We start from the raw sequence: 72,089 nt of genomic DNA, 5'->3' as shown, positions 1-72,089 counted from the left end.
GCATTGGGTGGGAGAATGACTCAGAATCAGTCCTGTAACTGTCCTCCAGGATCTGAATGATTTAGACAGTCAAATACAGCACAAAAATGTAGCATTGTTAAATGGACATATAACTGCTGGGGTTGAATTACTTACACTATGAGGTAATGCTAAATGTTGCCACTGACAACACAGAAGAAAGTGTTTCCACAATACGTTATTTTGGCTTTCAGTTTTAGTTTTATTCTGAGACCATAGAGGATGTTTCTTACAGGAGATTTTGTGCTTACCCGACTGCAGCACATCTAGACTTAAAGTCTGATTTTGTGCAGTATAGGAAGCCTTTTCTACCCACACTCAGCTTTTTGGGAATGAAGACTGAGCCTTGAATCTGACACCACCTAAGTATGAGGTTTGTCTTAACTTTCAGCTTTCCCTGAACTGCTGTCAGTCTGTGCAAAAGCTCAGCCATTTCCTGGAAGGTGATATTCCCTTGCCCTCCTATGCTGCTTGTTAAGGTAGCTGTCTGGACAGCCTAATCAGCTTTTTTTCAGCCACTTAAAAGATACTTATTTTTTTCCCACCCACTTTGACCACAAGTCTAGGCCACAGTCTTTGTCCAGGCATATTATAATTCTATAGCTAAAACTGAGCAAAGCATCTTTTTACTCTTATAGTCCTTAGCACAAATGCTGCTTTCAGATACCAGGTGCAAATTAGAACCAGGTCACTCTGCTCCCATATGGAATTTCCAGATGAATGTCTGTGATAATGACTGTGATTCACATAGACAAATGTTCCAGTGATGTAGATGATGCAAACCAACTCACACATACAAACAACAGAAATTCAGCTTTTTTTTTTTTTTTAATTTTTCCTACCTGAAAATGAATTGAATGCTGTAATAAATAATAGTACAAAATGCTAAATTTAAACCTCAGTCCCAAAGAAGAGAGGCCCTGAGAGTAAGTTGTAGGTATCCTAACTCAATATTGTTTTCTAAAATCCAGTTGTAAATGTGTGTGTCTAGCCTATGTGTGTTATTTTATTTTTATGCACAGCATGTTCCTAAATGTCAAATATGTCTTCTAGTTAGTGTAGCATATCTATGTCTTCAGGAAGTAGGAATTCTACTGCATAAATTTGTAGAACAAGAAATCTGATCCTGGAGCAAAGTAAGTTGTCCATACTGAATAGATTGATAAAGACTCTGGGATATTTTTGGCAGCTTGAAAAAAGTGTGCTGGGAATAAAATTTAATTATTTCTTCTTTCAGAACACTGCCTTCCTCCCCACCCAAGCACCTGGAAAACTAAAAATAGAAGCCTGTAGGTGTAAGTAGTACTTCATGTATGCTACAAATTGGGTGCTCAGAGCCCATTAAAACAGGTTAATATTCATGTTACTTTTAGTGAGTTTGTGTTTCAATTTCAAGGTGTGCAACAGGCTCCTCTCTTTGCTGTGAGAGTGAGCATGTACAAAAGGGAGCTGTGCTTGTGAAACAGATTTTCTCTGCCAATGACTTGTTTCAATTGTCACAATTTGTTTGCAGTTTTGGGCATTCCTGAGATCTGCACTGTTGTGTTCTTTGAGAATGATTAAAAACAAGCACACACATTGTTTTTCCTTTTTTGTCACTTGAAATGGTGTTTTAATGGGTGGCAGAAATGCTGCCTCAAATGCCTGAGGTCTCATGTTTTGACGACAACACTGACATTTTGTGGGATTACCTGCAGAAGAAACGCATACAGATTGTGCAAAATTTAATCTGAAAATTGCCTTGTCAAAAGAGAATGATGCAGCATTTATTTCTTTATTTTTAGACGCACTCATTTTGATTGTGTATGTGAGGCTTCTACGATGTGTACAGCTCAAATGAATGACACTTGAGCTGGAATATGGATAGGTGTTTCTTTAGTGCATTTTAAAAAGCACTCAAAAGCGTATTTTAAGCCCTTTTGCTGCCATGAGCCACCAGGGTGCAGTCTCTGAACACCATTACAAGCAAAAAGAAATAGCTGTCTTTGAGAGTACTGAACAGAAATCCATATGAATGACATCTCTATCTCAAGTTTTTATAGTATATGTTTCAAAACTTGCACAGAATTAATTGTAATGATGTCTTGTCTAAAAATAACAATACTGTGATGAGCCTGCACACTATGCTGATGCTTTGGATATTAACATATGTTATTGCTCCTCTTCTCTCAGTATATAAACCTTTTCTGAAAGTCAAAAAGCCTCTGTGTTTGAACTTTCAGGAAACTGATTTAAGCACAGAGATGTTTCAGTCCATAAATCTAAAATGAGAGAAAGGTCTGTTTCAAAATGCCAGTTAGTCAGAGAGCACTGATTAGTCACACTAAGAAAAGGAGGGGGAACACTAAAAATCAGTTAGTTCCAAACAGATAATGCATTGGCTAATAATATTGCACCTTCCCTATATTTTATAATTGACGGATGTTGTTGCTGAGCCAAATTATTCTCTTCTCCCTTCCTACCCACGCCTGCTGTCGTATCTGTGTTCGTCAATACAGATGTTCAGCAGAAACAATGCAACTGTCCAAACAATAACTCCAGCCATCCGTTTAGCAGTCAACATGTTTGGCTGAGGAGGCACTCTACAATGAGTGTTTGCTGTAAGCCCTTCTGGTTCTCTATTGCTCTATTTATATGCAGCCAAATGTTTGTGTCTCCTCCCCCCACCCCACATCTGTGTAATTCACAGTGAAAAGTTAGTTTCTAGTATTTGTTGTAGCATGGAGATGTGTTTCAGGATCCTGCTGGCACTAACACAAACCATGACTGCTGATGATTATATAAATGTGGTGTCCCGGCTGCTGCCATCTTCCTGCCAAATTTCCAGGGACTCCTATGAACCTTCTGGGTCATGCCAGTTCCAGCCTGTTTGGGATGTGTTTGGAGCATGGTTTTCAGCTGGCTCCAGCTGTCCTTTGCAAGACCCCACAGATATCTAATCACAGAATCATAGAATGGCCTGAGTTGAAAAGGACCACAATGCTCATCCCGTTTCAACCCCCTGCTATGTGCAGGGTCACCAACCAGCAGACCAGGCTGCTCAGAGCCACAACCAGCCTGGCCTTGAATATCTCCAGGGGTGGGGCATCCACAACATCCTTGGGCAACCTGTTCCAGCGCATCACCACCCTCTGTCTGAAAAACTTCCTCCTAACATCTAACCTAAACCTCCCCTGTGTTAGTTTAAAACCATTCCCCCTTGTCATATCACTGTCCACCCTCGCAAAAGTACAATTGGTGCAGCTTAGTGTGTCTTACCAGACTGATAGCACATTGTTCTTGATATCACCACGTGTTCAACAGTTTTCCACAGCTTTCAGCAATGATCAGTTGGGTACAGAATGAGAAACTTCTCAAATGCAGGTCACTTCTGGCCTTTTGGTGCTGCTTGTGACTGTCACAGCTTCTTGGCAGTGGTAAATGGTTTCTAGGTGCAGAGCAGCATTGTACTTGTGTGTCAAGGACAACCACTGGGAGACGTGTCTGCAGGACCCACTTCACTGCTTCCCAAGGTAAGGAACAGAAAACAAGGAGATCCCAAGCAGAAAAGCAGAGATGCACTGGAAAAGGGCACCTCTCTATCTGTTACTTCTATAACATGAGATTGAATATATAATGAGGTGACAGAGAAATGAAATATGGTGCTTAGTGCCATTCTGCTTAGTGCACAGTATATGTCCATTCCCTTATCATCTGAGAGCAGTCAGTAGAAATGCCTGTGGTCATCTCTTCTAGAAGTGATAGTCTCCAGGTATGTGACAGGCCCCTAGAGATGACTTTGGTGTTCTTGGTGTCTTACTTTAAGCAGCAGTTATCGGTCTCAGTTGGGAGTTTGTGTTACGTGGAGTGTTACAATAAAAAAAACACTAATGATGCTTCAACAGAAGGATTTTACAGAGCTTTATTGTGTTGAGAGTTCATCAACCACATGCATGATACATGGGAACTATAAAAGCTTCTGGATACAAGGGGTGTTCAGCTTTTTGGTAGGGGAAAGAAAGCCTTTTCTATTTAAAAGAAAATCTCATAGTCTCTTAAAAGTCCATTAAAATGGTCAGAACATGAAATTCCAAAAAATTTCCACGGCTCTCTGGAGTGTCTTTTATGTCCTTCATTGAAAATAGACATTTGCACCCTGAGGAACTCAACCTCTCCTATCATCTCTGAGGAGCCAACATGCAGGCCGTGTGAGGTTTGTATGCTGTTTGTGTGGGCTGCATGCTGCACTCTGGCTGAGTGCTGCTCCTGGTGGCAGGGAGTGGGTGGGTGCAAAGGAGTAGTAAGTAAAGGTAGCTTGCATGAATTAGAGAAGGTGCTAATCACTTGATTTGCCAGGAGGAGAATCAGGTACACTAACAAAACATTTCTGAATCATTATGATTACTCTCTTAAATAAGCAAGATTTCAAAAGATATCTGTCCTACAACCTTCCACTTCACAAAGAGGAAAATCCCTTCTGCTGTTACTGCTTACTTTTATTTCACTAATATGGGATTTTCTTACAATGTTTAACATAAGAAAAAACAAATCTCCAACCAGCTCTTGAGTTCTTTTCAATGCCTGGCTTGTTCTTTTTCATGCCTGGTATCATGGCAACAGAAAGAATTCAAAATTAAGTATAATCCAGGCAAGATGGCCTCTGTGTTTATAGGATGTTGATTTTAGCCTGGCCTTGTGATTTATTTTTTCCCAAATAAGATCAATGACACTCATTGCTATGGAAGGCTTCTCTTTCTCTGGTGAATAAATTCTGTGGCCACTAATTTGAATTGAACATGTAGCAAGCTGCCAATGGTCATTATGATTGAATTAATATTAAGATGTGATACGAAACAAGATTCAGAGAAACAAACAAACAAAAAAACACAAAACAGTAAATGATCAAGATCTTATCAGTCTTTAGTAGTTTTAGTAAAACAAAACCTGATCTTTTTAAATAAGAACAGTTCAATGAGTGTTGCTGTTAACAATTTATCTAAAATTATTTGATTTACAGACTTAGATATGGGAATGTATTTCATTTGAGAAATGTTCAGTGCCTGCCTTGACATGGTGATGCTTTAGCCTGAAAGGTATTCTGGTGGTACACAGAAGGATCTCAATGAAAAACTGATGAGGCCTAGCAGGCTTCTCACTTGCTCATTCATATACAAAGTTCCAACTTCTTCATTTTTGTCTTCTGCTCTGCATTGCTAAAGTCATATACTGCATTCATTTTGTGATATGGAGGACTAGGTTTAAGTTCCAAAACTTCAGATTGTTTTGATTTAGTTCCTTGCTCTGCAGTTCCTCTCAGACTGTGTCTCTTAAGCTGTCGACTTTAAAATACACAAAAGGCTCACCAAAGAATCGCAAAGCAGATACAGGCAGGGTTGCTCTCACCTCTAACTAAAACGGAGTAACAAAGTTTGGGAGCAAAGTGGCAACCAACTTCTCTTGCAGACAAGCAAGAAGATTTTGTTAAATATATGATGAGGTTTACCAGTAGCTTCCTCTGAAAAGTGTCAGTATTATTTTGTAGCCAGACTATCTGTTGTTTGATTTGTAAAGTAGAAAATGAAACTTATTTCAATATGCACACTGCAATTTATGAATTGCATGCTGCTCCCTGTTGGAAGTCTTTTTATTTTATTTTATTTTATTTTATTTTATTTTATTTTATTTTATATTTATTTGTTTTGTTTTATTTTCTTTTGTTTTATTTTGTTTCATTTCATTTAATTTCATTTCATTTGCAGAGGAATGAATGTTCTAAATGATTTCCAAACATGTTTAACCCTCTGTGGAAAGTAAATGGTCTTACTATTGAAAGTTTACACAAGTTTGCTTTTGAAAGGGCAAAACAGTATCTGTATGACTTTCTGTGTTGATTTTGTTTGTCTGTTTTTCAATTAAATTAGCACACATTCCAAATTCTACACATACTTTGAATTTTTTGAATTTAGATTTATGTTATATCTCAAATATCACTTTTAGCTTTGGTTTTGAACTGGGCCTGGAATGCCATGAGTGTGTTCTCATTCTGATAAAGTAAAGACATACAGACAAATGTCATACAGACAGATTTGGATGGGATTCACATTGTTCACATTGTCTAAATTCAGATATCTGTATCTGCTCTGATCTCCTAGTCCTACTTTATTATTTGCTATTTAGGACCTGACTTGTATGATGGGTTCAGGCCTTCTATAGATTTGGCTACACTAAGATACCAGTATATCAGCATGGTAAAGATGCAGTATTCTAATAATTTGTGAGCTAAGGGTTATTAAATAACTAAAATTAGCAGCCTACCATTATTTAATGGCAGGATGAATATTCATCTGAGAAAAAAAACAACGCTATATTCTGGTACTACTTCACATTTAAATTTTGATTAAATGAAGGCTGTGAGAGAAGTCTTTGATCTAAGGTGATAATCCCTCAGAAGACAGGCACTAGGCAGTTCTGAAGACTTGTGAATATCACCATCATTCAAGCCTCAGCAAGCAGTCAGTGTTACTTGGAGGGCACTTTAACTGGAAGTCTTCCATCCTTATTTGCCTATGATGTCTCAACAGAAGTTCTAGGAGATATTGCGTAAGATGTGTTGATGACAGTGGAAGTTTCAGGAGATGCAAGATGTGATATACAAAGTTGGCGTCAAGAATTAGTGGTATTGCACAACTATTTTCTGGATATTGTTACTAATTCTTAACTCAGAACAATAGCTACAGATTGCAACAATTGACTAAGAACATATGAGAAAAGTAGCAATAAGCACTGAACAACGCATTGGCACATACCCTTCAGGCAGAGTGCTGGAGAATCTATCCATTTACCAAATGGATGAGAGAGGTCCAAACACATTTCCTGATTCCTCCACACGTGGAGCACCAAAAGACAAAGAGATTCTGTTAAATGAAGTTTTGGAGAAGGAAATATAATTGCTCAGTTCTTCAACAGAAATATTCAGTGGGTACGAGCATTTCCCCCAGATGGAGAATGGGGAATAGCTGGAGTATTTTCTGTGGACATTCTAAGGATGCTGGATGGGAAGAATGAAGTTTAAATAAATAAATAAATAAATAAATAATTTTTTGTTTGCCATTACTTTCACGGACTGGATACATGTATTGTCAGGATCTGCTTTCTGAAGAAACCTGGAAGGCAAAAGGAGAGCAAGCAAGAGACAAGCGAGAAATTGTGTTCTGTATCTTTGTCATTTATTTTTGACCACAGATTATATTGGAAGGTTCATAGCACCTGAATTGCTCTAGAATGCTTTCAGATGGTTGCTATTGTAATTTAGTTTAGATATTGTTTCCAATAACATTATTTTCAATGAATGAAGTTAATGAGACCCAAGTAGTAATGCCGTAGTCAGTGCAGTAATCAAGAGCATTGACTTGCACCAATAAGCCTTCTGTCCCATGACCACACTCCTAAATTGCCACTTCTGCACACTCAGTTAGTGAAACAGCAAGACTACACAGGTAGCCAAAGAGAATATGTTTTAACCAGTAGTCAACTAAAAGTGAAAGAGAACTAAGAACCTAGAAATATTTTGGATATGAGCAGTGTCAGTTGAAAATCTGGCAGGGTGAATTTATAGCATGACAAGGGACAAAAAAATGAGACAAATACATAGGGGAGAGGCATTGAATAAAGTAGCTGAGGACACTGCATTTATTTAAAAAAAAAAAAAGGAAGCAAACATCTGTGAATTAAAATATAAACACACACACACAAAAAAAAAAGCAAATACAAGGGAAAGGAGAAAAAGCACGAAGTGCAAATTAAGCAAGTGTAAAATGGTGGTGTGAAAAGCCATGCATACAGTGTTTAGTAGAACACCTATATAAAATACTATTTTTACTGTTTTTGATAAGCCATTTGTGTAGAAAAGTGCATATCAAGGTTATTTTGCACCCACAATGCAGATCTGTTCAAGCCTAGGCAGCCAGCAGGACACTTTCCTTAGTGACAGCCGAGTTCCCATTGGCTGAACCCAAATGGATTTGTTTTCCCTCAGTGCCAGTGTCACGGAAAGGAGGGCATGTTTCTTCTGAATACAGGACAAGTTCACAAACCAAAACCTGTGAGCTTGTAGCCACAGTATCTCATCACTTAACATTTATTAAGAGTCATGTGGTTGTAAAGGTTGATGAAGCAGATGAAGTGCCCATGGGAAACTCCTCTTGACTACTGGAAGTAAAAAAAATGAAACTGAAACTAGAAAAGAATTTAACCTTGGCAGAAGATGGGCTGAAATCAGGGACTGGCACCCTTTCAGAGGTGTTGTGCCAGTCAGTATTTTTGTTTCCCAAAATCAGAGGTTAAGCATGCTGATAGGAAGCTAATGGGAGCCAGAGGCACTTCTCAGCCAGACCACACACAGCTGGTGAAAGGTTTCAAGCCCTGAAGAGACAGACAGGTCTGGGTACTGCAGACTCTGTAGGAGGATGCATTGCTCCAGCTGATGCTGGCCCTGCTGGTAGGGACTTGATGTCTTCCTAATAAAATATGTCTGCATACTGCTTTTCTGAAATCTCTGACTGATTTTCTAATACTTTCTTTCTATGGGCATTTTATTATATCAAGCGTTAGGAGCAAATACTAAGACCAACATCTTGGTTACCTTAGTTACCTTGCAGTAACACAGCAAGTTCCCAACCCACATCAGTCTGGGATACACACTGCGACATTAAAAAGGTGTCTAAAACTAACAGAGATTTGCAAGGGAGCCTTATTTCTTAAAAATATATTTTTATCTCCCTCTTATACTCATTCAATGATAGATTTGCAGTATTTATGTTTGGTGTGTTTCATTTCACAGAATCACAGAATCACAGAATCACAGAATTGTAGGGGTTGGAAGGGACCTCCAGAGATCATTGAGTCCAACTCCCCTGCCAAAGCAGGTTCCCTACACCAGGTCGCACAGGTAGGCATCCAGGCAGGTCTTGAACATCTCCAGAGAAGGAGACTCCACCACCTCCCTGGGCAGCCTGTTCCAGTGCTCCGTCACCTCACTGTAAGACTGTAACACTGTAATGTTCTTGCGCACATTTGTGTGGAACTTCCTATGCTGCAGTTTCCAGCCGTTTCCCCTTGTCCTGTCTCCACTCACCACTGAAAACAGTCTGGCCTTGCCACTCTGCCCCCCACACCTTAGATATTTATAGACCTGGATCAGGTCCCCTCTCAGTCTTCTTTTCTCAAGGCTGAACAGACCCAGTTCACTCAGCCTTTCTTCATAGGAGAGATGCTCCAGGCCCTTCACCATCTTTGTAGCTCTCCGCTGGACTCTTTCCAAGAGATCCCTGTCTTTTTTGTACTGGGGAGCCCAGAACTGGACGCAGTACTCCAGATGAGGCCTCACCAGAGCAGAGTAGAGGGGGAGGATCACCTCCCTCGACCTGCTGGCCACGCTCTTTTTAATGCACCCCAGGATGCCATTGGCCCTCTTGGCCACAAGGGCACACTGCTGGCTCATGGCCAACCTGTCATCCACCAGGACACCCAGGTCCCTCTCTGCAGAGCTCCTCTCCAGCAGCTCATCCCCCAACCTGTACTGGTGCATGCAATTATTCCTCCCCAGATGCAAGACTCTACACTTGCTTCTGTTAAACCTCATCCGGATTTTTTCTGCCCTCTACTCTATAGAGTCATTCATTTATTCATTTCACAGTACTGGGCGGCAGAGTTCAAAGCTGAGCTTCTCTCCCTGATTTGCTCACTTTTTTTTTGTCTCACCTAAGCTGGATGGCTACAGATCAGATGAATAGACAACTAAGTTACATTATAGTCAGTGGAAAGAAATAGTACCTCTGCAGTGGATTGTCATGGTTTTTCCATAGGTATTCCATATTATATTATTTCAGAGTGCAGTGAGGTTTAGACTTGTCTCTAAGTTAGGTGTCTGAAAAAGATGAGATGGGTTGAACTGCTCTTTGCTCACTCAGTCCACTGTTGCTGAAGAAACGTGGGGCTGGTTTTCCAGTAGACTAAACCAGACTGACTGCAAACATGAATTGATAGAGCTATTTACTATGTAGAGTGGCTCCCATTCTGGCTTCTGAACTGGCAGGATGTACTTGCTGTTTTCAAGTATTACTTCTTTGGGATAATGATTATAATTATAAAAAGTCTAGAATGCTTCTAGGGAAATGAAAAGAACTTGCATACACTATTTCAGCAATTGAATTCCTGAGAAAAGCACCCAATACTGGAGAAAATAGAAACAAAGTTGATACAGACATGCATGAAATTACAAAGTGAATTTGATTAAGAGTAAAAATGGCAAGTGTTTTGTGTCTTATATTCTGAACACTGATTAGAAACAGTTGGCTGAGCTTTCTTGTGTTAACTCACCTAAAACACAAGGAGGCATTTTTCCAACTATTCTATTTATTGTTGCCTATAACATCAGATATACAGGCATGCTTCTTTCCAGTCCACCATTTCCTTTGTTCAGAGGGAGGTCACACATAAATGTTGATTTCAGGATATTTACAGCTTAAATCCTGATCACTTTAGGTAATAGTCCTTTCCATTCTCTTCTAGTTCCTGCGTCTCTTCCAGCTTAACCACAGAACATACATGCCAGAAGCCGTATTCCTTCACTTTGACTATTCACAAGTAGTGTATCTGCAGTACTGTATTCAGGCCTGGAACTCCCAGTACAAGAAAGAGCTCTTGGAATGAGTCCAGAGGAGGACCACTAAGATGATCAGAGGACTGGAGCACCTCTCCTATGGAGAAAGGTTGAGGGAATTGGGATTGTTTAGGTTGGAGAAGAGAAGGCTCTGGGGAAACCTCAGGCCTTCCAATACTTGAAGGGAACGTATAAATAGGAGGGGGAACGGCTATTCACGAGGGTGGATAGTGATAGGACAAGAGGGAATGGTCTTAAACTTAGATAGGGAAGGTTTAGGTTGGATATTAGGAGGAAGTTTTTCTCTCAGAGGGTGGTGATACATTGGAACCGGTTGCCCAAGGATGCTGTGGATGCCCCATCCCTGGAGGCATTCAAAGCCAGGCTGGATGTGTCTCTGGGCAGCCTGGTCTGGTGGCTAGCAACCCTGCACATAGCAGAGGAGTTGAAACTAGATGATCACTGGGGTCCTTTTCAACCCAGGCCATTCTATGACTCTATTCTTTCATCGCTTCTAACTCATCTACATTTTATGGATAAAATAAAGATTCTCTCAAAATTTGTTCAGCAGGACTCTGCAGTCATTTACTATTGGAGATGTATCTATTCACATCATGAAGTTGCTATTTGTGAACAGAAATAGCCTTGCTTAACAAATGGAATAGGCTTTTTTGCACCTCTAAAGTCCCAGTGGAAAAGCAGTGAGAATTAAAGGATACAAAGCCCTTCTGCACCCCTCTCCTCTGCATCTACCAGGGCTATATGGATGCCCTAAGGAAAAGCAGAGTAAGGTGGATGGCAGAGACTCTCTCAGAAAGGCTGTCAGTGCCTGTTTTATAACCTTTGCCAGGGGCTCTGCTTTATGGAGGCTCTGAGAAAAGATAGTGAGAGAACAAGGCATCTGGCTTCACAGAATCACAGAATCACAGAATCACAGAATCACAGAATCACCCGGGTTGGAAGGGACCCCAAGGATCATGTAGTTCCAACCCCCCTGCCTAGCAGGGCCACCAAACATACACATTTAGATCAGGTTGCCCAGGACCCTGTCCAACCTGGCCTTAAACACGTCCAAGGACGGGGCATCCACAGCCTCCCTGGGCAGCCCATTCCAGGGCCTAACCACTCTCCTAGTAAAGAACTTCCCCCTAACATCCAACCTAAATCTTCCCTCCTTCAACTTAAAACCATTTCCCCTAGTCCTGCTGTTATCGGCCCTTTTGAAGAGTTTACTCCCCTCCTGGGTGTAGGTTCCCTTCAGGTATTGATAGGCTGCAATGAGGTCACCCCGCAGCCTTCTCTTCTCCAGGCTGAACAAGCCCAACTCCCTCAGCCTGTCCTGATAGGGGAGGTGCTCCAGCCCCCTGATCATCTTAGTTGCCCTCCTCTGGACCCTTTCCAAAATCTCTATGTCTTTCTTGTACTGAGGGCTCCACACCTGGACACAGTACTCCAGGTGGGGCCTCACAAGAGCCGAGTAGAGAGGGACAATCACCTCCCTGTCCCTGCTGGCCACCCCTCTCCTGATGGAGCCCAGGATCCCATTTGCCTTTCGAGCTGCCAGAGCGCACTGCTGGCTCATATTCAGTCTCTCGTCCATCAGGACCCCCAGGTCCTTCTCTGCCGAGCTGCTCTCAAGGACCGCTCCTCCCAGCCTGTACAGGTGCCTGGGGTTCTTCCGGCCCAAATGCAAAACCTTGCACTTTGCCGTGTTGAACCTCATCAGGTTCACCCGAGCCCAGCCCTCCAGCCTGTCGAGGTCCCTCTGAATGGCATCCCTTCCTTCCACCGTATCAACCGCACCACTCAGCTTGGTGTCGTCAGCAAACTTGCTGAGGGTGCACTCAATTCCCTCATCGATGTCATTAATAAAGATGTTAAAGAGCACCGGTCCCAAGACAGACCCTTGGGGGACACCACTTGTTACTGGCCTCCACCTGGACATAGAGCCATTGACCACCACCCTCTGTCTGCGGCCTTTCAACCAATTGCTTATCCATTGGGTCGTCCACCCATCAAATCCACTTCCCTCCAATTTGGAGATGAGGATGTGGTGGGGGACCATGTCAAAGGCCTTGCTCAGGTCCAGGTAAATGACATCGGTCGCCTTCCCTTCGTCCACCAATGCCGTCACTCCATCATAGAAGGCCACAAGATTAGTTAGGCATGACCTTCCTTTGGTGAAGCCATGCTGGCTGTCTCGGATCACATGCTCATTCTTTATGTGACCAAGCATGTTGTCCAGGAGGATCTGTTCCATGATCTTCCCAGGCACGGAGGTGAGACTCACCGGCCTGTAGTTCCCCGGGTCCTCCCTGCTCCCCTTCTTGTATATGGGAGTGACATGACCCTTCCTCCAGTCGTTCGGGACCTCACCGCTTCAAGTAGTCTCAGCAAAATGTTGGGAGGGAAGAGTGCTCAGGAAACAAAAAATATACTGAGAAAAGGGTGTTGAGGTAAGAAGGTGACAAGGGAAGACTTTATTTCAAAAGCTCATGTCAAATCTGCAGTAAAGGAAAGTTTATTTGTTCAAAAAGTAAGATCTGATTCTGACACATTCAATAACATTTTTGCCTTTCTGATAACCAAAGCATTCCAGCTGTACCATGTTGACTAGACTTGAGGCAGAATGAAATATGTTTCTGGCTGGAGACAAGACTTGCTGTCTTTGCACTTACTGGTTGCTGAAGGAACGATTTTTATGAAGGGAAAGAAAAGCAGGCAATGCTATTTGCCAAGACTGACTTATTTGGGAAGTCAATAGCCTACGTCTCTATTCTCTTTGTTTTCTTATCATTTTAGTGGAACGAAATAGTCTCTTAAAAGCCTACCATACCATGATATTTCCAGATTCACTGGACCCTCCCTAAGCCTACGTATTCACACTGCCCCAAAATAAATTCTTCCTGCTCTCACTTTATGTAGACCAAAGTGCAGATAACATTCTTCAAGACATATTGGCAAGTGTACTGTATTATTCCTTAGTCCCTTTGGGCTAGCCAAGAGCTGGGCAATTATAGTGCAGAATCACAGAATCACAGAATCACAGAATTGTAGGGGTTGGAAGGGACCTCCAGAGATCATCGAGTCCAACCCACCTGCCAAAGCAGGTTCCCTACAGCAGGTGTACAATATTTGCACTGAGGACCAGTAGTCAGGCTCAATAGTACTCATGAAAACTTTACACAGACTGACCTCACAATCTATTGCACTTGTGTGGTGGGCCCCAGCTGGACCTGAACTCTTCCCTAATTCCAAAGAAGTGGAACATTAATGTATTTTCCTATGAGGTGAAAAGCAAGGAGGCAGCTGCACTTTCATTTTTTCCTGCCTGTTTCTAATGTAAGATAGCAGCAGAATTTACTCGTGGAGGAATGGCAGAGAAAGAGGTGACTCATAATTTAATCTCTCCTGGGAGAGGAGGTAAGGTGTTATTCTTCAGGTTGCCACAAATGCAGTAATCCAGTTTCCAACCTTCTTACATACATTTTATTGAGCAGAATGAAAAAAAAAAAAAAAAAAGAAAAGAAATCTCAATTGTTGCAAATGAGTAAAACAGGATAGAAATGAGTAAAACAGGATAGAAAGTCTGACTGGGCACATTCCAAAATAATGTTTCACATCTGATTGTATACGTTATTGCTTAATCTTGTGAAAGAAAAGAAAAGGAAAAAAAAAAAAAAAAAAAAAAAAAGGAGAGAGAGAAAGAGAATAGGAAACAGAAAAACAGAAAGGAGCCATGGGAAACAGATGAAAGATGACATTCAGAAAATGGCATGAAAAACTGAAGAAATGCTACACAAAGCCAGGAAATTGCTATTTTGCAGCAATGGTAACTATCTGTGACCATCTCCAGCACTGTTTCACCACATCCATCAGTGAAGAACGCACAGATGTCACCATGCTAAATTGCTAAATTCACAATCTGAATAAAGTTCCACAGTGAGGAATAGAAAGTCTTCGATTTACTCCACTGGGCTTTCGATTGGGCTCTTTCCATATCCTGGCTCCTTTTGGCTCAGGCCCTTGAAACTGTTCTTTTCAATAACAACACTTTCCACTTCTAGAGTGACTTCCATCCAAAGAACATCCTGAAATTCAGAATACTTTCTGTGATGAGTTCTATTAACACCAAGCAAGTTAAAGAACACTTCTCCTTGACATACAGATCTTCTTACCTTCTTCTCTCACAGTTCAGAGTTAGCTGAAATTAGTCATTAATTTTGAATAAGAAATTTTAATATGTTTAAATATGTACCCTTCCTGCCTCAGAGCAACATACTTCTTATGAAATGAATATTATAAAATCAAACAACCTAAGAAGTTATTCAGGTTTTGAAATATGAAGTTAGAGAGATCATTCTTCAATTTTATATTTTGCTTATGAATTTTCTTTTTGCTATATTTATCACAGTCATCTTCTATCAGTAATTTTGGTCTGAAATGCTATTTCTATTACTGCCTAAGACACATAATATCACAAAATAATGCTTGAAAAATACGGTTATCTAATTCTAATTCCTGAAATCTCTTTTTTTTTCTCTCTCTCTTTTTTTTTTTTTTATTAGTATGCCTTGTTTATGTAACAATGAAAGTGTTTGATCCTTTAAGACAGGACTGCACACTATGAAAAACAGAAGTAAAAATTTTTTTAAAATCTCCCTTGAGCACAAGAAGTAGTTTGGAAGTTGTTCTGCTGCATATTTTAAGAATGGAAAAGCTGTGCAGAGCAGTCTGATAGTGGATTCTTCTGGGAGATCTGTCTTGGGTTATAAATGAATAGAAATTTTATTTTGAATAGGAAACCACTGACTTGTAGACGATGAAGATAAAATATTTCTGCAGAAATATAGATGGCAATGAGAACACAAGACAGGTGTGGGGTGTGTGTGTGTGCAGGTTGCGTTCCCCTCCCTTGGAAGAGATTTTCAAATCCCAAGAGACCAGTAAAAGCAAACAATAGTACTGCTATTTCAACAAAAAAGAAATGAGAAAAAGGCAGCTCCAGCAGGAGCAGCTTGATGCAAGAAAAGGGATTTTATCTCTCCTTCCATCCCGATATCATAGCCAAGCATCACGATGAGGCTTTAGTTCCAGTGCAACAGTACACTCCATTTTTAAAGGCCAAAACGGATTCTGATGAGGCTGTCTTCATTCATTAAAAATAGCCTTGTGCTGAAGTGGAAAAAGGCTTGTTCCAAAACTCACTGAAGTCAATAGGAGTCGACTTCAATTGCTTTTGGATCTAAGCCATGGTAGTGACAGAGGCACCATGAGGTCATAGTTTAACAACTTTGTTCCTAAAGGACAAAGCCCAAAATGTTCCAATCCTTATGAACTCCTCGCTTAGTTGCAGGAGGCTTCAATGGACAGTTAGCATTATGGACTGAATCCACTATCCTTTCACTGAGAGGATGCTACCGAGTGCTCAAGTTAGAAAAGCTTGTGGTTGCAGTGGTTAAGGGTGCCTTTAGAACAGTGCAGTCTCTCAGGGAGCTCTGAAGCTTTCTCCATAAATTACAACAGAGTATCTCAACTCCCTTCTTCAGCTGCCACCACAGATGGCCTGGATGGATTCAGTAACTGCATGTCACCATAGCTGTGATTGCAAAAATTGTCCTAAGGGCTTACATCAGTAGTTTAGCATTCAACCCTCTGCAATGGCTTTGTAGATTTTAAAATTTCTTTCAATTTACAATAAATAAGTAAACATCATAACTCTATTGAATGCTATTTTTTTTTTTTTCATATCTTGCATTTATGGAAGCCTTCTTTTATTTCGCTCTCCTGCCTTCCAGCCCTTTGTTCCAGCTGGACAGGAACAGTAGTACATCAAGTATTGCTGGCATCCTGCTGTCACATGCTGGCTGTGCAAGGGAAACTCATTGATAGGGTAACCCTGTGCTGGTAAGCTGTTACCTTCAATTTGCTCCCACAACCATGTTGTAGGCTGTATGTTCTTCAAGACTGCTCTTAAGGGAATGCTTTTCTGGAGGACAGGATTTGTCATTATATTGGGCAGAAGTACCACTGAGCTCACATGACACAGTGCGGAGTGCAAGGTGCTCTCTGGTGACTCTCCTAGTAGGGCAGCCCTGATGTGTGAAAGGCTGTGATCAGGTTTTGGGTCAGGCGAAGTGCATGAATGAGGCTTCAGTTGAAAAGAAAAAGAAGTAGAAATTTAGAATGCTTTGGATATGAAGGAATTTTAACGAATCTTAAAGATCATCTGCCTTCAAACCCTTGCCATCAGAAGTGACAACATTGCCCAGACCCCATCTAATCAGGCCTTGAAGACCTCCAGGACTGGGGCATCCACAGCTTCTCTGGGCAACCTGTGCTTGTGCCTCACTAATCTCATTGTGAATAATTTCTTCCTTATACCTACTTTAAATCTAACCTTTTTTACTTTAAAACCACTGCCCCTTGTTCTATCACTATACTTCATAAAAACAGAGCCATGGGGTGGCTTGGACTGGAAGGGACATTAATAATCATCCAGTCCCAACTCTCTGATATGGGCAGGATTGCCACCCACCAGGTTAGGCTACCCAGTATTCTATCCAACCTGGCTTTGAAAACCTCCAGGAATGGGTATCCACAGCTTCTCTTGGCAGCCTGTCCAGAGCCTTACCACTGTCTGAGAAAAAAATTTTCTTCTAATATCTAATTTAAATCTTCCTTCTTTTTGTTAATCATTCTCCCTTGTTCTGTCACTGTCAGACTCTTATATTTTTATCCACCCAGTAAAGAGTCTTCCAACTTTTCTGTAGACAGTCTTCAGGTACTGGAAGGCTTCTATAAGGTCTTCCACAGCCTTCTCTTCTCCAAGCTGTACAAGCCCAGCTCCTTCAAGCTTTCCTCATAGGAGCAGTGTTCCAGACCTCTGATCATCTTTGTGGCCTCCTCTGGACTCCGTCCAACAACTCTATGTCTTTATTGTGCTGGAGACTTCAGGTCTCCATACAACACTCCAGATGGGGCCTCACAAGGGCAGAGTAGAAGGGGACAATCACCTCCTTTGATTTGCTAGCTAATCAGCTGATTTTGACCCACTCTGTACCAACATGCACTCTCATGCATGAACTATTTAAAGCCTGTACTTTTTCTCTACATCTTTGAAGTTTTGGTTACTTCAAGAAACCTAAAATGTGTGTTTGAATATAAGGAAATGTATGATGAATTATTAGGAATTAAACCACTACTAACAAATGGCTTCCATCTGAATCTCTGAGAGGAAATACTGCAGAGGGTCTTTTCCTTCGGAAGCAGTTGAAAAATTGAAAGAAATAAAATAAAAAAAGAGCACGATGTTGTGGCACTGGGCTGGATTTGCCTGAGCAAAACAGTCCCATAAAATTAGCAGTATAGTTCCATAGGGTTGTGGCTTAGACAATTTAGCTGAAATACCATCATCATCATAAATATCTTAAATAAAAGTTTCTAAAGTGTCAGGTTTTGACAAATGTTAGCATCTTATAGAAAGAGATGCAACATCAGTCTAGGTATATTCCTAGGAAAAGGAAGCATGAGCCTTCATATGATCAGAAATTATGAGTTCAGAATTTTGACAGCAACAACAAAGGACCCCAAAACTTAATTTTATCCTTTCTCCAGCATAATTACTTTATATATACATAGAATCTATTGATACAACACTCCATCTTTTTATTTACTTTTTTTTTTTTTTTTTAAACTCTGGTATTTCTGATGAGTTCTGCAATTAAGATTCTTGTCCTTGACCGAGTCTTATATCTGTAAGTATATTACACAATATGATTAAAAAGGTAGTCTGACAATTAATATTAGCTAAATAAATCACACAGATTTTATTTTCCATTTATGAAGTGATTCTTTCATGGACAGTAAAGTTCTTGTCCATACTCACTGAATAAGCAGTATTTTTAGTCTATTATCTCCCATCATTATTGTAATGTTACTCAATAAAACTAAATGCTTTATTTGTTCAGTGGGGTGACAGTGTATTTCCTTAACAACACAACATCATTGTGCGCTTTAGGAAACAGCTGCACAAGCCAGTAAAGTGATGACACATACTTGGAATTTTCTCCATCTCTCAACCACATTTTGATGAATATCCCATGAAATGAATAAAAGCTATCTGCTGTAAATGTCAGGCAGGTGCTATGCAGCTGCACACCAAACACGGAAAGACTATTTCATGAGACTATTTCTGCTGTATCTATCACTTCATCTCTCCATCTCTGCCCTCTGTCTACCCATCTACATCTTTTCTGTCCAATATCTCTAAATCTCATCTCTAAATCTATTTCGGTCTAATTGTCCCTTTGATTCTACATTAACCTGGGTTTTATATTCTGCTATGACCATGTCATTCAATCTCTTTTCTTAGGATATTAAATATGCCTTGTTTTTTTTTTAATATAAATTTGGTATTCATAGAAATGCCTTATTAGGGTACGTTCAAGAAAGTCAGATCACCTTTAGGCAACGTTTAATTAAGCTACTCATCAAAGTGGGAATTAGTTCTGAATTTTGAATATCTTACTTTAATAATTTGCACAATATTTGTAGTGCAAAGAATTTTAAAAGAGAGATTTACCTTCACGTTCCACTGAATAGAGGGAAAGAAGAATCTTAATATCATCTTTCCTATAGCTTACTGCCAAGATCAGTGTATTGGGCTCGGCAGGCTGCCAACCAGTATGTGCTTGCTTCACTGAACCTTGACACAAGGTACGGCAATCTCTGTGTTTCCTGAAGAGCTGATAAAATGAAGGCAGTGTTGGTATGTGCTGTCCCTGTGGCTGTGCTTGGCAGGGGCTGATGATCATTTTTGGGTGGTGAGACTTGATGTCTGTAAGCATATTCATCTCCGTTGTTTGTGGAATATAAAATGTGCTTGAAATGAACTTTATCTACCTAGTATCTTCCCTCAACCCATGAACTTGTCTGCTACATCTACATGAATATCAGTGTATGTGTATGTATTTATATGTATCTGTGCATGCTTATATAATTATTTATGTATTTACATATGTACATGCATTTGTTCTATATAATCTAGTAAATAATAAGCATGGTTCTGTGTACTTTCAGGAGAACCTCTGATACTGCACATAAATCTGCACTGTCAGCTTCTACCCATGTGGCTGCAGAACTGGGAGGAGTAGCTAGTCTGCCAGATGCTTGAGCTGCAGTTCAGAGGGACCTTGGTTAGCTGGAGAAATGCTCCAATTTATGAAGTTCAGCAAATGGAAATACCAAGACCTGCACCTGGGGAGGAGTGACCCAGCAGTGCATACTGGAGACCAGCTGGCTGGAAAGCAGCTTTGGAGAGAAAACCCTGCGAGTTCTGTCAGGCATCAAGTTGACTATAAGCCAGCAAAGGGCCTTCACAGCAAAGTTCAAAAATGTCTTGGCTTGCAACAGGGCTGCAATGCCAGCAGGTCAAGGGAGGTGATCCTTCCTCTCTATTCGGCCCTGATGAGGCACATTTGGATTGCTGGATCCGTTTCTGGGCTCCCCAGTACAAGAGAGACATGAACATATTGGAGCAGATCCAGCAAAGGAGCACAAAGATGATGAAGAGAGTGGTGCATCTGACTTCTGAGGAAAGGCTGATTCATCCTGGAGAAAAAAAAAAAAAAGACTCAAGGGAAATCATGTCAATGTGTGTAAATACATAACAAGGATCTGGAGACAGTCTTTTCTCAGTTGTATTCTGTGGCAGGACTAGGGGCAATGAGCACAAACTGAAATAATTCTGCTTCAATGTCAGAACATTTTTTCTTTTAATTTTTTTTTTTTTTTATGGTGAGGGCAGTTGAACACCAAACCAGGTTGCAGTATTACAATGTCTCGATCCTTGGAAATATTTAAAACCTGACACAATCCACAGGACACAATCCTGTGGTTCTGTGAACAAATGTTCCCAGCATTTCTTATTTGTTCAGCATTTTGGCTTAATTTTGGATCTATCAATCACACTAGAAACTTGGAAACAGACATCTGCCTTAAATGCACTCAACAGACTAACAGAACTGATTTTGACCATTCAGTGTCTGAGAGACTCATGGATCAGCCTCCCTGCTGCTCCACGCTATCTGAACTCCACTAGTACTCATCCTTCCCAATTTCTGGTTTAGAGATTTTTATCCACCAGTTGTATTATGGAGATTGTATCATCCTCACACTGTTTTGCAACGACACTGAGATAGTGGAAAAAAAATAATACAAAAATAGACTATTTATTTCAGGCCTTCTTCCTTTGCAAAGTGACATGATTTTATTCAGTCACTCAAATTAATCCACAGTATATTGTGATGACACTTGGAGTAAAAAAATTCTTCCTGCTAGAATCTTAATTGTCAGTCTGAGCTTGGCCTTACTGCCATTGATTATTTGCACTGAAAAACGTTGCCAGGAAGAATAGCAGTTCAGGTTTGCCCCATAAAGTCTGACAGAATTTTCCAATTTTTCACAGTAAATTTCTAAGTTCAACTACCAATAGTTTTGCTGAAGACTTATTTAAATTTTCACTTTCCATCCTCAGCTAGTATATAAATGTAAGGAGACTAGGGCAGTTAGCTGTCAGAAATAATTCCAATAGTAGATTCTATAGATACAAAAATTAATCCTTGGTGTTTCTCCTGATAACTTTTTTTTTTTTTTTTTTTTTTTTTAATAATTTCCTCTTCTTGGCATAAATAAATAAAAACATTGAAACTTTTTCTGAAATACTTATTCTTCCCAATATGCATTAAAAATGCTAAAATTGCTAAAATTGCTAAAAATGCTAAAATTGTGTATTTTAAAAATACAGGTAAGACAGTTGAGCAGTAATTAGAACTGAAACCTAATTTGTGTTTATTTCTTATCATAGAGTAAGGATACCAATTGCAGTTATTTGCTTTTCATCTGAAACAAGAAATCAACTTTGTTTAAATAATGGAAGCAACATGATTTTTATCTATAGCACGTAAATGGCTGGTAAACACTTCATTTTTAGGAGCTTCTCATATACGTTTTTCATTATAATTTATGAGATAAAATCAACTAAACAGAGGTGAAAATAAATGTTTTCCTATTGCTTCTATTCCTAATTCTATCGCTTTGTTGTTATTATCATTGTGGGTTTTTTTTTTGTTTTTTTTTTTTTTTTTTTTTTTTTTTTTAATATACATAAAACTGAATATAGGTCTCTCCTTTTCTTCACCCAGAAGAAAAAGAATTTTTACTAATGTGCAAAGATTTCCAGCAGAAGTGCTCATGGACAAACTTTTACTCATCTCCTGCAGATGAAAGACTGTTCGACCTAACAGATAGGAATTTATGTCTTATTCAATCCTGAAATATATTGAGTTCATACAGTATTCCTGAATATGTGTCCGTCAGCAGCACAACTTGTCTTCCAAACTCTACACTGGTTTCAAAGCCTTTGAGATATTCTATAGACTGAACCAAGGAGAACTAAATTAACTCTTTAATTCTAGGCTCAGAGATAGCTCAGTTTCTCTGGAATAAACACACACTTTACAGTGAAGTGTCACTTCTACATGTGATGAAAGTTTCTCCAAGGAGAGGCACTTATATCCAATGTGGATTTTACTCACTTCCACACGAGACTGTAATCCCAGTGTCATTACTGTTCTCATACTCAGATTTCTCTGCATTTATCTTTCCCAAAATGGGCACCATTTCCAGCATCTGGCAATGTGATTGAAGTAACAAAAGTGGTTAAAATTGCTATTTATCATTTTTATTCCTATGAAGAAAAAAAAACAAACAACAGGACTCAGTAAAGGCTGTGAGATCAAAGTAAATGCACAGGAAAGAGCCTAAAGAAATTAATACAAATTATTTAAGGTAAAATCTCTACCTATATATCTACTTATCTATTCATTATATAACAGTCTTTTGCCTTAATTGGTCTACAAAGTTTTAGGATTCTATAATCATCACTGGAAAGATAATTTGATACTTTCCTCTCCTTACAGTATGAAAATTTCAAGCAAATTTACACTGTTGTAACTTCAACTCATGAGGTTTTTCCTATCTCCAGTGTGTGTGAAGTAAAAACTGCACCAAATATTTCTTTTTATTTTTCAGAAAATTTTTCTATAATTGAAAGATGTTTTTAAGTTTCTCCTCCACTTCTTTTATTTGCACTTAAAAGCAAATCAAAACATCCAATTTGCATTTCCTTCTAGGTCATTATAATCAGCTTTCTGATTACACTTGCTGCTGACCACTAGACCCTCTCCAGAAGTGCAGTGCCTTTCAGGAGCACATGCAGAACTCACGTCTGCCTGAATTCACATTCTCTTCTAAGTGGAAGAAATTCCTGAACATCTTCTATACAGTCTATCGGTTCGCTATTGCCAATCTGATGTTAGCTGTTTTGTAATATATGTCGCCATCAATTTACATTTACTGTGTGATCCACCATAGCTTCAAAAGCTTTTACAGTATTATTTTTCCAAACATTTGTTTTCCTGTTATGTTTATACTGTTTATGTTTTCCTGTTTATGTTTATTGTCCCGTTAATTGCATGTCATTTATACAATTTCTCAGTGTCACTTTTGATGTCAAGAATGTATTCAATTTATCAAGGTTATTTGGGTTAATCCTGTCCCATAATACACTTGCAATTCAAGGTTGATATAAGTTCAGATTTCAAAAACATGTTTTTTTTCTACTGCATAAGTTATTTGACGTGCCCTAAGGAGAGTAGCAGACCCACCACAGAGCCCTGCAGATTTCATGCTTATGTATCTATATTTCCAGATCAAAGTTGTTTAATACTGGGGTTAACTTCCAATTAATTTTACGCAAATAATTATTTTAACTTACTCTGAACCTTTTTATAAAATTAGACTAGAAAACTAAGTCAAAAGCTTAAAAACCACAGATGTATCATATTTTTTTTTAGTTTTTCTTTTGCAAACAGGTTGTTATTCTATAGTGAAAGGTCATTTGATGGGCTTGACAACTTTTTTTTCATTACAATTCTGAAGGGTTGAATACTTACAATCTTTTCATTTATTCTAGTGTCATTCTACAGCTGAAATAAGTTTTCACTGGACAATAAATTACTGAAGATTCTTTTCTGAGCATTACACTTCATTTTCTCTTTTTGTTCCTTTGGAGCCTAGCTAACATAATCACTAGATTTTCTGCTGTTACTCTAGAAAATGCTGTAAGGAGCCTGAGGAGGATTTCAACAAGGTATCAAATTATTTGAAAACATTTAACTTATTTAGATAGCCTCAGACCTACTCTTTCCTATGCCAATTGACTTCATCTTCATTGACATTGATTTTGTATTAGCTCTCTAATCGTGATTGGTGAAGTCTGATGCCAGAAAAACATCAAACTCTTTAGATTTGTTGGCAACATCTGTCCTTACCCTTCCACCTTCATTAAGCAGACTAGATCCTATGACTTAAAAAGTTACAGATTGCTTTCTTGATACTCTTGTCTTGCTACCATTTCATAACAACAGTACCAATATTATTCTGTACTTTGGTCTTTTTGAATCTTCCACTTCATGTTTATGACACACTGATGTTTTTCATGTTTGTCATTAACAATTTAAACAGTTTGTATTCTATGTTCATTTATTTCTTCAGAATGAAGTATTGAAAGAACTAACCTGAACTTAGCCTCTCACTATTAATATTGCAAGTTAGATATTAAGGAAAATTTGAAATGAAAGTTATAACTCAGAATAACTGTCTTACATCTAACAGGAAACAAAAAGAGATGAGGGAGGAAGAAGCTTGTGAAGGACTAAAAGAAGTCTCTTGTGGTTTGTAAGGCTGTTGAAGACAGTAGAGAACCCTTTAAACTAGAATGTCGCATCAATCTATGAGATGGCTGCTCTTACTTAGAACCTGTTCATCTTTCTTGCCCCTTTATTTAAGAAACTGTTAACTCCCTTGGAACTTCTTTCCTATACTTGTGTTTCCTATTTAGGTCTTATCAGTCCTTTTGAGTTAAGAAAGTCCCCTTTCCTGAAATCCACTGTCCTTTTTTCCACTGCTGCACCCATATCCATTATTCTCACTTAAGTTGCCTCCCCCTTTCCCACTTTCAGTCATTTTCTCCTTCCTAGTCAGAATCAAATCCAGAAGAGATTTGATTATCACTCAGAACAATTTAAAACTATATGAGACTTTAAGAACTTTCTTATCTAGCCTTCGTCCATGGGCAGTGTAGGGAGACATTTTCAGAGGCAATTCTTCCCACCCTGTAATAGCAAAGACAGGTGGGAGAGACTGATAACAATGTGATTACCTGGCTGGTTTAAATTAGGTGTCCAACTATGCAATAGCTAAATTTAAATAAAATATACACTGCTATACATTCTCTGTGTCCTGTTGTATTTCTTTCCCAAAGATGCCCTTTCCTCCTTCTATTATTACCCTGGAGAATTCCAACAGGTCTGTCTCCCACCAGATTCCAGATCTCACAGTGAACATGTGCATCCTGCATCATATAAGGCAAAATACTTTGCACATATCTACAACTGATTCAGTCATTTCCTTCTTGTCCCTCTTATGACCCTATTATGAATACCTCCTCTCCCCTTCAGGAAACCCAAGTCCTCTAAAACTGCACCATCTGTATAGACATATTTATCTTCAGGATGTGTCTGTCCTTGCTCAGACTTTTACCCTTCTCTGATGGGATTGATAAGAATACCAGCTGAGACTCCTATTATCACCAGTCCAGGAGCTTTGCTGTTTCTTATGGCAATCTTCAGCTAGTTCCTAGAATGGTAGTACTATTTCCCAAGTGAATGAGTCACTTGGAAGAGGTTTCAGATGGCTGAATGAGCCTTGGTAAGCTCTTGCAATAGCTCTGATCTGTGCAGAACCTCTCCATAAGTGTTGGTTCATACCACCAAATGGATGTTTCTGTTACTGAGAGAAGTGAGTCACCAGCCACTGTCATCCTTCATTTTCTCTTGTGAGCAGAGGTCATGAACCACTCAGCCGTCAGAGCATGTGGTTTGTCTTCCCTCGGCACTGCAGTTGGTTTCCCACTCATTGCCAAGAGTTTACTACTTTTTTTTTTCTTTTTAAAGCCTAATAGATTGCCAGCTGAGGCTGAAGTTCTGTCTGCCAGCAACAGTAGATCACAGCCAGCTTTCTCTCTGTAGAGAAATATGTTCCTTTTCATTCATGGGGCTTCTGCAGACCTCAGCTTCTTTGCTCTCGGAGACTCCATGTCCGTTACATTTATGAAGTCTTTATGTTCCCTTATGCTTCTCAGAACACCCTCCCTTCCTGTAATTTTTCCATTTGGATTCTAGGAAATTACACTTCCTGGCTCTCTGGATTCTGCTACAGACCATGTTCATTGAAAATCCAGACTGACCCAGATAAAAGCATCTACAGTTGTGATCTTGGTCTGGACACAGCTCCCCTGAGGGCAGGTAAAGGAAAAGCTGAATGCTGAGTCAGCTCTAGCAAGGAGAAATTTCTCAATCTTATACCTTATTTTCCATAGCTCCATAAACTTTCTGAAGCCTGGTTTATTCCAATTTCCTTATGAATTTCTCTTTGTTGCCATCTGTTGCTGGTTAACTGATCCCAAATCTTCTACAGGAAAGGGGTTTTCAAAGTTCCTGAGTTAATACTTCAAAGCTGAAACCGAATTTTAAATCAAAACATGTTACATCCTCAGCTAATAACCTGAGAAGATTTTAATTTACACTTTTCTCAGGTGGTGGCTAACCCCCTTGAGGGGCTGTCTCTGAGCCACCAGAGTCAGGATCTGATGAACAGTCTGGGCTAAACCACTGTGCTTAAGACCTCAGTCATTTCTAGGACACACTTGTCCACTGAGTTCAGCAGCAGCTTTTCTACATGTCTCCAGGACTGAGCTTATCTTCATATCTATTCTTTGGTAGCTCCTCAGCAGGTACCTTTCATGAGGCAAATGAAGAAAAACAAGATGAACAGTTTCTGGCAGGCAATGGAGAGGAGATTGAAGGAAAGCTGCATCTGGGTCAAAAAGAAACCATTGAGGTCAATGGTATGGGGATTCAATTGAAAGTTAACTGTGAAATAGCATGATGTAAGACTAGAATGGCTATTGTTTCTGTCAGAAAGCTCAGCAAAGTAGCTTGAGAGGTTCCAAAAATCTCAAATTCTAAAAAATCCACATGGGTCTTTCATCCATCATCTAAATGCTGGGGATGTGATGACAGCGGAAGAGAAGAGAAATTTGAGACATTACAAAAAATAGTAGCAGAGTGGCAAAGCTTATTTTTCCAGCTTGCTGTGCAGTTATTTTTCTATTATAAAAAAACAGAGCGTGGGGTTTTTTTTTGTTTTTGTTTTTGTTTTTTGGTTTGTTTTTTTTTTTGTAGTACAATATGTTTTCCAGAACAAGGTGCAGTACACATTCTCCTGGTTTCTTTTCTGCTGTCGTATTCTGCATTCTAACATACATCAGTATATTTTCATCTACTTAGGCCTGACTGAGGATTTTAAATGCTTTCATTGTTGCAGAGCTATCAGTGATCCTAGTATACATGTAAGCAAACAGCTATATACAGAATAGCTGCTGCTAAATGTTATTCATAGACAGAAGACAGAGAGAAAATATTTTACTTTAATTCCAGAAAATATAGTTACTATTTTGTTCTGCTTTAAATTTTACCTTTAGCATTGCTGCATCTTCAGTCCTCCCATTCCTCCTCCAAATGTGCTTTTTTGTACTCTAAATAATATATGCAAGAAAGCAACTTTTCTTGTTCCTGTTATATCAGATTCTTGGTTTTCCAACTGATAGGAAAGTAGAACAAAAGCTTTCTTAGATTTTCTTAGATCTGGTAACATTCAGCATTATTTCAGCTTTTAAAAGTGGCTGCTCCTGTATCTGCTGTCTATCCTGTTTCAGTGACTTTTTTTTCAAGAAAAGATTTCAAGAAGCTCTCTCTCTGAATCTCTCTCATCAGTCCTAAAATAAGGCTGTTTTTAGTATGAATGTACTGTCCATGTTTTGAATTTCACCATTTTTTTCTCCCCTTCAGGCACTTTGACCCTTAATTTGCAATTTCCTTTAGCAAATCTTTTTCTTCTTAATTTTTTCCTGTCATTTGTTTATAAAGAGTTCTCACTTTTATTTTATCTTGTTTTACTTTATCTCGCCAGGAGGTCAGAACTGTTCCTCCACATCTATAGAGCCAACGACCCTAAACTAACCTTCCTGCTCATTCATCCTAGATTTAGTTCTTACATAAATGGAAACTTCTCCTCCTTAGCACTGTATTCAGCACGTGTCCTCTTTGCCTTCCTTCTCCACCAAAATCTTCTATTCCATTTCCCCAGCGATAGATCTAATACATTTCCTACCTCACAGAATGATGTGGAGGTGTGAGTTACCTGATCATGAGTGAGAACAGACAAGCCAGCCTGGGGCATCTCCAGGATGGTATGTTTTACAGGGCATCTCTTCTCCCTTTGGGCTGTACTGCCTGACTGGGTGCTGAAATGTTCAGGTTTTTCCCAAACTCTACTGTTTCATCTTGTGTAACGCTTCGTTTTGGTTTTGACAGTACTGACTTTTATCATATTTTCCTTCATCAACTACAGTGTCCCTTTCCCAGAATCCATTTAACTTTCCTTCCTTCCCACCTCCTTATCCCCCCATTCCATAAGGCAGAGTGCCCCCACTGAGGAGGAATACGTGCTCCTGCTGCTTGGCACACTAACAGGTGGCATTTTTAACAAACCCTGTCTGCACATCCAAGTGAAAAAAGGCCAATCTTTCCCCATGCCACTCAGATGAGGGGGGGTTGGTCACTTGTGGTTTTGGATCAGCCACTGCTGGCAGATCTATCCATGTTCTGCAGTTTGCAAAGGTCTCTGCTGTGGGAAGAGTGGTGTAAACAGATTTCATCATGCCATTTGGGTAAGGGCAGGAAATTCATGGACTAATAATTCCAAGGCAAAGAGAAAAGGAGAAATAAGTTACACATCTAGGCATATGACATTTTTAATTTTAATATTATCTCTCACTATATGTTCAACTGATATTCTTTCTAGTACCATTTGTTAAGTAGCCCAAAACAGTTATTTACCAACCTGTTTTATATTTTAAGTTCCTTACAAAGGTATAGTATGACATCCTCTCTGTTCCTCAGTGAGGTAAATAGTGGACTCTAAAAAAATTAAAAATAATAATAAATATCTGTATTTTTACCTATAAATTCGTAAATAAATTTATTTAGGGAAAATCTTTAATTTTTATTTAGTGTTATCCCAATTGTCTAGATGTGAAAAAAAGAACTAATGGCCCTAGGTCTCTTGCATATTTCTGATCAGGAAGAGATTTCACTGTGTATATTAAGTCTATCTTATGGCTATTAGTAGCAGAGAGTAAGAAACACAGCAGGCAAATTTACTTAAAAGAAAAATACTGAAATTGTCAGATTTAACAGAGTTGTATATCAAAGCTATCACCATACCACTAAGTACTTTCTCTACATTGAAAATTTATTAGAAATGCTGTGGCTAAGTGCCATACATCCATAAATCTGAGGGATTCTCTAAGTACTTTCTGAATCTTACACTTCAGTGTTACTCATATTTAAAAATAATTGCTGATCATCACAAAGAGTATTGGAGAGATTTATGCAATGCTATTTTGGTTGTCATTATGTAATGCCAATAGTCGAACCAACATCTGTTCAGGTGGACCTAGTATGTAAAATCATCAGTGTTTCAGAATTATTTATACTGGAATTTCCCAGAAATTGTTAAAAATGCAATCTGATGTGGGCATGATTCTTTAGCTTAGAAATCCTTTGAGCCAGATATGATGAGTAGAAACCATGCCACGTATATTTTGCCAATATTATGAAGGTAGTCTGGTTTTCAGCCCTTTTGATTTCTAGCTTCTCATCAGACTACAACATTCATCACAAAATCAACATTTCTTACACTTGCAACTGGGACGATCTCTGTTGCTAAAACAAGAGTGGTTTGACTTTAAAAATCTTCCATGAGCAACTGAGGATGATGGATTTCAGGCTGGTGGGCATGCTTTTATTTATTTCAGAATTTTAATTATATATATAGTGCTTCTGATGAAGAATACTAGAAAAGCAAATAGGCAAGCAGACATATACATACTAAAAAAAAACATTGCAACAGGAAAGACTGAATAACAAAACTTTTCTGATTTATTTGTTAGGGCTTGGCTGGACCACTACAGCTTGTTTTGAGTACTACATTTCAGAGTAACATACAACAAGAAATACATGGGCCAGATGGAGCATCTGAACGCTGAGTATAAAAGCATGAGAAGGAAGGGGAGCCTAAAGAAGGACAACAAAGCAACAAGTTCCAAATATGTAGAGCAATAGTGCAGTGAGAGGAAAGGAATAAACTCCTTCACATCCCATAGGGGTATACTAAAAAGCAACAGAATTGAAGAAAAACAGAGAACATTAAGTTCAGATATTGTGAATTCTTTCTAACATAGGATTTAGGAAGTAGACATATATCATATACCTTTAGTTAGGAGGTATAATGAGGAAATATAACTGATCACTTCCCACAGAAGTATGAGTTCAGAGATTCTTTTTAACCTTCCTTTTCTATGGTTCTATTAGTTTTTTAAATGAAACCTCATTTAAACATCAACATTTGGCTCCTAATCACTCAATATTGAAACCTTTTTGGAAAAGCCCGGTGCTAAATGCAGTTTTCAATTTTTTAATGCATTTTGCATGTTTAATCTAAACAGAAATTTACTTTCCCAGAATCCCAGAATCCCAGAATCCCAGAATCCCAGAATTGTTTGAGTTGGAAGAGACCATTAAAGGCCATCTAGTCCAACTCCCCTGCAATGTATAGTGACACCTACAGCTTGATCATGCTCTCAGATTCTCTTCCAGCCTGACATTGAATGTCTCCAGGGACAAGGCACCACTACCACTCTGGACAACTTGTTCCAGTGCTTCACTACCCTTATTCTAAAATGCTTTTTTTTTTTTTATATCCAATCAAAATCTCCCCTCTCTCTCACAGTCCCTCTTTAGATATTGAAAAGCCTCTATCAGGTCTCTTCTCCAGGTTGCATGGCCCAAGATCTCTCAGCTTGCCCTTGAAGGAGAGATGTTCCATCACTTGGATCATTTTCGTAGCCCTCTTCTGGATGTGCTCCAACAGATCTATGTCTCTCCTGTACTGAGAACTCCACATCTGGACGCAGCACTCCAGGTGAGGCCCCACAAGCACAGAGTACAGGGGCAGGATCACCTCCCTCTATCTGCTGGTCACAAATCTTTTGATGCAGCCCAGGATATGGTTGGCTTTCTGAGCTGTGAGTGCACACTGCTGGCTCATGTCCAGCTTCCCATTCACCAGTACCCCATGCTGAATGTACTATTATATTAAGCTTCTGTGTGCCCAGTTTAAGTTCCTTTCTTAGTGGAAAAAGCTGGGATCAGAAATACTCAGAGGAGTAAAATTCGAAACTTCCATCTCCCCTGCAGGATCTCTCTTATGCAATTCAGGATACTGTCCACTGGTCATAAGAGGATGCAGCTGGAAAATATCCCAAGCTGGCAAAATGAAGTGAGCTGTAACAGAAAGACAAGTGCAAAGGAAGCGTAGAGAACTTATAGAGAGGGTGCCAATGGCATTAAAGAATACACAGCATTATTCACAGATTTTGCAGACGTGGTGGGTTTTTGCAGCAGCGTGTCTGCCTCTCTCTGCAGCCTGCCAGGGGGAGCCTGCAAGCAGCAGCGCTGCCACGGGATGGAGCGATCTGCCCGCAACTGTGAAACTTGGATGGTGCTTGCAGACTGTAAATTTAAAACAGAGATCTTAATACAGCAAAGACATAAGCTGTTTCTGGATGTGTCTCAACAGGAAATGGCTTATTGTAGAGAGGGTGGAAAAAAGGGAAGATTCAGTTGAAAAATAACAAATATGCCACATCAGTGGAGCACAAGGACAAGTTGTTGTAAAGCCTATCAAGATCTGTTGAGACTCTTTTGCTCTCTCATGTTGCTGAATGAAGTTGTAGAAACAGAAACCTCTCTGCAGGACACTTTGAATTATTTCACGTAGAGCATTACCCACATTCTACTTCCTGAACCAAATATTTTCCTTTTTTTTTCAGAGATGAAAAGAGATGGTTTTGTCCCTGCACAAAGTATTTGAACCAGAAACAGAGCTAAGATACTATATCTGCTTGTGAATTGCATCTCTTGGGATTCTTTAGACCATGGCTTATGTTGCGCACCATCCTTTCTATGGTGCACCGTGCAGTGACACATTCTACTGATAGAGGCTGGGGAAAGCCATGAGCAGTTCATACTGGAACAGTATAAACCAGAATGGGAGATGAACATGGCATGTTTAGTCACTGAGTTATGTTGTCAGCAGGGGTGGGAAATTACTCTCTTAATTCAAAAATAACCTTTGTTTTCAGAAAAAAAAACAAAAAAACAAACAAAAAAAATTGCACAGACATACTATGAAAGAATTTCAGTAGGTGTTTGAGAGGAAATCACTAAGAAATCTCATGGAAAAAAAAAATATATCAGTTGTAGTTCATTTGTAAAAGATGTGTTTACAGGTTAGCTATTTTATTTTATTTTAAAAGCTGGTCTACACTTTCAGGTTAGAATGAAGATTCCAGGACAAGGAAATTAATAATTTAAACATCCCCAAAAGCTGCTTTTAATGCTTTCTTTGTAGAGTTAGTCAGACTTTTAAACTGCTATTTATCTCACTATAGACAATGAAAAGCTAACCAAATTACTTTTGTTAACAAATTGGCACTTTCTGACCAAATTTACCATCTAATTTTATGCCTTGCCATTTTCCTGTGAATTAACATCAAAGCCTTCATGTTAAGAAGTAAGTACTGCCCAACAGTGATAATCTGTTATTTAAGAACAATATGTATTTGGAAACATGATGTCATGGAAATGGTTTTACTGGATCTGTACTTTTTAAGTTCATTTTTGTTAAAGCATTTTTGTAACAAAAGATATGTTGAATTCACTGCATGTTTTGATGATTACATTTCATCTGCTTGTGTGACTGAGAATTGCATTGGCTTTGGAAATTCAGAAGTGTCCAACTTCCAGGAGATGGTGCTGTAGCACTTCAGCTGCTTGCTGCCTTCCAGCTAGGATAGCAGTCCAAGTTTCCAACTCAGACAAAACTTTTTCATTTTTATTCTTCAGAAGTGCAGGAGTAACTTCTTCCCTCACACATTTCTCTCCCCTTTCATGAAACTTCTGAAAAATTCAGAATTAAAAAGTAGCACAGCTTCTGCCTTTCAGTTAATGTAAGGTTTAACAAAGAGAAGTATCAAGTAATGGGATGTAGGAACATACTGCTTATTTTGAACCTTGCCCATAACACTTTTGCCTTCTGAAGGTACAGGTCTGCAAATGATGATTTTATCTGAGCTGGTCACAGTTCAGCAATTTTTAAATGCAGAAATATGAAATAAATTCTAACTTACCTATGCTCCTAGGGCATCTTCAATTATTAATTAAGAGTCAGCTCTGAAGGCAAGTTGCTCTCCCACAAGCACCTGTTCCTGCAGTTCCCATGAAATCAACCTACTGCTTACTCAACTTCACCTAACACACACAGCAAGCAAGAGGGGAAAAAAGGCCAACAGCAGAAAAATTAAAAAGTGGATTGGAATAACACTTTTTAAAGTTCTAGACTTGGTCTCTTTCTCCTTATAGCCACCAATGACTTGAACAAGCTGATGGGTAGTAAGTGTGTAAAATGCAAGTGCAGAGAAAGCCCTCCAGGTAAAGTCACCACAGAGGAAGAGGCTAGGGTGAAAGTAAGTGTGGGGCTAAAGCCAGAAGTGCACAGCTTTCCCCTTCCTATCTCCAGGGGATAACCTTGATTTATGGCCTTGCAAACCCAGGCAGCACAGCCTGCAGTCGAGATAATTTGGGTCTGACAGCTAATTCTATTCTTGTGGCACTGCAGACATGGAAAGTCTATCAATGCTGGAAAGGCTTGGTATCTGTTCGCAGCATGCTGCCCTAACTTTTGTCTTCTAAGTGTTGCAGGAAACCAGGAGTCCTGGAAAGCCTCCAGTATCTACATTTCTGTTTGCTTTATGTAGATAATTTCGAGCTGTTTTGGAAGTTTTTTTTTTCTTTCTCTCTCTCTCGCTTTCTTTCTTTCTTTCTTTTTCTCTCTCCCCTCTCTCTCTCTTTCTTTCTTTCTTCAGCACACTGTTTCTGGAACATTATAGCATAAAATGAAATACTTAAGTGTAAGGGTCTGGGAATCAGTACTTCCAGATTCAATTACTGGCCCTGACTGAAGCTAAGAGGGATGCAGTATTGTCCCCACAAAACACTGGAAAGGCATGAATAGTGCAGAGCCTTAAAAAGAGTTACAATTAAGATCAACATTTCTTAATGCTTTTTATTGAAAAACTGAATAAAATAAACAAAACCTCTCTCTGAAAATATAAAACATTTTCAAAAGAGAAAAAGAACCTTTTTATTCTTGTAGGAGGCTTTCTATATGATTTTTTTTCATCAGGTTTAGCAGTGACTCTGACAGACTATGCTTGACCTTTAGAAAACTTCTTGTCTTCTGGTTACTTAAGTGACTCCCACCTGTGTTAGAAATGTGTCTACAGAAAGATAATGAAGCTTATCTCAAGTGTTTTGCTGCAGACATGTTTAGTAGGCAAAGCTCTGTCCCCTACAGCTAGATTTGCAACGTTTATTCCTCTGCTTCTTTTTGTGTTTCTTTTAATAAAGTGCCTTAAATTTCATGTTTTTCCTTATTTGTAAAGGCAATATTTGGTAGCATGTACATCAAGATGGAAAAGAGTGCTCCTCTACAATGTTTTGCAAGTTAGGTTTCCTTTTCCTGTACAACACCCAGAACCTTTATCAGACTGGTTGGTACTCAGCTGGACATTCCTATCAGCCTCATGAACACTCATGGAAACACATGTTGCTTGAGAAGAAGCACTGCCAAGCACTCTCATGCTTTCCAGAGTGTTTGCAAAAGCTGTAAAAACGGCATTGCAAAAAACTGTGTGTATGCATATAAATGTATGTATGCAGCTATTTATGCATTATAGAGTGTGACTGATCATGCTGTAAATCGCTTACCTACCTTGTCAATCGGAAGGGCAGGTCCATTTCATAGATAAGCACTGCAGTCACAGACAGATACGGTAATGCAAAATCTCTGCAGAAATCCGGGGCAGGGAAGGCATATGGGCCATTCCCTGGTGGAGACTTACTGCTCTCACCTCCAAAACAGCCTAGAAAAGGTTAAGCACGAAAAGGTAAGAAAAGCTACACAGTTTAAGGTGAATTGTGTGTACTAACTTGTTCACTTTTTTTTTTTTTTAGACAGTATCTGATTTTTGAGACAAAGAAAATCAGTGAGATGTAATCCTTCTAGCCTTCTGAATCAATGGAAGCATCTGATTCCAGAACAGACATTATTTTTTTCTTTAGACTGAAAAGATTAAGATGAAAATTATAAAGAAATGATAAATGTAATAGCAAAAATCAGTTGTCTTATCTTCCCAGAAAAATCTTAAATCTATAGCTCTAGAAGCACTGGTGTTTTTTAGCAGGTTAAGAGTGAAAAAAGAGAAAGTTTTCAGTTATATGAAAATATTTTTTAAAACCATTTTTTTCTTCTTTATGTCTGTGTATCATTTCTTCTTTATCTTTGCCAATACTTCAAGGTAAATCTATGATAGAAAGTAACATCCATCATCTCGGGGCTTTCCTTACCTGACCTTTTGCATTTTGTAAGCTCAGTGCAATGTGGATAACTACAGACACCAACATATGGTATAAACAAAATAAGGGTACAAGTTGTATTCCTTACTTTAACTGTAAAGAACAGAGATGTTTTGCGATAGCTGTCACTAAGAAATTAATGTGCTTTTCGCTGGCTATGCAGTATCCAGTCCTAATCTAAGCCTTCATAAATGCTTCCTTCTTCACAAAGAAAAACTTATTCCTTGCCACACCCTGTCAAAAATCTGGCCTGCTTAGCTATGCTTTGGCTTGGGCTTTGATGTGCTAGATAATGGGAAAACAATGAAGCTGTATGTGTTGTAGCTATTAGTTTAACTGAGAGATTAATCTTGTGGATTACAAAAATAGAAGAACAAAGGGGAAACTGACATTGAAAATGATTTTGTGATATTTGTCATTTTTAGTTCAGCAGAGCCAGCATGCATTAGCTGAGCTACTCTCCGTATTGCAATGCACAGGAGAGTAATTGTCATAGTGATAATAAACTCTCATCCCAGCATGGATACTGCATGGTAGAGAAAAGGGACAATTTAGCTCCTTTCTCATATAGCTGTATCAACACAAGTAAGTCCATCTCTTCCACCTGTCAGCAGAGGTAAATTTGTTCCAAGCTGTACTCATACACAGTGCTTAAATAGTAAAGGACATTGATTCTTCACCAATTTTTCCACTTTGGTATTGCTTTGTTGAAAGCTCTTCCATAGCAATGAGCGAGCAATGCTGTGTACGGAACTCTCTGTTAAGGTGGATGCTGCTCTTTTCTAATACAGAGAATTACATAGAGAAAAAAAATGAACTGCTCTTATGAAGTGTATTTTTTTTTATTATCTCCTCGGGCTGACAGGTTAGAGCATTTAGCCACTACTATGTGTAGTTTCACAGGATGTCCAAGGATGGAAGCTGTGCAGCAGTCAGTCTTGCTGTACCGCTAATACCTCTGCATGGCTGTAGGTAGTATCATCCTGTATCTGCGTTGTGCAAACACATCAGCTACCAGAGCTACTTTTAACATGGATTGTAGCTGGAAATTGAGTCCTTGAACGGTTCATCCTTGGCTGTTTCTATTTAAATGATAGCACAATTAAATTTAGCAAAACAGGAAAATCTTAAAACTCTTTTATGCTCAGCAAAAGATCCACCTGGGTCGGAGTTCCACATACAAGTACTTCATTTTCCACTTTTCACAGTCAGCAGCACTTCTCTGAAATGATTAAATAAGCTAAGTAGCAGAAATGAAATGTTAAATATGACATTCTCAATGCTAGCTACCACTACAGCTGACTTTCTATGGAGTAAGAAGCAGTCTGCTGAATATCTAAGAACTGTGGCATACAGCATGAAATCTACCTTTCACCAAAAATGTCTCTTAGGTATCTCAATCTTTACCATCCTGAATGATAAATTATGCATTTATTCCCACCTCCTTTTCCTCTAAAAGTAAACACTAAAGCCAAATTCTCTAAAGGCAAAGGGTTGTGTCCTGATAGAGCTAAAGATACGAGTCAGTAACAAAGGCAGATTTTCAGTTCTGGTTAATCTAAAACTGCAAATGTAGAATGTTTCTTTCTGTTAAAATTTCAAAGCTATTTGTTTGTTTGATTCTCAGACAGTTGCACTCAGGTAGTGTAAAAGGTTCTTAAAACTGATAGTAATTTATTCTTACTTCATAATTTGAAGTCTTTTTATATTCCCAGAGTTGCAACAAGAGCTCTAGAGTGAAGGAGAATTGTATGTACTGTGCCAGGGAGATTACAGCAACACTACAGGCATGAAAATATGCGAGTTCAATATATTACTTTTTACTGCTTCATTCTTTGTCCTGGCTGAGTTACAAACTTTGTATCCAGTCAGCATTTCTTTAATTTAAATAAAAGTTCTAGTGCTGAACATAGGTTGTTTATGAAGTTTTCATGTCTGTGTTCATTTATCCCAATAGGTAAAGGATGCACAGTTGTGCTTTTGTTTGTCCTTTCGTTTTGGCCAGAAAAGTCACCCTGACTTGAGAAATATCTCACCAAGGAGTTATCAAGACTGGAATTTCTTGAAAAAACAGTCAATTTCTACAAACAGACATTTCCAAAAATAAATACTTTGTTGAACTATTCTTGACCAGCTTTACTAAGATTCTGAAGTGCTATACTGGTAACTCCTTCTCATCTTTGCTACAAGTGAGGCTAGACCTCACTTTCTTCATCTAAAAACAGGGCAATTGGAAAGACGTATAATGAGATGTATGGAACCATGGATTATCTGACCATCATGTGTAGGATAGATTCATCATTGTTTTTCAGAAAGTAAGAACAAGAAAGCAACAAATGGCAGACCAAGGTTTGCAGGAAGAGAAACTGTATCTTTGATCAAAACAACTGGATAGTTGGAAAAATTGTCATGTTTATATCTGTGGTCTGTGATAATGTACAACTACATACAATAGTGAAATTAGCTGGCAACTGATTAAAAATAAGCAAGCAAACAAAAACTTGAAAATAAACAATGGTACCAAAACACAAAGAGGTTGTTTATTTGATTAAACAAAATGCAGAACATCTAGATTATCAGAAATTGGGAGTGGATAGTAGGGAAAGAGCACTCTAAGTATGGCCTACTCTTTTATTTGTTCAGAGTGTCTTTTGTTGCTCTCTGTAAGACGAAAGTTACCAGACTGGATGAACCTTTCATCTGAGTCTGTACAAAGAGAACCAAAATCATGGAGATAGTGTCCCCCTGAGAGGAAAGGTGTTGGTTTCCTATGGGACAAGAAGGGAAAGGGTGGAAGTGTGCTGTTTTGTATATATACTTACAGTTTTGAGAGCTATGGCACTAACTTTAGTATTTCTATATGACTTCACTACTTCATACTAGAAATGACAGCTGTGAATTGAGTCTCTCATGAGATACTGCACTTCTGCATTAGTGTAACCTACCATCTTCAGTGCTGTAGGAAAATTATGGCAGCTGCTCTTACTGCTCTTCTTCCCCCTCTGTAGTGGTGATGAGGTCAAAGAGGTGATGACCTCCTGAAGACTTGATTAGCATAAGGGAATCGTTTCTTTCAAGCAATAAAATCTCTAGTTTTAAGAGAAAAATCTCCTGAATTAACCACCAGTTCTTCCAGTAGAACAAGCTCTATTACCGTCAGGGAGAGACTTGCAGCTCACTTCACTGCAGCGTCAGTGCTATCTCTAAGGTGACTTATTCCCCAGAAAATATCCTGTACAGAAGAGTTGTTAGTTTCTGCTCCCCATTTGTGCAGTGACTGCCACACCAGTTTCACATATATTACCAGCCTTATATGTTGAGCACTTGCTCCATACAGACATCAGGAGCTGACATTCTCTCTGGAAGTGTCAGAAACAATTTCTATCTGGAAAACTGTTTTAATGGTGGCATTTTTTTTTCCTGACAGTAGAATGAAATAATTAAAATGCACTGGTGATGGGGTGATATTTATTCCTCCTCACCTTGCTGTGAAATGCTCCGGCTTCTTGTTAAGTGTAAAACTTTTTATATACCTCCAGGGGACAACTGAGCATGTGAGCAGTTGCATTCTGGGATCTGCAGCTATCAGGTGTCCTGCTTTCCTTTGCACAGAGGTTATGTGCAGTGGCACATTTGCCAAGGGCTGTTGTTTTGCTTTTGCAAATGTATTCTGGGTAACTCTGTAAACTGCATTCAAATACATGGATTATGTGGTAAATGCCTTTGTCTGGTACATAAGGTCTAAATCTGGGAAAGGTCAGACAATGCAGTATGAGGATGCATAAGCCTTTTTCATTAAACACAGAAAACAACATCTGTTTTTCCTTATTTCAGTTTTGCTTTAACAGATATTGGCCAGTTAATGATTATACAGCAATTTACCACGATTAAGCAGGTGAGCCTCTACAGTGCAGTGGAAAATTATTTTGTCCCACAAAAAGTGCAGTGCACAGAGTGCTTAGGAGCTGCTGGAGGGCAGGTTCAGAAATGCTACAATTCTAATAAGCTTTCCTGTGGAGGCTGTCACTGTTCACTTGCCTCTAAAATGAACTGAAGTCCAAAAGTGCTTCACAGAAAGTGATGCTGGGGTGCTCACAGTCAACATTTTGGCACTCAGAGCATCCCATCTGGCAGCACACAAAGTTTCAGGGAAAAAGTCACTGATTTTGATAGCACTTCCAAAAAAAAAACCAGTAACAACAACAAAAGATGTATTTGTGGACAGATGTGTGTCACTCTGCTTGAGAAGGGAGATGCCAAATGTTCAGGAGCAAATTCTGAAGATTTATCCTATATTTTATATTTCATTCATATCTTGAGAGTGTTAGAAGCAGCTGTTAGAAATATACTTTTGCCCAGCAACTGTTCTTGTTGGAAATAAAACTAAATATCCAGGCTAGCAGGGGAAGGCTATATGCAACTGTGTGCATTTTACAAACCCACATGGCAGCACTGAGTTATCAGTGGTACTTGACTGATATCAAAGAGCACATTTACAGGAGAGCATTTTCATCAGCCTTGAAAAGTTACATGGCAGGGGACAGACATTGAAAATGGCTTCATTGTGAATTTTTCTTGTCTGTCCAACATGATAACTAAAAGCGTTATACAAGAGATTCCTCCAACTCTTAGTCCACCTAAAACCTACTACACTTTCTTCTTGTTTGTGCTGTAGTGTATTGCAAAGGGGATGGGTTAGAGAATGTAATGACCTTACAAAACTAGCTGTCCTCTGCCTAGCTACCTATGCTTTGGGTTGCCCAAGCAAGTAGAAATTTAAGTAAGTCCTCATATTTCCCATGTTACTGCACAAGATCTTACTGTGGTAAGGTGTTAATGGAATGTGAAGAGCCAATGAGTAATGTGGGAGTAAGCAAAGATCAAGCAAGTGCTTCACTCCAGGCTCCTCTAGGGTAGAGTTTGTGCTTCCTGTGTTACTGCCTGGGAAGGTCACAGTTTGGACTTTTGTCCCAAATGCCCTTCAATCTCTGTGCACAAAAGTCCCTGCTGTCAAGCTCTGTTTAACTAATTAGTTTATATATAGCCATGCTTAATTTCTTGTGGGATTACATTCATATAAGACCTCTCCATAAAAGACGAGGACAAAGTCAATGAGAAAAGCTGCTGAGTAAAGAAGAGAAAATGTCAGGGGAAAAAAATAATCAATAGATTATCTTATTAAAATCTAAGACATCTCAGATTTTATTTCCATTATCTTGGTTTTCTATAAATACATTAGCCTTGTTACAAAGTTCAAACTCCTACTGGCATTAATAGGATCTTATGAGGTATATATGGAAGAAGCCTATTAGATAATGCAGCCATTCTGCTGATGCAGAAGAAGTCATTGAATTACTTATACTCATTGAAGAAGAGAAACCTAAAGTACTGAACTTGTCCTTTCAAAGATAATTCACCTCAAATAAAATCAGCCACCATTTTTGTAATATATTTAAGATTGAAGATCGGTGAGTGGGTGATTTTCCAAAAGAAATTGGTAATAAAGAGCATTAATAATAATTTTGCATCTGAGTAAAAATAAACAACATAAATGACGTTGAGCCCTTCAGAAATGTGAGCATCTTACCAGCACTAAATAATACTAAGCAAATTCAAATATTAAGTTTCTGAAAGATGTAGCAGTGCAGATAAACATTAGGTAAATCTTTTTGCAGAGACACGCTTTACATTTTTAGTTCTGGGATCCTATTTCTAGTCTTCATCCAAAGTGTAATGAGCTGTTTTCCTACAGATGAACTGCACTGAACTATCAGATAGACAAAGGTAGTTCTTGCCCTTCAGCTGTGGTTGATGAGGGCAAGATGCATCTTTAGCTGCAGAGGAGTAGGAAGTGGAATGTCCAGATCAAGCCACCGCTCAAATTAGGCATTGTTATTTTTCTGTCTTGTTCTTGGATATTTTTTTTGTACACAGAAACCCTTGCAACAGGAAGGAGAAGAGAACATCACTCTGCATCATCGTGACACCTTGACACAGTATTAGAATACAGCTGGGACATACACTGTACAGGAACTTGCAAACTGCAACATTTTGGTAGCCTCAGTAACTAGCTTAAACAAATAGCTTAAACAGGGAAGCAAAAAGATTAGAAGAAAATGATTTTAGAACAATAAGCCCCCTTCATGCATGCCCTCCCTACCAAAAATCCCATCATCTCAAGATGGTGGATAGAATTGGTCTGTTAATACAAATAGATCAAAAAATGGACTGTGCGTGAACAGCTCACAAGCAATTCCCACCTCCAATTTGGAGAAAGTATTTCTAGTCAGCCATGAATCCTTGGTAGTCTCCTATAGTCAGGCTAGGCAAAAATAATGTTAATTGTCTTGGAGTCAGGAGTGTGTATCTCAACAGGTACAGAGGCTGTCTATTGTCCTTATGCAGCACTTTAACATTTAGTACTGGCTCCATATCTTATCTCATACCATTCTTCATTCTTCCTGCTTTTTTCTCTTCCAGCTATAGTCAGAATAAGCTGGCATGTTCACACAATAATTATTGAATACCCAGGTCACATGAAATATTCATAAAGCACTGCAGAACATCCACATCAACCATCGCATTGATTTTAAAAGTCTTCAAAAATAATTACTGATTCTTATGTTGCTATCTCTCTACATAGACTCGCTTCCTTTTTTTCTACTATATTTGCTTCCTATTTAAAAAGTTATATAAAAAAAAAGTTTTAGCAATTCATCTAATGGTTGAGCTGCAGTTATTTATAATTATAGAATATTCTTGGGTGCTTGTTTAAAGTGTATTGGAGAGCTGATGGTTTTGTTTTTTTTCTGGTAGGCGGCTCATTACTTCATAAATCTGTGACTGAATGGGAATTGTGGCTGGGGAGCAACTGTGCTGCTTCATGCATCATGACCAAGTGTGTGTGGGAGTCAGGAACAGCACCTCTCTGGACCAGCTGCTCCATCCATCTGCAGCTGGGTCTAGGTACAATGATCTACGGTCAAGATCTGCACTGGGAGTATTTTTATAGCTGTTTTATAGCAGCTGGTGTGAATGGCACTAGAAAAACGAACGATCAACTTCCTAACCACCAGGAACAAACTAAGAAAGAAAAATAAGCATAAAAATTAGCACATTTCTGTAAGTATTATAAAGACGCCCTTTGAAGTTCAGTTTCTCAGAAGAGCTACAGTGAGCTTACATATTTACTGGCTTGTCACTCAGCTGAAAATTTGCTTTATACCAAAACTTGGCACAAAAATATATTTGAGTGGCAAATGATGTTCGTAATTTCAGATGCTTTTATGTCCTCTTAAAATTGAAAAATAACTATCTGAAAAGGAAATGGAACTTGAAACTAGTTTGTTTTCCTCACTCTTCTGAAGGTAAATGAGCAAATAGAGTTATTTTTAAAATCCAGATTGAGTGGGGTTGCTTATAGAATACTGAATTTATACCTTCAATTCATGTGGAGTCCAGCTAAAGAGAAAAATTCAGCATGCTGTAAATTTAATAGAGTGAATGTATTTTTTCTTTATTATCCTAGTTTCAACATAATTTAGGTAGAAATATTTCTACACAGCTCAGGCTTTTAGCTGTGGTTAAATAATCATCAGGGATCTCAGCACACTTCAGATGCTATCTGGAGCTGCATGTTGTGGTTCCATAGCTCCTGGCAGGGGAAGTACTGCCTTCATATTTAAGTCTCCCTTGTAATGCCTGCATGCATACTAAATAAATCATGACAGAGAAAGTGAGGAAGGTGAAGGTGTTTTTTGTTTTGTTTTGTTCAGAGATCTTAAAATCAGTTCAGAGATTACTTAAACATTTTTTGTGGAAGACTGAGAGTGGACAAAGGAGTGAAAGCATTCTGGGCTGGTTTTCCTGCAAGTGATGTCTAGGAAGAGGATTCTCTCACTTTTTGGGTAGAGTTCTCTCTCATGGAAGAAGGGGAGAAGTACTTTTCTGTCTTCCAGAGTCTACCCTCTCTGTAGAAATGCTCAAGAATTCCTCAGGAAAAGAAAATAGTTTTTTCTTTCGCTTTGAATACAGCAACTTGCACCCACTTCTCAATATATGTTTGTCAAGAAAATAATACCTGGAAGAAAAAATTTCTTCAGTCCATGGTGTTTTCCTTGTAATGACATATACATAGCATTCCTTTTTCAGCCTGTATTTCAGAAAGGAAGAATCCTTTGCCCATGAACAATAGTCACATAATTGCCAAACCCTGATCTGTCCTTTCTTGACTGTGTATTGGGTTGATAGAGAATTCAAATTCCCACAGTATTTACAATCTGTGTGCTCCTACCACACTGGATTTAGCACAGGTCACTTCATTCTCTTTAAAATAGTGTACCAGCATTTCTGAACCTCCCATGTAAACATGTTTATTCCCTCACTCTTCTGCTCTGGTTTAAAGACACAAAGACACATAGGGTGGGCTGGTCAAGCAACAGAGATGTCATGTCGTTCACATAGGAGATAAACTCAAATCTACTATTGACATAATTAACAGAATTTTTCCTGATATGGTTGTATGCAGGTAATGGATGCAGAAGTTGATACAAAATCAAGTAAGAAGGAGGTTCCAAATCAAGTAAGAAGGAGGTTCCAAAGTAGAAGAAGTCTTACAGAAGTCTCTGGAACTCTCTGCAGAGGTCAGAATCTGACTTACCTGAACCATGGTTCTATTTTGTGTCTGTCCTTCAGCCTCTAATCTTAAATAGCATAAGATATACAGAAAATCTCACTAAAGACACATAGCATTCATAACAAATATGGGCAACCAACAGGGAGTATCAGTCCAGTTCATAGGTTAGCTTTGAGAATTCAGGTCAGATTGTGGACTGATTGTATATTCCACTTACAAGGGCTTTATTGGAGCTTTTTTTTTTATATGACCGCTGAATTTTTTTGCACCAGCTGAAATTCTGACTTTTTCCATTCAGAGTATTTTAATCTCTGAATGGTGGCAATGAGGCTGCTGAAATTACCAGGAAGTTGAAGGGGAAGGTGGGGGAGAAGCAGGACATACTCACCCCTTAATCATAGCCCCTCTCAGACACTGATAAGAAAATAGTAGTATCAAGATCATGTCCTAAAATTCAGACCAATCATTAGCCATTTCCACATAAAAGCAAAAGAAAAGCATTCATGAGAAATGAAAGAGTCTAATCTGATAAAATCAGCTGCTCTTTCATGGCCATACACAGCTTAGAGCTAAAGAATTAGAAAATGCTACTGTATATTCGATGGGAAAACAGGTCTCTTTAGTGTTTTCCAGTCAGCAGTGACAGTCTGTCTTCCCTGAGCTTGGTGCAGAGGGTCAATTTGAATCCTCTGAAGTGCCAAGAGCTCCATCTGCTCTTCCATCTGAAATGGGAATATTTTTGCTCTTTTTTTTAAATCTTGATTTGGTCTTTTGGTGTTTGTGTTAGAACACACGGCCCAGATGCCAATAATGAGGAAAATATATTAAGTGATAAGGGAGAAAACAGAGAAATTAAAATGAACGAGGTAGGAAAATTGTAAATAGAAAATGGGAGCTGATTGCAATATCCAGCCCAGGTGTGGCTGTGAATTAAAGTGCTTTCCTGAGAGATTCCAACAGATATATCCCATAATCCTACACATCTGGGAAAGTGTTGGTCAAGACAGTCCTGGAAGTTGTGCCAAAAACACCTTAAAGATATTCCACACAAAGATCCAGCTTGCTATATACTCCAGCTGCTGTTTATTAGTGATGCTCATATTTTATGTATGCTAGCATACAGGAATTCTGTTACAGACAAAGCTGTATATCTAGATTTAAATCCATTGATTGTATATTCCACTTACAAGGGCTTTATTGGAGCTTTTTGTTTGTTTGTTTGTTTTTTCTTTTTATACCACCACACAGTTACAGTATTTTTTTAGTTGGAACTGAAACATATACATCCCCAACTACAGACACACACACAAGTACAACAGAATGCTTTCATTTTCCTTAAAGAAAATTGAAAAATGACAGTGATTCTCTTCAGGAAAAAAACTACATAGGGATATTTCACTTCTCTCTGTTTTCACAAACACTTTGAGCTTTTCTAAGTCCAGTGAATTTGAAAAGTTGCAATTCTGAGACTGTGAAATTAACCTTAGCAACTGCACTGATGCATGTACAAAAGTCTTCAGTGCAGAATTACTGTTCTGTTTCTGATACAAATAGAAATACTATGATTAGGGAATAGCAGAAAACACACTCAAACCAAGATTTTTTTTCAAGAATGCTTCACCATGCAACAACTTACATGTACCAGTTAATACTTGTGAGAATTTTCCTTTTTTTCTTTCTCTCTTTCTCTTTGTTCTTCTCTTTCTTTTTCCATTGTTGTCTGACTCATTTTCTTGTTCTTCCTCTCCTACTCTCTCTCCCTTTCTCATTTTTCTTTCTTTTTCTTCCTTTCCTCCTTTTTTTTTTTCTTTCTTTTCTTTCTCCATGCCTATTCCCTGGCTTTCCTTTTTTTTCTTTTTTCCTTTTTCAATTTTTTTTTACTTTCATTTTTTTTTCTCCTTTTTTTCCTTTCTCCTTTTTCCTTTTTCCTTTCCTTTCTCTTTTTACTCTCCAAACTATGAAGTGGTGAACAGTCCCAGATGCTGCTGGCCTTAAGACACTCCCTGCTATGAAAACATCTCTAGTATATCTCTGTTATTAACCACTTTGCTTTCAACAGCAGGTGTCACCACAGTGATAGAAAATCTCAAAATATTTTGTAGAACTGGTGAACAAAGCATGTTCTCATAATAAGAACAACAAAATAATTCTGAACGTAAGGTGACAATGGAAAGAAGTTTGTGGAAGTCCATAAAACAGGGTAGCTGGCATAAGCATATAATGTTGAAAGCAAGATGGACATAACATTGTTTTAACTGTGATATATCATTGCCACAGTACTTGAAAATGAAACTGACTGACATGCTTTCTTTGTATTGGTACATAGTATTACAAAGCTACTTTTAAAGAATACCAATTTCCAAATGATGCAAGCTTAGATAGGTAAGTTCATCAAACTAAAACTGTCATCACTTAAATGAATTGGAACTGCCTGTGAAATAAAAACCATGCCATTGAATTTGTGAGTGTTTTCCAGGGTGCACACACACACACACACACACACACACACACACACAAAATCAACAGTAGATATCAGCTTCATTCTGAATAGCTTTGGAAGCAAAATTGCACAGCAGTGTTTTACAGAGATTACTTCAGCATGTTAGACAGGTTTCAGTGAATTAAAACACTAATCTACCATATTTTGCATTGAATTTATTTGCTATTTATATCATTTTCAAGGCATTTTGAAAAGAGTTTGAATCTTTAAAGACAGAAATCATATTTAGCAATATTTGTCATGGAAAAACATTTCTATTTTTAGATGAGTTCTAGAAATAGCAACAACAACAAAAAAGTCACAGAACAAATACTTGTCTGTTTTCTCAGTTTTGGTAATTCTAGTGGCTGCAGTGAAATAAGGATGTTATAAGATCATTCTGTCTAAAATACTTGCTGAAGTAAACTGACGCTGCTGTCTAATTTTAACTGTTTTAACTATCAATGGTGTTTCAATGTAGCAAAAAAGAAATAAAAAGATGAATTTAATATTAAAACTGAAGTAAAAGAAAAAAAAAAAAAGAAAAAAAAGCATTTAGAGGGAAATAAAACCCAAGAAGCACATTGATGGAATATTTTTTCACATCTTTTAATGTTTTTCCTTAATTTATTCCCTCAATAGTAGCTGATACATAAGGTGATGCATAGCACTTAAGGGAGGATTTCCTGTGTTGTACTGAGTGCTAAAGTTATCAGAAGCCTGCAATGGTGGCCTCTGTAAGGAAAGGCTCTATTTTGGCCCCACCCAGGTCAAGCCAACTCCAATGGTGCCAACTGCAGGGCATGGCTGGGCCCAGCAGCCAAGAAGGCAGTGCCTCTGGGAGGTGTATTCAATAAATAGCAGAAAACACTGCACAGGCAGTGAGATATGAGAGAAAATATGTGAGAAAAAGTCCTAGAAACATGACGGTCAAATGCTCTCTGTTGTGTAGGACATGGTGGAACAGGTATTTCCCTGCAGTCTATGGAAAGTGCCATTGTTCAGCAGGTTTGTCCTGAAGGAAGTGAAGCCCACAGGAAGAACTTGGGCATGGAAAGCACGAGGAGTAAGGAGAGCAGAGAACTGTTATGGACTGACAAAACATCCGCTTCCTTCCATTTTGCACCACTCCAGGTAAGGAGAGACAAAGCAGAGCTGAGAATGAAGGAGGTAAAGTGGGACTAGAAAAGACTGGAGAAAGATACTGTTTTTGTCTTTTGGTTTCTCACTGCCCAAGTCCACAGTAACTGGCAATAAATAAAATTAATTTTTGCCCAAACGAGTTTTTCACTTGCTACACTAACTGGTACATTATATCTCTACCTTTATCTCAACCTGTGAGCTTTTCCATCCTATTTGCATCTCCAATCCCACTGAGAAGTGAAGTAGCAGCTGGGTGGGCATTTGGCTAACCAAAGCTAACCCACTGAATGTCTGAAAGTGCATTAAGATAATTAGTCTATTTCCTTCTATTGCCTTTGCTAACGTGTTAGAACACAGTTTGTTCTTTCCTTCCTCAGTACACTTTTAATTGTATTTATAGCCAGAAAGCTGTCTTCAGTAAAAGGACCTGCCTTCATATACTTGCCTTAGCATAACGTGGTTGTGGCACTGAAAATGTCTGGTACGATGCTAGCATAATTTGATTAGCTGTTCTCTGTTTTCTCGTGGGAGGAACGCTCTAGGGCATCTGCATCGTAATAACGATATATTAAAATGTTAACTTTAGTTGAATGGCATATCCATTAAAGCAGACTGAAAAGTTTTGAAGTTGCTATGCTAATTGTCCTGAAAGTCATCCAATAAAATATGGTTCAGGAAATACAATGTGACAATTTATACCAGGATCTTAAATATATCTGTTCTCTTCAATCACCATCTTCAATCTTCCACTTTCACAAAAGGGCTATGAAGTAGAACTCCTCCTCATGCATAAACCCCCATGATTGTTTAAGTTCTTTACGGAGAGAGTGGTTAGGTGCTGGAACAGGCTGCCCAGAGAGGTTGTGGATGCCCCATCCCTGGATGTGTTCAAGGCGTTCAGATTGGATGGGGCCCTGGGCAGCCTGGTCTAGTATTAAATGGGGAGGTTGGTGGCCCTACTTGTGCCAAAGAGGTTGGAGATTCATGATCCTTGAGGTCCCCTCCAACCTTGGCCATTCTGTGATTCTGTGACTGTTTAATATCTGCCTGTATGAAAGAGGGATTCTCAGTGCTACTGTGCAGCAAAAACTGTAAACTAAAGGAAATACCATTTTGCAGACTATGGAATGAAGGATCTGACATAGACTGTTAAGAGGCCAAAGGTATGGTGGGTTCCTAAAGAAACAAAGTAAATTAATGGAGGAGAAATCCTGTCATGGTCTGAAACGTAGATTCCAAATCTGGAAGTTCGTATTCTGAAAATTATGCAAAAGGAAACATAATTCAGTTCATAACTTTGTGTCTTGTTCTCTCTAGATGTCCATGAACAGCTCCTGATGGAAAAAAAATCTACTTTATATTCTACTGTCATCAACTCTTGGTCCACACTTACCGAAAGCGTTCCTGCATATCATCTCTACAGGATGCCTCGTAGAAAAATTGTGAAAACGGATATCATAGGAGCAGAAATAAAGTGGGAGTACAAGATCAAATGTGAGTTATAGTGCTTTACTGAGTTTCTGTCGATTAGCTCAGTTATCCTAAATCTCGCTGTTTATGTGTTGGATAAGTTGATCACTCACATGGTTAGTTTATTTAACTTAAACAGAATAACTAATCCTATTATGGATTAATGGGACATTTTAAGAATACACATTGCTAGAGTTTAACAATTTAGCTAATGGGCAATAACTGCCATCACTGTCTGAAGCTGATCATGAATGACAAAGTACCTGTACTATAGCTGGCAAGGTGTTTAGTTGATGTAATATTCTTTCATGAAGACCTAATCTATTCAGTGTTTTCACATTAAAACAAAATAATGGCAGAATTTGTGCATTACTAGAGAAGTACGTAAGTGATCTGTGCTACAACTACACGTCCCTTCTGTTGTTTATGCTGAATGCCTGAACCCTTGTTGTACAGCTCAAGTATGACAGGAACGTAAGGATGCTGCTCTCTGGGCAGTCACCTAAAGGCCAGAATCTGCCAGAGGGCTAGCAAATGAGGAACAGATCTGGGATTTCAAAAGCTCAGATGCTCTTGAGCTTTTTGAATCAGTCTTCATTCACTATATCTGGGATCATATTTTAGGGGTCTAAATATATTATTCTTTAATACAGTATGCTTCTTGCAAATGATTCTTCCTAATTTTGAAATAAGGTTTTTTTGTTGTAAAATCAGACATTTTCCTAAGCCTTCTATGTGCAATTAGTCAGATTATTGAAAGCAATGGATTTTCTGATTTTTGAAGAGATAGTGGCTAAATCAAGCTAACACTGTGCTGTTATTTAATATTTTTAATATTTATGCAAATTTGGGACAAATTTTTCTGCACTGTACACGATAAGTGAAAAACCATATGTCATCTTGGCATTTCAGATTCCTGAAACCACCTTCCTTCCATGCCTTGAAAAAATTTGGACATTTGGAAACTTCTGAGGAAAACAAACAAGCAAACAAAAAAAAAAACCCACCACAAAACCTTGTCAAAATGTTGTATTTTCCCATAGAACTTGAAAACAAGTCTTTTTGTTTCCAGAAGAAGCTCCGTGAATTTAATCTACCCAAGAATTTCAACATTTTAAGAAATATATAAACATATATATATATATGCAATGCTCCTGTCAAGTAGGAGAATCCTATAATCCACATTTCACAGATAATATATGAAGGTGAAAGGAGTGGAAAGTTAACTTTTTAAATAAATGTTGACTTAATGATTTTTCCTGACTTTGGAAAAACTGCTCAAATCAAATGTTGGAGACATTCACATTTTCTAATGAAAATGTTTACAAACTAAGCAAAGGTCTGACTTTGGACTTCTTCCTAGCACTCCACTTGACATGTGATCAGAATGGATGTGAATCCATATATTTCAGACTGGGGAAACAGTGAATTTGCTGGCTTAGTTTGTGCCCTTTTTGGTACACTAAAGACATTATTTGGGTACATGTAAAGTTTTTTTATAGAAAATCATGTCTATACTAGCAGTTTGTGTTGCCATAGTTATGACAGTCATGGTTTGTTGCAACACCTAACTAACTGTGGCAAGCCAGAATTTGTTCTGCAAACCTGGCCTCTACATCAATGTCTAGACCTGATTTACCACAATATGGCCAGGGATATGTCTAACTGAATTCCTAGTCCAAACTAAACTCTGCAGTAAGCTATGAGCAAATCAAATTTGAAAATTGTTGTGTACCCCTGTTGGAATATTGGCTTTGTGGGTGCATTCATTTGAACACACGGAGGATCCATTAGGCTGTATTCCAGGCAAATGTTTCTGTTGGGAAAGGAGCTTGACAGCTATTTGAAAGACCAAGCACTATCAAGGCTTTGAACATGGGTCAACAAACATCTGATTCTCAACCATTCACACATGTCCATAGAAGAAAATCTTTTCTGTAGCGGAACACGTGTAAGTTTTAATGACAGATATGTTATTTTATCATCAAGGCATTTAATGTAAAGTCAGAATTCTTGTTTAAAGCTGTTTAGAGTTTGCTTTTGTACCTGAATATTTAGCTGTCATGGCTGTCTAGATGATGAGTTTGCAGGATAATCTGGGCAAGAGAGAGATGTCTGTGAATGTTGCGCAGAAATGGGGGATAAGGCTCAATGATAAGATGCAGTTCTGAAGTAATCTGAAGGTCTTTTAAGACTATGTTGTTGTGTGGCATTATCTAACCTCTAAGGGAAGTATAACTGAAAAGAAGTAAATTAGAAACATGCAATCAAATTTTCAGAAAGTCCAGTTAGACATTATCAGAATCAGTTGGCTTGATGTCATGTCATATCTAACAAGAGCCACCGGTACAATTTGTAATAATAGACTTTGCATTCATAGGGCAGTATTGCTTCAGACTTTCTGAACTTCTAGAGAAGCACTGGACTTTTGTATTTTTGAAGTACATTATATGTAAGATATTTTAAGCATGTCCACTTCAGAAATCACTTCATACAGCTACAGTCTTAGCAATACAGTGATCAGATATAACAATACAGTGATCAGATATATATTCACGTATTTACAGCAAAATCAATTTCTCCCTAAAATATAAATATTAATTCTTGAAACACTTGCCTTAAATTTTTACCTCTTGATGCCTGCCATGCAAAGGTGCAAAAGCACCCAGAACAAACTGTTCTGTGCTTAGATATGCAAGTTTCTCCATGTACTTTTTTTTTTTTCTTTCTTTCTTTTTTTTTTTTTGTCATAAAGAAAGAGCTCTGGCATTAGTTACCAAGATAAATTCTTTGGATCAGTTCTTAGACACAGACTGGCGACGTCTATGTAACTGGAAAGACTGGGCCAGAGACCACTCCTAGCACTGCGAGGTGCAGCACTTCCTACACTTGTATAAGCTCAGTTTGGTTATCCTTTGAAAACAAAACAATCCTGTACAATCTTCCCATTGCCTGACCCTTGCCATCTCTACTTCAGCAAATGCAATTTGGCTCAAATTGAAGTTGTGCCCTTGAGGACTCTAGCAATTTAACAGTATAAAGCGATTGGTGAGACATCTCCAGTCTGGATACATGAAGCCATAAAGTCCCACGTCCTTCAGCTGGGCACGTGCAGTAGTGCAGAATTTTGCCCCCTTGAGCATCCCTTAGTCTTTCATGTAATGAGAGCCTTTCAGTTGCAGGCTCTGTTACTGCCAGGGATGAACCATTCATTTTACTTGGCATTGTAAAAAATGATTTGGCTTAAGAAAAAACAACAGCAACCAAAACACACTTATTATCCACTCCTCTCTATTTCAGGTTCACCAGCCTAAAAAGATAAAATGAACAAGGATTGTCCCTGGAAATCACAACATATGGCTTAAAGAAGCACGTAACATTTAGTCCTTTTAGGATGCATCTAGAGCAATGTAATAGTACTCTTTAATCCACTCTGAAGCGTCATGGGTATTTTTTAAATCTTAGTGCTACTTTTCTATGACATTGATGTGTTCACTTGCCAGCATTCCTTTAAATACTAGTGTTTCCCACTTACCTGACTTTAACATTAAGAAAAGTGGGCAGTAATGTAGGACAATAATCCATGAACTACTCAGACCTTGCTTCTTGCTTCGCTTGGGATGCAGCCCTGGAAAGCTGGGTCAGCAATATCTCCAAATGTTGCATCATGTCACACAACAACCTCTGACAACTATCCTAGGAATTTCTGAATTAATTCTCCTTCTCATTTCTTATTTATCTTTTATATTTCCTTTGCATGGTATCATAGAATAGAATGACTCTATTATCTTTCTTTGCCACTGCAGTGGCCACGTACCCACTTATCCTTGAGGCAGAAAATTTTTTCTTAACTACTTTTCTTGCTTTCTACCCGAACAAATAAATATGACATATATTAGATCTTTGTTAAATTTCTTCAGATAAATATTCTTAGCATTCTGATTTATTTTGTTATTTTTCTGTTGTTGTGTGGATTATCACAAGAATGCACAGATAAACAGGTCACAAAATAATAATAATAATGTTCACATACTGTGTAGTAGTATTGAGACCTACCATTCCAGAGAGAAATACCTCATATACAGAAGGAAGTGATATGTGGCCGGCAGTATTTCACACTGCACGCTCATCTAAACTGTCCAGAGAATCATGTTTTATAGGAGCAATAAAACAAATGGAATGGTGAAAGATGAGGCAAATGATCTGGTTAATGTATATTGTTTAGCCTTTTATAAGTGCTGTAAATATCAAGAGACATTACACCATCCATAAAAGAAGCTTCTTATTTAAAATATTTATTTAGCATACAATAGAGCCTGATTTTAGTGCAAGCAGAATAGTCTACAGTATATTTTTTGGTTTCATATTCTTCAAATTTTAATCATGTTAGCAAGAATCATACATGTAAGTTTAGCTACAGACCATCTTTTACCATTATTTACACTACAAGGTCATCCAAATACTGATGAAACAGAGATTAAAAAGTACATAAGACTGGGGATAATATGTTCCCTCCCTACTGCTTCATTCTTCCTGTAATTCCTTCTGTTATCTGCATACCAGTTGGTTTCAGTCATCAAAATTTACAGATATTGAGCACATGTTTCAGTCCATTTCACCAGGAGTGTTGAAAACTACTCCTAGATGGTCTTGAAAGTTCAGGCGGATGAGCTTTCAAGCACCTGGGTGCACAGTGCCTTCAGGTGGGGAGTTTTCTTACTCACCAGTCTTCTGATTCATCTCTTCTGGCATCCCCATCCTACATATCATGCATGTTTCTAAGTAACTCATAGGTGCATTCCTTCCCTTGGCTCCAAATGCTGCTGCTATCCACCAGGACAAGAGAACCTCATTTTGAAAAACCAGGAGGAGCAACAGCCCATGGTTCTGAATAGCAGTTTCTTTAGGAGAGTATCCACTAGCAATATATACAACAATCACTGAAAAAAACAGATACCAAATAGATGCTTATATTTTTTGTACTTCATCTTTCACAGGAATTATCAATTCCATAACTCAGATGGTACTATTTAGCACTCAATAAGGACCTGATGTTTTGTTTGTTGGTGGATAGATTTGGTCAGAAATTTTCTGCCAAAGCAGTTTACTGAAAAATGCCAGTTGGTTGTCTGTGAAATATTTCAGTCAAAACAGCTTGGGTTTGATAAAGTTTTGCCAAATCCAAGGCAAGATACCAAGAGAAACCGCATCTCTGGCAGGCCCACCCAAGGCCTGGGAACACATTAAGCTATGGTGTGGCCAGTCTGAAGGCAGGAATCCCAAACAGGTTTGTGCTGTGGCTAGGGTTACTGGAAAACTTCAGAGTCCCCCATTGGAAATGAGTCTGGATGTGCTCCAAACAGAGATGAGTCTGGATTCATCCCAGCTGAGGAATTCCCTAAAGCTACCAGAATTAGTGATAGGATATTCAGAGTCTCCATAAAAACCCAAAATTCAGAAAATTTCTAACATAGATTATATAAAAAATAAAGGTAGGACTTCTCCTTTCCAAACTCTTGTTCATAGATGTGTCATAAACAATTCAAAGGAGCAAGAAATTTAAGATTTCTGGACAAATCTCCATTAGTCTTTACTAAAGATTGGGCTCTTAACATTGTAAAACTAAATCAGCACAGATCAAAACATGGCCCATGGGTCAAATCTGGCAGAGAAATTGCTTCCATCTGGCCCAATCAACAGTCCCTGGAGTGGAGGGGGAGCGGGTGTTGAGGCAGCTGATGCTGCTCAATCAGCCAAGCAACTTCTGACCCTGCACACAGCCCTGAGCAGCTGCAGACCCTCTGGGTCACCTGCAAGGGGTGGGAGTGATGCTGGAGGCAGTGGGATCTCTCATGCATGTTGTGATTGCTATGGTTGCCCCTCTTGGACTGTTCTGCTCTTAGCCCCTGATAAGCCTTTTAACAGATGTATTCAGCTCTGTGACATGCTTTGGCTCACCATCCTGCCTGGTATATCTTCTGTCCAACAGCTAAAAGTGAGGTTCACTGGAAGCAATAGCTTTTTACTGTATTTTGAAGTAGGACTGTGAGTGTCAGATTGATCTCATGCAACACTGTACGTTATTGGACTCACTTATGAACTAACCAGTTGTTGCTTTAAAATGTTCAAACTAGATGATCTATAAGTTTGTAGCCAAAAACCTTAACTAGGTAAGTTTTATATGGATTTTGGATTATAAATGTTACTTTTGTCAGTGTTTATTCCAACTATAACAATTGCATTAGAATCCCATGCTATAATTAACTGTTATTCTCCTACCTTGATAGCACAAGTTGTTATTTGATCCCTAAGGATCAAATGGTATGTAGGAGGAGAGAGCCTGCTCCTTTAAGGGTATCTTGCTGAAGGTCTTCTCTAAGGCCACAAGGGATAAACTGAGAGACACAAGCAACAAACCTTCCAGACACACTAATTGATGGGCTAATGAGCTACAGGTGCCATTTCCAGGAAGGATAAACAGGTGTCTGTTTTCTAAAATTATGTGGAGGTTAGTATGATTGAAGTGGGTAAGGAAGTCCAGGATTTGAGGTTCTGTGTGGACAGGAGCTGTGCCAGGCATCAAAAGTATCTATGAATTTGTGTGTGCACTTGTGTTAGTGAGCCAGCTGTACAGGAAAATCTATGGAAGAGACAGTCAAGTACATGCTTCAATTGAGGTAGCTGCGGGGGAGGGATGGGACAATGTAGACAAAAAGATTGAGAAGATATTGCTAATGTAGAATAGTGAGAGAGCTGACCATTGAGATGCTTAGATTCTTAGTCTTGGAGTAAGACAAAGAATACTACTACTCCATAAAATCCAGGCTACCAATACTCAGCAGGATCTTGCATCTTGGTATTTTCTTTTTCTGCTGATTCTGTTGCTGTTGAGGGGAAACATCTGCTGAGTTCTGTGAGCTGTATCTGGACTATATTCCTCTTTACAGGAATGGGAACCCACAAAGTATATTCTTTCAACCTTACTTGGTAAGGGCAAGAATAAAGCAACGCAGCTTCAAAAGGCCTTTGAAAAAATCATTCATGTATTAAGTTCACAGAATAGGAAATGTCAGCATATTCTTGCTGGCATGACTGTTCTTGTTTGTCCACCCACACAGAGATGGTGCATAATCTGGCCCCTACGTTTTTATTTCCATGATTCTTTATGTCTTCTTTCTGGGTTTTGTCCTGTAAATGCATTTGTTTAATTATTTATTTGGAGCTTCAAAATGCCAATGCCTCATGATTCCTTCAGGGGTACCCTCTTGCCCAGAGATGTGACTGCTCATCCAGTCTTTCTTTTTTTTTTTTTTTTTTCCCCCATTCAGAGATTTTAAAATAGAAGTTCAAAGACACTGTTAAAAAGTATTTCCTTTTGTAACCACAGCATTTGGAATTTAACACCAAGAATCATTTATTCCTCTAAAAGTCAGCTAATACATACAGCTTTTTCAATGTGTGAACAAACTAGGTTTTGACCAACTGTTTGACTGTTTATATGAAGGATAATTGAAATAAAGAAAGTAAAATTCAATGACCAAAAAACATTAAGGATTTGAAAACTTGTGAAGGGTCCAGATGAGATCACAACATTATTAAATGTCTAAAGAAATTTGGCTACAAGTAGAGGATTAGTTTGGGATCCAATCTGCCTCATTATAGGAGGTTTACTACAAAGAAGACATAAACATTCACTTCAGGAGGATTGCTTCATTACAATGCTAAAAAGTGGATGTTAGATGCTGATGTTTAGTGGATAGTACACCACATGGAATGACTTCTGCTCATGATTCCTGCTATTCAGAATAAGTATGAATCTGTGAATGGCAACACTGGAATGTATAGAGCCCAGAATCTTAGGATAATTCTGGTTGGAAGGAGCCTCAGGAAGTTCCTAACATGATGTTTCACATTGTTTTGTTTTCTCTACAAAACACTGCAGATTTTAATTCTGCTTGGGAAAGTATCTGAGTGGAGAAAGCAGATTCATCTATGTAAAAGATGTTGAATGATACTGAAAGACAAGAATCGACAGACAAGCTGCAGCATATTTGCATGGAAATATTTTTTATGTCTCAAGGTGGTAAAATATTGGATTTTAGGAATAGATGAGAAATCATTATCTTTGGAGACATTAAAAACCTGAATGCATAAGGCTCTGAGCTGTTGGAACTGATTTCAGCATGTGGTTAAATTAGAGACCTCCAGAGGTTTCCTTGGGTCCTGCTTAGTCCTACACTTCTGAAACTTCTTGGAGACATAGATGTACCCCTTCCCCCATGTATTTACTTAAACAGCAATTATTTAAAAGTTACATAAATAGAAATAACATAATATGAACTGCCAAATTGCAATACACCCATGAGCAATTCCTCATCAGGAGAATCAAGCATGATTAAGAAGTGCTAGCACTGACAAGTTGACAAGAAAAATGTAGTCAATTTCTTCAGACTGTCATGCTGTTTCATTCAAGAATCAGACCAATAATTCCTATTGGCACATCTCTGAGGAAGAAATGTACATTCTTTGTGACAGTGGTACAACTATTTCCATAAAAAGTATTCAGACACAACCATGAAGTACAAAAAACGCTTAATAATTAGTGAAGTTATCTAATAAGTTTGCAAATATTATTAGTCTTTCAGAGAATTGTAGAGAGAGATAATGTCTCTCCTGAGCCCCCTCTGCTCCCAACAATCCCAGTTCCCTCATTCACTTTTCATAAGACTTGTGCTCCTGACCAGCACCAGTTTGTGCCCCAGCTTCGTTGCCCTTCTCTGTACAATCTCCACAACCTCAATGGCTTTACGATACAAGTCAAGATGCCACTGGCCCTTCTTGGCCACCTGGACACATGCTCAGATGGCTGTCAGCTAACGCCCCCAGATCCTTTTCCTCCATGAAGCTTGTCAGCCTCTTTTCCCCAAGCCTGTAGTGTTGCATGGGGTTGTGATCTAAATGCAGGACCTGTCACTTGGTCATTTTGAACCTCATGCAATTGTCCTCAGCCTATCAACTCAGCTTATACAGACTCAACAGTTTTGTTGACATCCCTCCTGACTTCACCAAGAATAGATAACTCTTATCATTTTGTGGTCTCTGTGTTCAAGATGGCTTTCAGCCACCACATCTCCCACCACCCTTCTCTGTTCACAAACAGAAGTTCACCTGTGGACCCAATGCATCCCAACCTGAGGCAATCCAGAATTGCACCATCAGAGGTAACGTAACTTACTTCGTTAATGGGAATCTAACATGAATTCAAATTCAAACTGAATCAATATTCTCCACACCAGAGTGAGTAAACTGCAGTTTTGAAAACATCAGTGCCAGGATGTGGCCCAATGAAACAGTTTTTCTTTGGCATGTCATAAAAACTTCCCTCTGCCCAAACACCGCTGTCAACAAAGTGGGAATTTCCAAAGGCAAGATATTTCAGAAAAGTTCACCAAAACTCAACTAATTTTCCTTTAATTCCCCTCCAAAATTCTTTCTGAAAGAAAACAGAACACATTCAGTGTAGAAAAGCTTATCCTCAGTAGTTAAACAACTTGAAATGGGCTCTTGATGTAAAGCATGTGAGAAAATATTGGTAAAAGTTATTGCTATCAACTACATGCAAGTAATACAACAGTCTACAGGGAAAGCTTAAAATATATATATATATGGGTCTGGTGCAACTCCATTCTTTACACTATGAGCTGGATGATGTCTACTGACCTTGTTTAAAATTCTTTGATTTTAAATTAGTCTACCGAGGTCATGTAAATCTGGTTTAAGAGCGAGCCAGATATTGAAGGTTTGACTAAGTCACCTTGTAGTATTTATGAAGTCTAGGCAAGTTACGTTGGGTCCTCACTTCTTGGGAGAAAGAGAAGTTTGTTCCTACAGAAGTTGATCTCAGGTTTCCAGCTGGCAACCAACTTTAGGTGCTCTGAATTTCCCCAAGAGGAATGTACCTCTCTTTAGCAGATACAACTCACCTGCTCAGGTTAAAGCGGGCCTTTATGAATATCCTGTCCCCAGATCCCTATCCTACATTCCTCACCGTCAGTTTGCTATTTCCATACCTCCACCAGCATGTATATTACCTTATACTCTATAACAGGACATGTGAAGGACACAGATTTCCAGCCTTTAAGTTGAATGCGCTTTGCAGATTTCAGTTAAGACTTTTCACGTTGTCTGTTCCTTGTTTTATATTAAAGGCCTGTTCTGTTTTTTTTTTTGTTTTTTTAAATTAGTGGTGTTTTCTGTGCCTGATGGTGTGTGAAATAACATGCCACCCTGCATCATCAGCACATAAATAATTCACACTGCCACTGTATATACCACAATAAATGTACTTACAAGAATTAGGGCTTTCAAAGCATTATTTGACCTCCATGACCTTTTTATTTTCAATGGATGAAGTTATTTTTCCTCTTATTTATGGAGCATATAAGATACTCAGATCTTAATGTAATGGCTGAGGCATCACCATAAGATAAAGGGCTAATGGTGTAGCATTAACATTGCTCTACAGTATTTCAAAGAATGGTCTAAATTTCATTTTATTACATCTCTTAATATGCACTGTAACTTCCTGTCATGTCCTATGTCCCAAAAGAAATGTCAGTGAGACAAATATTGCTTTTTGTAATCTTGCAGACTTGTGTTTACATTACAACTGAACCATATAATCTAAATTGTAACCCCAATAATGATTAAAAAGTCATATTCTAATAAATTGCATCAGTTGAGAAAAATTATTTTATAGGCAAGACAACAAAATAAGAAAGTCAAAATAAAATTATATATTTTGTTTATTTTTTCCACTAATTACTATTACAAGAATTTCTGTGCCTCTTTCATACTTGGAATACATTAGTAATCTTGTAAGCTTGTAAGCAGCTTTCTGGCAAAGTCTGTGTAAATCATTCAAACAGAACTAATGAGAGATAACTCACTATAGCCAGTGGTAAAAAACTGCACAATGATTTGTCTGTTTCGTACTTCTAAATCACTGAGAACTTCACTATAGACTTATCATAGTGAAAGTCATACACTTACCCTTTCAAGGTATTATTTTTTAAAATCTAATATCTATAGGAACATGAATCCTCCAGTCATTTTATTCCATACTATCCTATTAGTCCTTGGAAAAATTTGATCCCATATAAGGTTAATCAAGAACGGTATCTGACTTGCAGGAGACATGGATAGTGCTAGGTATCTACTGCTGTTCCACAAACTGTTTAACTGTTTTGCTCTTTGTAAACACCACAAAGTGTTGACAATTCAACTTTTTCCATGCTCAAATGGGTTTTGAGCAATCTGGTCTAGTAGGAATTTATCCTTGCCTATAGCAGAGGGGTTTAAACTAACTGATCTTAAGGTCCCTTCCAACCCAAAACATTCCATGATTCTATGATTCTTCTCTCTCTTTTTTTTTTTTTTTTAAACAGTATCTCACTTTTGTCCAGTCCCTTTATTCATTTATTCATTTATTCATGGCTAATTAAGTGTTTGCTCAAGCTCCAGTGTCAGCACAAATCTTCACTGGGAGACTTTCAAGCTCTATGCATACTGAGCCCTCATTTACATGGCTTTTCAATTGGAAAATTTCTGTTTCTTCTTACAAAACAACTTATATGTTCCTGATTCGTTTTTGTAAATAGAGTGACTTACACAAAAGAAAATACAAAATTTCAAATGTAGACAGAGTAGCAGATAAATTTGATAATTTAACTTAATAAGAGCCTTATGGATGCATTTTTAATGATGAGTATTTGACAATGATGGCAAAGTTTGTATTATGTAAATGAAATACTGTGGCTTAATAATTGGGCAGGCTTTGAATTGAAATTCAACTTGGGACTTGACCATGACTAAGAAACTTTGTGAGACATCTTTGGATTTCTCTGGAACTCTGCTGCTTGTGACTATGACAGCACATTTGATGTCGAAATCCTCTCTTACTGGAGGGAATTGTATTAGCATTGTTCTACAGACTTGAAGCACATCCAGCTTTTCTTTAGTTTGGATGTAAATAGTCATAAAGTTCATTAAAACCTGTTCACATAGGGAACTTCTAAATGCTGGTGAAAAAAAAGACAATAAGTAGTAGTCAGATGTTCACAGATTAAATTTTGTTATGACTTGGCACTCTAACGTGAAAGATAGGTATTTCATATTTATTATAAGGCTGAAATTGAAGTATTGAGGGACTTAAAAAAGGAATGAATCCATAAGCTACCTTCCTCAGTAAATCACAGAAGCTGTGTGATGTGTAAATCAGGATAAAAATTAGGCTATGATTTCCAGAGACTCACAAGTCTTTGATAATGAATGAGATTTACTACTGGAACACATCTGAATAAACTGATAACGAATTATCGTAACACAGTCATAGAATCTCAGAATCATCAAGGTTGGAAAAGATCTCCAAGACCATCCAGTCCAGCTGTCACCAATATTTCCCCATTAAAACAATGACCCTTAATACAACATCTATACGTTTCTTGAACATTTCCAATGAGAGTGACTCAATTACATCCCTGAGAAGTCTGTTCCAGCACCTCACCACTCTTTCAGAGAAGATTTTCTTCCTAATATTCAACCTAGATTTCCATCTAGAATCAATTTTGAATTCTTACAAATGATGCTCTGGGAATAGTTTAGGTTGGAAGGGACCTTAAAGACCACCTAGTTCCAACTCTCTGCCAAGAGCAGGGACACCTCCCATTACATCAGGCTGTGCAGGGCCTATCAAGCCTGGTCTCGAACACCTGAAGGGATGAGGCATCCACACTTTCTCTGGGCAACCTGTGCCAGGGCCTCATCAGCCTTATTGTGAAAAATTTCTCCCTAATGTCCAATCATTTAGGTTGTAGCCCATCTACACTCTTTGGGTTATAGCCTATCTCTACATTCTCTGATAAAAAAAGTCCGTTTCCTGCTTTCTTATAGGGCAATATGTCTTTGGATACATTTGAATTTTGCAGAACAATTTTTAGTCAATGTGCAATTGTTTATGTGTTCTTATGAAGAACATGCAATAAGCAATGAAATATATGTAATTTGTCTTAAAGATTTTATTATACTATACTTACTGAAGCCACAATGCCTCGTTGTTCTTTTTTTTTTAAACATGGGCCTCTTTTGGCTGTATGTTCACAGGAGGCTCTTGGTAACAAAGTGCTGAAAACCTCCTGAAAAGCCTTTGTTTTCTTCAGCTCTATTTGTTTCAAAGGACACCGAGACTGTTCAACACCAGCCTGTGCCCTGTTGTGCGAGATCTGCTAAGATTTGCCAGGTAGAAACTACAGGCTGTAGTAACCATTATTCACATGTTTACTGAAACAGTGAAAATGTTGCAACTGACTGTAAACTATGGATTTCTTGAGTGGGAAAACATACTAACTTATGGAAGCTCCAGTAGAAAACATTGTGTATAATTGTGAGAAAGAACCCAACACTGAATTGTCTGATGATTGTAAAATATAACATACAATTAACTGTTGTCACTGCAGTGTTGAGGCTGCATTCAATGAGCAAAGCTTCTGAACTTAAACAATTTAATTTTACACTTAATTTCTTGAGCAAAAGAGATAGCTGTACAAATGAACTGCTTGCCCAACATCTGAAGCTGCATTGTTGTGCTATATTCATGTTGCTTCTGCATTTCGTAGATCAGTTTTAAGTATTGACACTTACTTTCCCGTATAAGTGGGATTCATTTACTGTTTGCAAAATTTCCATTCAGTGCTGATGATAACAATAACATATTTTCAGATATTTTTAAAGAATATCTGCTTTTCTGATGAACTTCAAATTCTGATTTTGAATTGAAACACAGGTTCAGTAAATAAAGTCTTCATAAAATTGTTATTTTCACCTGAAAAACACATCAAGAGCTCTTATATCACAATAACTCAGTAGCTTCTGTAATAATGAATTATGTCTCATAGAGATAACTGTCTGTGCACCGTGCTGTGATACATATTCCTTCTCTTATCTGTGCAGGTGCATATTTCAATCCATTGATTTCAAGTGGAGCTTCTTCAAGGTTACAGAAAAAGAATGCCAGGAATACGTCATCTCATCAGAACAAAAAGTAGTTAACAAAATAAACTAAAAAATTTGTTCCTGTACTTAGCCAAGGAAAGATTTACAGAGAAGACTTCTAAATATCTATTATTTAAGATACGCTATGACTTTGGGGGGGTTTGTATGTAAGAGTGGAATCAAATAAGAAGACTATGTTCCTGACTATATAATCCCAATTCAACATACAATGTAAGGTATTCTGGAACTTCACCTGTGTTTTCTTCAAAACCGTGTTTTATAAAACTCAGAATTATTACTGAGTGGAACAAAGTATACATATGCACATATGTTTACATTTTACAGTTCTTTTCTTCCCTCTTTTCATTTTAAGGGGTAGAAAAAATCCTTTCCCTTTTCTTATTTTTTCATATGAAAGAAAGAAGTTCTTTTTTTTTTTTTTTCCTCCCCAGAATAATTTTATCAGTAGGAAAAAATCATGCAGTCAGTCAGGACGACAGTACTCTCCAAGGAGTGACCAAACTACTTGGATCTGACTAAGGAGCTGTGGCTCTTTGTCAGATGTATCAGCCTAGAAGAAGGCTCATTGTGCTCTGGAAATGGAGATCTCAAACTTCTATAGGTTCACAGCTCAGCAGGTAATATCATAGTGCTAGTGTTGGAAAAGTAGTTAGCTTAGAATTCAGCCAGTTTAAATTACATAATCAAGAAACAAATACAATTCCAGTAGGAAAAATCAAATATCAGTAAACAGATTTGCAACCAAAAAGAAGAGTAAAAATAGGAAACAGAGAAAAATATATAATCAAATACCTCACTTATGCTCATGCTTATTTGTACATACATATATTTAATATATGTATGTATTATTAAAATATATTTATGGAAATGCAAATTCAGTCATGAACAACTAGTTAATTAGCAACCACGTTTAACCTGAAGGAAGTAATAATTCATCAATCTCTACACTGGACCAAAATAAAGAGTTACGCCTGCTACTCAGGCTATTTTCTCTACTGTTTTCCAGTCTAGTGAGGAATAATTTTCATAACTGCCATGGACATCAACATTTCTAGTTAAATAGTATAGTGTATGTCACCTGCCATGCACCAAGGTCACTGTCCCCACAGGGTCAAGGCACAGCAAATATGGAAATGAAAAAAATGGAATTTAGAGGGCAAGCATTCAGTCCCACCCAAGCTATCTGACAGAGAATAGAAATTTCACAGAATCACAGAATCACAGAATTATAGGGGTTGGAAGGGACCTCCAGAGATCATCGAGTCCAACCCCCTGCCAAAGCAGGTTCCCTACACCAGGTCGCACAGGTCGGCATCCAGGCAGGTCTTGAACATCTCCAGAGAAGGAGACTCCACCACCTCCCTGGGCAGCCTGTTCCAGTGCTCCGTCACCTCACTGTAAAGAAGTTCTTGCACACATTTGTGTGGAACTTCCTATGCTGTTTCACTCCAGCTTATTAACTACACAAGCAGTAACACAGATGTTTGCACAATGAGCAGGCTATTACTTGAGGGAGAGAGGGTGCTGGCACTCCAGTCTTAAATTCTCCACATAGAAGGAAACACCACCTGGAGCAGGAAATGATCCAGGGACAAGCAACCAAAGAGAAAAGGGTGGGTGGAAAGGAAGCGGGAGGAGATCTATTGAAGGAAGAAATGTCTGTCATATTCTTGCCAGCTGCCTTTTCTTTCAGTTGAAATGCAGGTTTGTCTCTGTTCCTGTTCAGGCTTTGGGGGAGTGGGTATGTGTAGGATCTTCAATCTGCTGTGTTTGCCCCACAGAAGGTGGGAGTCAGCCCACGAAGCTCAGCAGCTCCCAGAACCATATGGGAGGCTCAGGAGAGGACGTGAAAAAAGTATGTGGGAGCACAACCTGAACAGGAGGTTGAGCAGTGGTATATCTATTGTAACACAGCAGCACGCATATCACGAGTCTTTATCCAATGTGCCAGAAGGCTTTTTCAGTCAGGATTACACCATCAAAGCATCTCTGTATCACTCAGTAGTGTTGATTTTAGAAAAAAAAAATTGTGAAAATAAAACATCTGCCAGAACAGCACATATATTATTACAGAAAGAAAAAAAGTAACAACAACTTGCATTGCATGAAAATCTGGCCATGAAGTCAAAGTCTAATCCAAATCACTCAGGAGACCATCTTTGGAATAAGGCCATTTCAGAGCTACTAGAAAAAATGGATGCTGCTAGCTTCTGGCGTAGCAATAACAAGGCTTATGGCTGCAACAGCCATGTTGTCTTTCAGGAATTTTTTCCTTCACCAAAGCCTTTTGCAGTTACAAGCCTAAATAACCATTGTGCCCAGTGACCAAAAGCTGTCTGTTGTTTTCTGCCTTTTACACAGCTTAATGAGAGTTTTTCTTGGGTGGATGTAGACATATGTTTAGAATTTATACATCAATAAAAGCATCTGATTTCCATCATAAAGCCAAATATAAATGAAGGCAGTGGAGGCCTACACAAAGGCTACAGAAATAGCCTCAAGTTTAGGTCACTCTGACTTCTCTCAAAGGAGGGTAAGCCTCCAGACCCACAGAGCCCCCCCTGCCAGCTGTGGTGATCCCTCACAGGGGAATACAAGCCGGAATCATCCACTGAAATAAAGCTGGTTCAGAGGACAAACCAGATCACAGCTCCAAAAAAAGAGCAGCAAGCCAATCCTAATGCCATTTCCCATGCTGGTTTTGTGTGGTTTATGTGGTATGTAACAAGAACTTGATGGCATGGTGTAGTGCTGACGCTGGTTTATCATACATACCAAGATGCATTCATCTGAAATGCAAGCCTTCGGATTAGAGCATGTGGAATCTAAGGGATGACTATTCCGCAAATGTGCTTATTTATTTATTTATTTTATATATTTTATTTATATATATATTTATATATTTTTATTTATTATTATTACATTATTTATGCCCTTGCTATTTTCTGGTATTTTAATATTGTCAGTAACTCTGTAACTCATACCTCTGCACAACTTGTTTTGTTTCATTATGAGATGTTAACCTAGCCACTATCTACTCCATTTTCTCAGATGCTGCTTTATCAATGGGCAGGAAATCCAGCTGGGGTTAAGCTGAGTGATTTCTTAGGGCTAATAAATGAAAAGGAAAGGCACTCATTAAGACACAGCTTGTAAATTAGCTGTAAATTTTATTTCTACTACCCTTAGCCTCCTTAGCCTGGGCTTAGTCACCTTACGATCAAATTTCCCTAAGGATGACTTCTTTTTTTCCTTAAGTCTTGTCCAGATATTCACAGATTTTGGATGTTTAGTGTTTCATGAGTCTTGTAGGCCATGGGAAGCAACAGCTGAAGCAACACATCTACACTGCTCATCTCCTTTACAGAGGCAGAGCTACTATTTAGCATGAGGACAGATACATCTGTGAAGCACTGGTCTCACCCAAATCATTTTCGAAAGTTAGAGTTATCTATTTTGGAATTTGCTGGAGTTCTGCATATGTGAACATGATTGAAGTAGGGCTGAGTGCCCTTCAGATCAAGCTGACAATTACACAGTAGGGTATCACTGGAGTAGAAAACACATGCACACATTGAAATCCTGAACTTTGTCTACGCACACAGTTGAAAGAACATCACCAAAAGGAATTTGTTCTCATTGAATAGATATCCAATCGATTCACAGGTTGGAACATGTGAACTTGCTCTGTGTGATGCACAAACACCAGTGATGCAGGGAGGCATTTCTGAGAACTGTGCTGCTCAAAAGCACCAAGACAGTTTGAGAGCCCTGCACTCTTCTGTGCCTCCCAATCCATCACTGGTGTGGTCTGGTGATAGCCTATGCTAGAAAATAAAATATGCACGAATACTGTCTGCTTCAAGACCTGCCAGAACTTTGTTGCTATACCATCTGGGCTGTTTTTATTTATCCAGCTGTGATTTCTTTGGGTTTTGCATTTTTAATTAACACAATTTTGAAAGAGGGGCAACTTTTTTTTTAACCCCTTCAGTGCTGTGACATGTAGATGAAGCAAAATACAGTTCAACAATAAAGGCTCTCAAATCTCCTGAACTATTTTTACTTACAGGAAGCTATCACAGGTTTTCAGTCCACAGGCTGCGTGGAATTCCAATAAATGTAAGAGCTTTTTCCACAAAAGAAGGCAAACATAGGTGGGGAGAGAAAGACTTTAGAAACCAACACTGTTGTCTTCTTACCTCTTACTTCTGAGTCACTAACTACCTCCAGGTTATCCTATCTATATCTAAACTATTTTCCTTCCCATAGAAACCCCTCTCATCTTTAAGATAATGTTACAAAGTTTAACCTCATAGGTAATTTCACAGCTATGCATGCATCTATCAGATTGCCTAACTGTTTACTGGTGCTTTAAAAACATTGTGAACGGAGATTTGGCAATTATACTTATTTAGGAAGGAAACAGTGGGCAAATACATGTGGCATTCTGCTGCTGTCAGCTACTGCAGATAAAGACCATGATCTTGGCAACTCCTAAGCATGGACTTAACCTGATAAGACAATGACTTTAAATGGGCTTGAAAATTAAGCATAGGAGTGTCTATCTGAATAAAATGTAATGCCTTGACCACTGACACTTCACAATTTTAAAAAAATGTTGTCTGGTCTTTTCCTTTTGATAACTCATGCAGAGAAAATATAACTTTTTGTTACTATTTCTCACCTTTTCCTAAGCATCCTTTTTGGAATGGTCTCAAGGATCTCTTTCAACAGATCAAAATGAGCAGAACCGTTTGGTTTACAGAACAGAAGGACATACTCCTTCTTTAATACCTCATAAAATTCCTCTTGATTTCCAATATTTATTTCAGCAAAGTATCAACACTTTACCACTTTACCCACGTTAACAGTAACATTTAACAGGAATATCACAATCCATAGAGATTATCATACTGTTTGATTCAGAACATATACCAAATAATACAGCAAACCATACTGAACTCTATAGTAAACATCTTTAGACTAAAACATGTTATAATTGACAAGTAGTCATTAAAATATAAATTCTCACCTCTGCTGAGCTTGCTGCTCATTTTTGTTTGTGTGTGTGTTCACTAGACTTCGGACTCTAGCCTCAGTAGAAATTTCTGCCCTTGTGATACTTTATAATGCACAAAAATGTAGAGCACATTCATGAACATAAGAAGTATTGGCACCCAAATGATTGTGGAAGCTGTGTCATTTAGCCCTCAGCTTTTCAAATAGGCACTCCAGTATTCTGCAACTGCTGGAAGTATGACTGGATGTTCTTTGCACAGCCCCATGCTTTTTGCTGTAGGTCATGGAAAAGCAATGGCAGTACTCACAGTCAATTGAGAAGGAATTCATTTCCATGCTGCCCAGGAATGCTCTCCATAGAAGCCTGCTGTCATCAGGAATAACATTCATGATCCAGCCCAAGGGAAAACTTAAGCCCAGCAGTAGAAAGTCCTTTTCATTGCAGTTAACATATCTGTAGATACATCTTTGGAGAAAAGAAAACCATCTCAGCAGAATCTCAGCAGAGGTCTGGAACAAGGTTATTTTAGTTCTCTTTGCACATTGTTATGAGGCTAGGGTTTTCAGTGTCTGAATTCTCATAGAAGGAAATTAGGTAGGAATCTCAGACTAATTCCATTTCTTTCTCTCATGGGAATTATAATCTGACTCTTTTCTCTCTCTCTACAATGAATATATATATATTAACATCCCTGAGATTTCAGTCTTGAAAGAAAGTAAGGAGCAAGCATCAGTCCTTGAAAGATAGGGAAGAATTTTAGTTACCAGTACTCCTTCCCTTTTGTTCATCTTAATTTTGTGTTGAATGCAGGTATAAGTCAACTTCTTGTTAATAGTGAATGACATGGTTACTCTAAGAGTCTACAAGTTTATTCAGATGCATAACTGTATATTCCAAAATTTGGCAGTTAGTTTTCTCACTGTTCCAAATCTACTGGAATGCTTTGCAGAAAATGTATTCTACTACATCTAATAAGGTTTTCCCCAACTCCCTCCCCCTTCTCCCCCCCTCCCACTATCATTCAATTTCTTCAAAGCATTTCCAATAAGAACACTCCAAATTATGTCCCCTTTGCTAGTTCATCTGTTCAGTCAATAAGAAACATTTTATTGCTTTTATGAATTAAGCCCACTTTACATCCAATCATTTTGCAAACATCTGTAGCTGAATCAGTCTAGGGAGCTTTTGAAAAATCAATCAGTAGGGAACAGCTTTCACTTTTTTAAATTTAATTTTAATAAAGTATTTACACATTACTCCACATGAAGTAGAAAATGCACTACGGTTTGTTGTCATATTTTAATACTGCAGTGAAGCCCACCTCACAGGTACAAATTTTGTTTATTTAAAAAGGAGAGATATGGTGATGACAGTAGAATGATGAATTACTACTAACTTCTGTCCTAGCTGTGAGCAACTAACCCTAAGGTAGTAAAGCAGCTCGGACCAGTAACAGAGCACATCTAATTTCTGATGTGTGTAGGAATGTAATAATATACTGATTGTCTTTCTCTACTGCATGATTGGAAAGCTAGAAAAAAGACCAGGAAATGGTTTTGAAATGATCTTCGAGAACATTGACTTCTCAGTCCATTTTATTTTCATTTGGAAAATGCTGATTCATAAAGTCCAAATTTTCCAAAGAATATTCAAGCTAGTTTTAACAAGAATTAAGTTGCTGTTTAAAATGAGAAAGTCTCCTATCCCAACTCAGCCTAAAGTTTAGGATATTCACCTAAGGTCCATTCATTCAACTTAAGGACATGAGTCTATTTTCTTACTTCCTAGAAGCTAGCTAGAACTCTGGAATATCCCTAGGTGAGAATGGATGTCTTTTCACTTTGAAACAGCTTAATTTCATCCCAGTATAGAATTGGAATTTTTTCCAAATTTTTAAACCAGTTTTGATATAGAAAGATACTTTTTTTTTTTTTTTTTTTTTTAATCCAGCTATCAGCGGAATCAATAGACTTAGTTTTAACTTCCAATCTGATGTTTCCCCCCAAAAAAGTTAAAATTGATATGTCTTTCTGCAAAATAGAGATCATTTCCTTCATTCTACCTTTGCTGATTTTCTCTAACTGTGCTGGAAATAGTTTGGGTTGGTATGTTATGAAGCTTTTACAATGAGGTACAAATTAATAACAGTAAGCTGCACCCATCTGGTGTTTCTTCTGGTTGACATGGGAGTGAAGAGGGACATATTTCTGTCTGAATAACCTTGGAAGAAAAGCATATCAATTATGAAGAACTAGAGCAAACTGTGAAATACTGAAGAAAAGCCCTGGAGTGGAGTCTCTTAGAAGCTTAGCAGTTTTATCAAAACCGATTATATTCACCAAAGGTGATTATTTCAATGATCATAATACTTTCCGGTATCAGTTATTGCTGAGCTGACACATTCAATTATAAGGACTGTAATGAGAATGAAGATATGCCATAGAATAGTATTGCTCAGTTTGGAAAAGAACTTAAAGATCATCAAGTCCAGCCACAACCTAACCATACTACCCTAACTCTAACAACCCTGTGCTAAATCATGTCCCTGAGCACCACTTCCAAATGGTTTATAAACACATTCAGGGATAGCGACTCAACCACCTCCCTGGGGAGCCTATTCCAGTGCTTAACAACCCTTCCTGTAAAGAAGTTTTTCCTGATATCCAATATTGGGAACTATGTTCCTAGTTATCTAAAACAAGTGACAATTTCTTGAGCTTTTACTATCCATTTATGTCTTTCTTGAAAATAGGAATGTGAATTCTCCATGTTAGGAGAATTCAACTGACAACCTATACCTATTTCACATGTTATAGAAATACCTCTGATATTTGATGTATTTGGCTGCTTTCACTCAGGTGAAAGTGGGAAATGGTACCCAAAATCAGGCAGTGGGTTTCTGCTCCCCAGCAGTGCAATTTTTTCAAGCAGAATTGCCCCATCCTTGTCCATGAACTCACTTCTGGCCTTTTGGGAGAAAAGGCTTTGAGACAATAAATATTCTTTCATGAAATTCAAACCCTTTTGGCACAAGGCTGCCTGCACAGAGGAGGTGTAAATCAAACTGACCCAGAAGCACTGAAAGGAATTATCTTCTGGAGCCATCCACAGGTTGCTTAAATGCACCTATTTACATGACACAGCAGTGGCACCTTCACCTCCTGTCCCTCTCCATCCCCATAATTTCAGGGCACTGAGACTTTACCAGAGTTCCTTGCCCCCCTCCTGTCTATGTGTTGGTTCCTTGAACTACCAGTTTCAAGTCACAGGAAAGTAAAATGCCTCAGCCTTCTTTTCATTATACCTTCCTGTCTTCCTTACTGTGCTTGGCTGCTTCTCTTAGCTGCGCTGCTTTTATTCTCTGAGCTTATTCTTTTGTTCTGCAATCCATGGGAATAACCTTGTTCTGCAATTAACATGGGTACCCAATCTGCTTGAATGCATTTAGCACATTAACTATTTTAAAAAGGTTCTTTCAGGTACTTAACATACATTGCTGGCATTTCATTTATGAAGGTCATTTAAATATTTTCTCAGAATTGCTGAATCGTATATTGATCTCACAACTAATTGTGTTGTTTCTGATGTTTGCTTTTCTAGACACCATTTCATGTTAATAAAAAAAAAGACAAATAAACTAATTTATCTCATACTTGTTTTGTATTGATTTTATTTCTGTTTTTTCCCCCATTTCACTTAAACAAAACAAAACAAAACAAAAAACCTGACTAAAAGAAGTAACTAAAATATTTCTCTTTCAAAAGGATGAGCGTTAGAATGGAATTTGGTGATTATTTAGAACCAAAGACTATATGTTTGCACTGATA

The 72,089-nt window shown here is 38.3% G+C and overlaps 2 long non-coding RNA genes across 2 annotated transcripts in view; both read right to left on the bottom strand.

Moving 5' to 3' along the window:
* Positions 1-22,272: 22,272 nt before the first annotated feature.
* LOC122174868 lies at positions 22,273-34,943 on the bottom strand. Its single transcript, XR_006177245.1, has 3 exons — positions 34,799-34,943; positions 33,156-33,276; positions 22,273-22,348 (listed from the first exon to the last, which is right to left on the bottom strand). It is a non-coding gene; the product is annotated as an uncharacterized LOC122174868 (long non-coding RNA).
* Positions 34,944-68,574: 33,631 nt separating this feature from the next.
* LOC122174867 overlaps positions 68,575-72,089 on the bottom strand; it is an 89,193-nt gene continuing 85,678 nt past the window's right edge. The window contains exon 4 of the long non-coding RNA XR_006177244.1: positions 68,575-68,727. This is a non-coding gene — a long non-coding RNA (uncharacterized LOC122174867). The remainder of the gene's footprint in view (positions 68,728-72,089) is intronic.

The sequence above is a fragment of the Lagopus leucura genome, unplaced genomic scaffold, assembly GCF_019238085.1.
Source record: "Lagopus leucura isolate 7727_CA_CO unplaced genomic scaffold, USGS_WTPT01 Super-Scaffold_73, whole genome shotgun sequence".
Lineage (NCBI taxonomy): Eukaryota > Metazoa > Chordata > Aves > Galliformes > Phasianidae > Lagopus > Lagopus leucura.
The sequence above is the reverse complement of the archived record's forward strand: the minus strand, read 5'-3'. Positions and strand labels throughout refer to the sequence as shown.